Raw genomic sequence first — 72,089 nt, forward strand, 5'->3', positions numbered from 1 at the left:
ATTAATCAGGGCAAAACTACCCGACTTTTGACAGTAATTATTTACTTTTATCACTGAATACAGTGCTAATGTTGGTAATATTATCAACATTATTGACAGGGAATTCAAATCTTTTCAGGACTTAACAGATTTAAGTGGCCTCAAGGATAAAACATTTAAAACTGTTTATAGGAAGGGTTTTAACATTAAGAGAATATTGGAACAGGACACACAACATCTCCATCTGAGAGGTCACAGAAAGGGGACTTATAAGTGTGGGCGGTGTTCCCAATGTAAATACATTTTAAACCAAGAATATGTATACCTGGAAGGTAGAAATAGAAACATTATTTCTGTTAGATTTTATAATTGTTACTCCTTTGGAGTTATTTATTTGGCAGTGTGCCAGTCTTGCCAGGCATTTTATGTCAGCAAGACAGAAAGACAACTTCGTAAACGTGTGTACGAACACTATTATGATATACAGAAATGCAATACAAACAATGCACTTTACAGGCACACTACCATATGTACTGGAGCGGTTTTCTTGTTTTTTTATTTTGGATTCTGTTTCAAAAGATGTTAGGGGTAGACCTTGGGAAGTTAGATTGTCCCATAGAGAAACCTACTGGCAAATTTTTTTAGAATCTAACCGATTTCCAGGTCTTAATGATTTTATATCTATAATACCATATTTAAAGCTAAAATCAGAAAGAATTTGAGGTATTTTAACATAATTTTGCAATTTTCATATCAAGTTTATTATATTATATATATTTTATATTGTCTTATTTATGTATGACTTTTTTGGATAAAATTTCCCAACGTTATAAATTAAATTTTATTTTATTTACTATGTTTATTATGGGTTATGAGGTTAGTGTATTAATTACATATTTTGGAGCTTTGTTGTTTTGTTTTATTATTCAGTCACTTATGAATTTTTATATATATATAGTTTTTTTAAAATACAATCTTGTGGCTTTAAACCTGAGCAATTATTCTATCAACTTGTTAATTGTCCTTTGATTGTTCTAGTATTTAAACCTGTGGAATATTATACATGCATTCATCTGACGAAGTCATATGGTTGACGAAAACGTGTATTCAGTCTGTATGCGTTAATAAAATCATCTTGGAGTAACCTGGATTTTTGGAACCTTATTGTGAGCTGCTTAAACTTCATTTTTGCCTGTTGGTGGTTACTGCATACAAGGCTTTTGTACTTGAACTTTTGGTTGGTTTTGCAGCATTTTATTTTTCTTGTTCGGATAGTACACTTTGCCATTGGACAGATTGTTGCCTATTTGACAGGTAGCTTTTAAACCAAGCCACATTAGTCCTCAAGACTGCAGAATCTATCTATAGAGCTGGTCAGGACAGAAAAGTAAAAGGAAAATACATCTGTAATTAAGCAGAAGTTGGAGGGAGTTGTGCAGGTTCAAGGTGGGGGAAGGAGTAGACACAAAGTAATACAAGATTGTGAGTCAGAAAAACTGGACTAGGCCAGCTGCTAAAAAGAAAACAGGAAAGCCAAACTAAGTCAATTCCAGGTCAGTGTAGTGCAGTATCTTCCTAATAACTACAAATCTTATGCTACTAATCTAGTACAGTGTGGTGAAAAGGACCACCACTTCTACAGGGAAAAATAATTTAAGTATGGGTTGCTGGTACATAAGTAACCTTTTTCCAAGAGAAAGTAGTTTTAAGTAATTGACCTAGGAGTACAATAGGAAGAGAAAAATGGGGGGGGGGGGGTAGTGTGCACGTGTACAGTGAAACAGGAAATAGTCTTCAGTTTAGAGGACAGATTAAATACACCTCTAACATACACTAGTGTTCCACCGACGCAGGGTCTCACAGTGCAGGGCAACAAGACCGCCTTGGGTTGAACAGTCAAAATAGCATAGCAATCCCATAAAACAACCACATAAAGTATCATAAAACACCTTATTTCAGCTTCATTTGTTTCTTTTTAAGAACAAGTTTAATACTAACAGATGTATTAGACCAGGTGCATGGTCTGCATTTATAAGTAATATCCATTCATATTCACATAACTCAATTATTCAAATAACGACTGCTTTTATCTTTATATTGCATAGCCATGACCCTAAACAAAAATATATGGGTTGTATCTTTGTCAGTTATATGCTTAGCAAGCGCATTACTGATAATTTGTCTACGTGTTTACAACAGTTAGAGAAAAAAGTTCAGTTGTTCAAAAAACTGCAATGGCAAAGGTTGAGTTTTTATGCTTATCTTAAGCTAGGTATAGCTCCATGGTGAGCAGCACAATGGGCAATTCTTTCTGAATGAATGTCAGTTCAAGTGAGGATGACTCAAGCATGCAAGAGATACCTCTGGTGGTGGATTCAATCAGATCAGGTTCTGCAAGCCCGTCCTTTCATTCTCCCTCAGCCCAAGGCCATTGTGACCATGGACACATTCCAGATTGGGTGGGGGAGGAACTTCCTGGGGAAACCATCCAAGGCACTTGGTCCACTGAAAGGGCCAATTTGCATATGAATGTCCTAGAGATGAGAGCAGTGCTGTTAGTGTTGCAGGCATTTCAGAATGCTCTCCCTTTAGGTAAATTGTGATGCAGACAGACATGTTGGTAGTCTGATACATCAACAAAAAAGGGGTAACCAGATCTTACCCTCTTGCTCAAGAAGCACTCAGAGTGTGGCAGTGGGTGATCTCATCCAACCAATTTTTGACAGTGAAGCACATTCCAGGGAAGTCCAAGGTGATAACAGACAAATTGAGCAGGTCCATTCTATTAACTTATGAGTGCTCTTGCAACATTAAAGTGATAGAAATGATTTTCCAACAATGGGGCCAGCCGAGCTGCAGTCTTTTTGCTTCTCCCCTAAACAACAAGTGCGGCAGCTTCTTTGTCCCGATGTTCTCTGGGGGAATCACAGAGAGATGCTCTGCTCCATGATTGGTTCCCTGGTCTCCTTTATGCTTACCCTCCAACTCCCTTGATCCTCAAATTTCTACAGAAAGCCACCAGGTTGAAGAGCAAAGTCATCCTCATTGCACCTTACTGGTCTCAAGAGATTTGGTTTCCCTTTCTTTGGCCTCATCTACTTTACCCACCTTAGATTCTGGATTCAATTCCAGACCTCCTGTCTCACCCAACAGGCATGATTCATCCGATATCTCAAACCTGAAGCTAACAGTATGGTTCTCAAAATCTGTTACTAGGCAGACAATCTATACTCTTATCCCCTGTCCATCATATTCATTTGTCTTCACAAAACTTTACAGAATAAATGCAAAAGATTTGTTGAGTTCATCAAAGAAATATTGACCCTTTTACAGCCCTTATACAAAGTGTCCTTGAGTTTTTAGCAACAATTTTCAATGAAGGAGCTAGCTCCTTGACTGTTAAGGTTCAGATTTGAGAATTCTTCCCTTGCTTCATCAAAGCTTTGTAAGGCCTTCTTAAGAAGCTGTCTTTTGTTGAGATCACCTTTTAAAGACCCAGCTCCACCGTGGGACTTAAATTTAGTGCTACAGGCCTTAATTATTTCCCCACTTTGAGCCAGCAGCAACATGTGATCTTAAATTCTTGACCTAAAAACAATCTTTCTAGTGGCTATTACCTCAATTAGAAGAATTTCTGAGCTTCAGCCATAGTCTTATAAACCTCCCTACTTGATTTTCCATAGGGATAGATAACATTACGAACCAACCCTTCTTTCTATCCTAAGGTGGTGTCAGAATACAACATCAACCAGTCCATTAATCTGCCTGTCTTTTTTCCAAATTTTGAAAACAAAGGAGAGTATATGTTGTATTTATTAGATGTTCATAGACAATTAAGTTTCTACTTACCAAGAACAAAAGATGTTAGAAAATCTGATCAACTATTTATTATTTTCTTTGTTGAATCTGAAATAGGTAAATCCATTACAAAAGTAACTCTGGCAAGATGGATTACTGCTTGTATATCTTTTGTTTACAATAAATTGGGTATCTCATTACTAAAACCTATACAAGCCCATTCAACTAGATCCATGGCAACTTTGTCAGAATTTGTATCCATTCCATGGATGCTATATGTGCAGCTGCAACTTGGGCTAATCCTCATACCTTTATTACTCATTACAAACTAGATTTGGTCTGAAAGGGAAGAGCATTTTTTGGTTCAACCATGCTCAGGAACATTCTTCCTTAGAGTCCACCTGTGATTTCAGGTAGCTGGGGATGAATAGTTGAGGAATGAATGAAAATTGACAACATCAGATAAAAAAGTTATATACTTCCCATAACATTTCATCTTTGTTGTCCATTTTCATTCTTCCTCAACTCCCCACTCACCAACTCCCATCTGTGTCATGAGAGTCTTTTGGAAGAACGAGAGTTTATAAGTCACCACTGTGCCTTGATTTGAGCTCCAGATAATGGCTACTTCTGTTAGGGATATTATATTAATATTTCTAACTTTATGTCATCTAGCAAACAAGATATGAGGTATGTTAGGGGTTGGCACATTGTTGGTAGGGAGGAGCTTGAGAGATTTTAGGTTACCACGAGCTATACTAATGGCCGAGTCAGATCCGAGGATCAGTTCCGAACCCAATAGTTGAAGAAGAATGAAAATGGATAACACAGATGGAATGTTATTGTAAGTGCATAACTTTTTTTTTATTAATCATACCTCTACAGGTGATATGTATTACTGCATGGCACTCACATTATATAAGAATAGTTCCTCGTTCATTCTAATACCATGTGTTTTTGCAAAGAGGCTACAACTCTGTACCCCACACTGATATGGCATACTGGGAATTTTTACGCAAGGTTACTAATGATTTGTATAGGCCTAATTTAATCTTTTTGACCATTGATGTGGTAGACCTGTTTTCCGTAATACCCACGGAAACAGGGTTAGAATGGATGGAGGAGGCCCTATGGGATTGTCCTGGGATTACCCATAATGATGTCAGTATGATCATTGGGCTATTGGAGTTGGTATTGAAAACAATTATGTATTTTATGGTGGTGAATACTTTCAACAGACCACTGGGGTATCTATGGGAGCCAACTGTGCCCCAACACATGCAGACATCATTATGGCAGTTTGGGAGAAAAAAATCGTCCACAACAGTGACTTTGTTAACAACTGGATTCACTACTCAAGGTTTCTGGACGATATTTGTATTTTTTGGGTCGGCCCTATTGAGACCATTGATCAATTCATTTCTTACATCAATGGTACTACTACATTTTTAAAGTTTACACATCAGATATCTGAAAAATCTGTTAACTATTTGGATGTTACCCTCAGTAAAAGTCCATCTGGGTTCACTTCTACGGTTTATCGGAAGCCCACTTTTTCAAACAGTTATTTACATTTTCAAAGCTCCCATCCTGGGTTTCAAAAGAGGGGAATTATTAAAGGACAGTTTGTTAGGGTGTCGCGTATGACATCCCAGGATACACAGTTTAACATTGAGTGTGACAAACTTTCCACTATGTTCCTTGAGAGGGGGTATCCTATGTCTATGATAAACTCTGTTAAGGATGAAGTTACCAAAGGAAGATTTACAAGGTTTATGCCCATTTTGGGGCAAGGGCATCTAGATGTACAGATTAATCAGGGCAAAACTACCCCGACTTTTGACAGTAATTATTTACTTTTTATCACTGAATACAGTGCTAATGTTGGTAATATTATCAACATTATTGACAGGGAATTCAAATCTTTTCAGGACTTAACAGATTTAAGTGGCCTCAAGGATAAAACATTTAAAACTGTTTATAGGAAGGGTTTTAACATTACGAGAATATTGGAACAGGACACACAACATCTCCATCTGAGAGGTCACAGAAAGGGGACTTATAAGTGTGGGCGGTGTTCCCAATGTAAATACATTTTAAACCAAGAATATGTATACCTGGAAGGTAGAAATAGAAACATTATTTCTGTTAGATTTTATAATTGTTACTCCTTTGGAGTTATTTATTTGGCAGTGTGCCAGTCTTGCCAGGCATTTTATGTCAGCAAGACAGAAAGACAACTTCAAACGTGTGTACGAACACTATTATGATATACAGAAATGCAATACAAACAATGCACTTTACAGGCACACTACCATATGTACTGGAGCGGTTTTCTTGTTTTTTTATTTTGGATTCTGTTTCAAAAGATGTTAGGGGTAGACCTTGGGAAGTTAGATTGTCCCATAGAGAAACCTACTGGCAAATTTTTTTAGAATCTAACCGATTTCCAGGTCTTAATGATTTTATATCTATAATACCATATTTAAAGCTAAAATCAGAAAGAATTTGAGGTATTTTAACATAATTTTTGCAATTTTCATATCAAGTTTATTATATTATATATATTTTATATTGTCTTATTTATGTATGACTTTTTTGGATAAAATTTCCCAACGTTATAAATTAAATTTTATTTTATTTACTATGTTTATTATGGGTTATGAGGTTAGTGTATTAATTACATATTTTGGAGCTTTGTTGTTTTGTTTTATTATTCAGTCACTTATGAATTTTTATATATATATAGTTTTTTTAAAATACAATCTTGTGGCTTTAAACCTGAGCAATTATTCTATCAACTTGTTAATTGTCCTTTGATTGTTCTAGTATTTAAACCTGTGGAATATTATACATGCATTCATCTGACGAAGTCATATGGTTGACGAAAACGTGTATTCAGTCTGTGGCGTTAATAAAATCATCTTGGAGTAACCTGGATTTTTGGAACCTTATTGTGAGCTGCTTAAACTTCATTTTTGCCTGTTGGTGGTTACTGCATACAAGGCTTTTGTACTTGAACTTTTGGTTGGTTTTGCAGCATTTTATTTTTCTTGTTCGGATAGTACACTTTGCCATTGGACAGATTGTTGCCTATTTGACAGGTAGCTTTTAAACCAAGCCACATTAGTCCTCAAGACTGCAGAATCTATCTATAGAGCTGGTCAGGACAGAAAAGTAAAAGGAAAATACATCTGTAATTAAGCAGAAGTTGGAGGGAGTTGTGCAGGTTCAAGGTGGGGGAAGGAGTAGACACAAAGTAATACAAGATTGTGAGTCAGAAAAACTGGACTAGGCCAGCTGCTAAAAAGAAAACAGGAAAACCAAACTAAATCAATTCCAGGTCAGTGTAGTGCAGTATCTTCCTAATAACTACAAATCTTATGCTACTAATCTAGTACAGTGTGGTGAAAAGGACCACCACTTCTACAGGAAAATAATTTAAGTATGGGTTGCTGGTACATAAGTAACCTTTTTCCAAGAGAAAGTAGTTTTAAGTAATTGACCTAGGAGTACAATAGGAAGAGAAAAATGGGGGGGGGGGGGGTAGTGTGCACGTGTACAGTGAAACAGGAAATAGTCTTCAGTTTAGAGGACAGATTAAATACACCTCTAACATACACTAGTGTTCCACCGACGCAGGGTCTCACAGTGCAGGGCAACAAGACCGCCTTGGGTTGAACAGTCAAAATAGCATAGCAATCCCATAAAACAACCACATAAAGTATCATAAAACACCTTATTTCAGCTTCATTTGTTTCTTTTTAAGAACAAGTTTAATACTAACAGATGTATTAGACCAGGTGCATGGTCTGCATTTATAAGTAATATCCATTCATATTCACATAACTCAATTATTCAAATAACGACTGCTTTTATCTTTATATTGCATAGCCATGACCCTAAACAAAAATATATGGGTTGTATCTTTGTCAGTTATATGCTTAGCAAGCGCATTGCTGATAATTTGTCTACGTGTTTACAACAGTTAGAGAAAAAAGTTCAGTTGTTCAAAAAACTGCAATGGCAAAGGCTGAGTTTTTATGCTTGTCTTAAGCTAGGTATAGCTCCATGGTGAGCGGCACAATGGTCAGTTCTTTCTGAATGAATGTCAGTTCAAGTGAGGATGACTCAAGCATGCAAGAGATACCTCTGGTGGTGGATTCAACAGATCAGGTTCTGCAAGCCCGTCCTTTCATTCTCCCTCAGCCCAAGGCCATTGTGACCATGGACACATTCCAGATTGGGTGGGGGAGGAACTTCCTGGGGAAACCATCCAAGGCACTTGGTCCACCGAAAGGGCCAATTTGCATATCAATGTCCTAGAGATGAGAGCAGTGCTGTTAGTGTTGCAGGCATTTCAGAATGCTCTCCCTTTAGGTAAATTGTGATGCAGACAGACATGTTGGTAGTCTGATACATCAACAAAAAAGGGGTAACCAGATCTTACCCTCTTGCTCAAGAAGCACTCAGAGTGTGGCAGTGGGTGATCTCATCCAACCAATTTTTGACAGTGAAGCACATTCCAGGGAAGTACAAGGTGATAACAGACAAATTGCGCAGGTCCATTCTATTAACTTATGAGTGCTCTTGCAACATTAAAGTGATAGAAATGATTTTCCAACAATGGGGCCAGCCGAGCTGCAGTCTTTTTGCTTCTCCCCTAAACAACAAGTGCGGCAGCTTCTTTGTCCCGATGCTCCCTCTGGGGGAATCACAGAGAGATGCTCTGCTCCATGATTGGTTCCCTGGTCTCCTTTATGCTTACCCTCCAACTCCCTTGATCCTCAGATTTCTACAGAAAGCCACCAGGTTGAAGAGCAAAGTCATCCTCATTGCACCTTACTGGTCTCAACAGATTTAGTTTCCCTTTCTTTGGCCTCATCTACTTTACCCACCTTAGATTCTGGATTCAATTCCAGACCTCCTGTCTCACCCAAAAGGCATGATTCATCCGATATCTCAAACCTCAAGCTAACAGTATGGTTCTCAAAATCTGTTACTAGGCAGACAATCTATACTCTTATCCCCTGTCCATCATATTCTTTTGTCTTCACAAAACTTTACAGAATAAATGCAAGAGATTTGTTGAGTTCATCAAAGAAATACTGACCCTTTTACAGCCCTTATACAAAGTGTCCTTGAGTTTTTAGCAACAATTTTCAATGAAGGAGCTAGCTCCTTGACTGTTAAGGTTCAGATTTGAGAATTCTTCCCTTGCTTCATCAAAGCTTTGTAAGGCCTTCTTAAGAGGCTGTCTTTTGTTGAGATCACCTTTTAAAGACCCAGCTCCACCATGGGACTTAAATTTAGTGCTACAGGCCTTAATTATTTCCCCACTTTGAGCCAGCAGCAACATGTGATCTTAAATTGTTGACCTGAAAAACAATCTTTCTAGTGGCTATTACCTCAATTAGAAGAATTTCTGAGCTTCAGCCACAGTCTTATAAACCTCCCTACTTGATTTTCCATAGGGATAGATAACATTACGAACCAACCCTTCTTTCTATCCTAAGGTGGTGTCAGAATACAACATCAACCAGTCCATTAATCTGCCTGTCTTTTTTCCAAATTTTGAAAACAAAGGAGAGTATATGTTGTATTTATTAGATGTTTATAGACAATTTTCTACTTACCAAGAACAAAAGATGTTAGAACATCTGATCAACTATTTATTATTTTCTTTATTGAATCTGAAATAGGTAAATCCATTACAAAAGTAACTCTGGCAAGATGGATTACTGCTTGTATATCTTTTGTTTACAATAAATTGGGTATCTCATTACTAAAACCTATACGAGCCCATTCAACTAGATCCATGGCAACTTTGTCAGAATTTGTATCCATTCCATGGATGCTATATGTGCAGCTGCAACTTGGGTTAATCCTCATACCTTTATTACTCATTACAAACTAGATTTGGTCTGAAGGGGAAGAGCATTTTTTGGTTCAACCATGCTCAGGAACATTCTTCCTTAGAGTCCACCTGTGATTTCAGGTAGCTGGGGACGAATAGTTGAGGAATGAATGAAAATTGACAACATCAGATAAAAAAGTTATATACTTCCCATAACATTTCATCTTTGTTGTCCATTTTCATTCTTCCTCAACTCCCCACCCACCAACTCCCATCTGTGTCATGAGAGTCTTTTGGAAGAACGAGAGTTTATAAGTCACCACTGTGCCTTGATTTGAGCTCCAGATAATGGCTACTTCTGTTAGGGATATTATATTAATATTTCTAACTTTATGTCATCTAGCAAACAAGATATGAGGTATGTTAGGGGTTGGCACATTGTTGGTAGGGAGGAGCTTGAGAGATTTTAGGTTACCACGAGCTATACTAATGGCCGAGTCAGATCCGAGGATCAGTTCCGAACCCAATAGTTGAAGAAGAATGAAAATGGACAACACAGATGGAATGTTATTGTAAGTGCATAACTTTTTTTTATTAATCATGCCTCTACAGGTGATATATGTATTACTGCATGGCACTCACATTATATAAGAATAGTTCCTCGTTCATTCTAATACCATGTGTTTTTGCAAAGAGGCTGCAACTCTGTACCCCACACTGATATGGCATACTGCAACCATTTTCTAATTATCTAAATGTGCTTCCTCATAGGTCAGAACAACTAACAGTAAAGGCAATTTCACTTATCTGTGAGTTGAGATGACTTTGGCAGTAGTATATTTAGAGACTGGAAACATAGAGGCAGTGGCATCACACCAGTGGCACAACACAGTGCAGTGGCACCATACCAGTGGTTCAATGGCACCATATTAGTGATACAGCACAGTGCAGTGGCATCATACAGGTTGTGCAGCACAGCACAGTGCAGTGGCACTATACCAGTGGTGCGGCACAGTGTACACCTTCTGTAAAAATGTTGTAACCTAGGCTTTATATAGCTTTGTTTTGCAGAGATCATTTGTGGCATTTGGATTATATGGTTTGTAAACTTGGTGTTGGTATATCAGACTACATGTGTGCAAACTGAGTGAGAAGAAAACAAAGCCATGACTTTATAATCAAAATAAATTTACTTACAAACAAGAACACCATAAAAAGAATGACAAAAATATTTAACAAAATAAAATTATAACATGCTTTAGGTGATGGTCACTGTTGAGTTGACACCCTAACTCCATGTACAAAATGGAAAAAAAGGGTTCTGATGCTGATACAGATGGGGTTTAAGAAGGTGTCTCACTATCCTTCAGTTTTTCTGTACCTGTTCATCTTTGGCTACCTGTTTATTGGGTGTTTCCTTTCCAACATGAAACAGCCCACAGTTTTCTCCATTAGATGTAAAAGAAGGATTCACCTCTGGGGGACACTGGCTACTCCAGATATTGAAGGTTGTGGGGCAGAATGTTATACCTTGCCTTCTGTGTGCTGCTTCTTCATTTCTTGGTCACCTCTCTCACATGCCTGTCACGCTGCTCTTGTTATCTATACAATGGAGAGACATATTATGAGGATGACAGCAAAGGTGTCATGTACCACCACCAAATATGAACAATAAGGACTAGATGATCACTTACTATGCCTTTTTGTCAGCAGTTTTCATAATTACTGTGCTCCTTATGGTTCTCCACTGTCTCCATGTGTGCTGAAAATGAAAGCATGCCACAGATACATGGCCACGAGTTGTACACTTCCCAGGTCAAACGTGCTTATATAGGTATTCCATTCAAAACCTAAATAAATAATTATGCACAGGCTGTCCACATCACCTTAAAGTGTATCACTGAACATTTTTCAAGTAGTTGCCATGTCACAAAGTTGAAACAAAAGTGATGTTTTCACCAACATCCATATGCAGAAGGAAAATTCTGATGAAAGTTAACAGTTACATAACTGGACATAGAGTCCTGCTCTAGCATAAGCAAATCACAGTGACTACAGCTGCAACCATTGGACTGATGCTGCTAATTTATGTATAATGGATTGCAACTGCTGATTTATGTACAGTAGCATGGTTACAAATAATTTATGATTATGGAGTTGATTATATCCCTCAACTGTCCAGAATTGTACAGGATGTCCATATTTTTGCCTTGTATTTTTGGTATGTTCCTCATAAAATTTGTGATTTTCAAACAAATCATTGAAGATTGCAGAGCTAACTAATTATAGGCATTTGGCCTTTAGACTTAGAAAGTTGCTAGAATAACAGGTTTTGCATTAGAATGCATTTTCTGACTGGTACTAAGTTTGTAAAAGCAATATTCAAAATCTGTCCCTGATTTTGGGTCTTTGTCCATCCATTATTTTAGGCTTTGCCTCGAGGTCTTGCATGAAGACATAGAGAGGTATGATGCTGATAAACAAAAAAAAGCTTGTGCAAGATACTAAAAATGATAAACTTAGCATCACTTTGCCCACTATGGAATTTCATAATATCGATGAAGAGAGCAAACACGAAGTAGCAAAAAAGGAAAAAGAAAAAATAACAGTGGCACATTAGCAGTTTCGTTTAAAAAAGTAAAAGTTTCCATTGTTAGCACTGTTGTGACCATAACAGAGGATGTTCTGTTGGACAAATGTTTTCGGGAGGGAGTGAGGGCGTTCAAGGGATCAGTGCCTGAAATACTCATTGGCATTACCATTAGGGGAGCAGTCCCGGCAGAGAAGGAAACAGGAAGACATGGGGAGCAGTGGGAAGCACAGTTTGCAATAGCGAGTTATTCTAGTATCATACACGTGTCCTCACCTGATACCAATAGGGATTATCTACTGGAGTTACCAATCTTACAGTCAAGCCATTGCACCCCCCACCCCACACACACACAGAATATGGGACAAGAAATATAACATAATAATAAAAGGACAAAAACATAAATAAAGCCCACATTGTACAAAGTACTCTATGAGTGCATTATTTCAGTGACTGTCAATATTCAAGCTTATACCTTAGATGTTATCATTTTTACTGATATGCATCTAAATACACACAGTATTTTATTACTTCTCAAATATATGAAATTTGAAGCAACAAATCATATGTCAGTATTACCAGGTTGCCTTGTTTCTTTATATCAAATAGCTGCATTTAAAACTGTATCAAGGTAAATTGGGCTAGTTCTGATGATTCATTTGATTTGCCATTTTGTAGTTATAATGGTGATGGTATGTATGTATGTATTTATTTATTTGACATTTGTCGACTGGGAAAGTCTGACTGAGTCACTAACCAATTTTCAGCGGAGGCCCGGACAGAAAAGCTCCACAATGTATAAAAACATTTTACAAAACAAAAACATTTTACAAAAGTGAAAACATTTTACAAAAAATAAAATACAGTGATCTTTACATTTCAATGGAAGTGGAAGTGTAGCTACATATTATTATGGGTAGATTTGTGACATATTGGCAGATGATATAATGAAGTTTGTGCAGTTTAAGAAGGGTGTCTACAGGGGTTTTTAATTATACTGCAGGTAGATCTTTGGAAAAAAAGAGATTAAGAAAAAGTAATGGTTTAGCTAGAGTACATTAGTAAGACTAGCAGCTAATTTGTAGAGACAAGAGGGGGAGCTAGGGGGAGAAGTTAGGTTGATTGCATCAGGGGCTGCTAAGTTGCTTTGAAACAGGGCCAGATGTTTGTATCTTGCAGGTGTTTTTTTAGTGTTAGCTTGAAATTCTTGCAGTTGTAATTGTCCTGATGCTGCTTGCAGGGTATTCCAGAGTTTTGTTGCAGTGTAGGAATATAGGCACTGACCAGCTTTTTTGTTTGGTCTGTGTAGGGTTACTAGTTGCTTGTCTTCAGATCGGAGATTTCTGGTGGGTGTGTAGTTTTGGAAGAGTGAGTTGAGTGTTGGGCAGTTATCAGGTTGGTATATAACTTTGTGTGCCATATTTAGTTGTAGGTGGTCTAGGAGAAGTGCACGTTTGAGCTAATTGACTGTATTGAGAGCAGTGCAGTGATGTGTATTGTGGGGTGCATTTATAGCAAATTTAAAAATTTTATTGTATCAGGATTCCAGTTTATTTTTAAGGTAATCTGAATGTTTGTCAGAATGTGAGCACCGTAGAGAAGAGAGTATAGCAGGTAGGTAGCAGCCATGGTGGGTTTGGTGGTTGAGTTCATGAAGTTTTTGTTCTGGTATAGCATTCCGAGTTTGCAGTGGGGTTTTTTGATTGCATTGTGAATATGTAGATCAAAGGAGAGCTTATAGTTGATGGTTACTTCTGCTAGTAGTATATTTATGAAATAAAAGACTTTGAGGTTCAAAGTTCAAAACCATTCTGAACAAACTCATAATCTTGTGGGATCTTTATGGGGTTTGTGAGCAACAAAAGGTGTTTTAAATCTACTTTTACCTATCATACCTCTGACTGTCTGTAATTTTGCAGAATGTTCCTGATTTACCTTCATATTTTTGCCTTGTCCATCATAACATTTTTCATTTTATTGTAAATCTTGCAGGATTACAGTAAGTCAATAATGCTAGTCATTAAGAGTTTCTTACTTCTTATTCAAGAAATGCATATTGATGCTGGATATGTTGCTCTAATAACAATTTACACGAGTTAAAGTAATATTCATAAGTTTTCCCTGATTTGGGGCCTTTGTTCCACCATTATTTTTGGCTTTGTCCAAAATTATTGAACAAGGAAGGTATGCTACCTGTACAAATAGCTCTTTCTATGTAATAGCCTAGTATAAATTTAAAGGAATTCACAACAAATAGATAAATTAAAATATGTTATTTCATTATAGGTCTCTGACATGTCCATATGTAACAGTAAATTGTTGTTACATGTATTTATCCCATGATTTATAAATGTTAAATTTAAACTTGTACCCTGTGAGTTATTGTGGAGACTATCAAATAATTTGATAAGATTTCCCCTTTTTAATCTGCAACAGCCAAATTCAGTTGGAGCTCAACTAGTCATGTGACTTACAACAATGTACTAGGAGACAAAGTCCTGCAAGTAAATATGCAATGAATTCTCTCTAGTTTCACATGACATGATAACAGCACAAATCAGCAAAAAGTGAAAAAAACAGCCTTGAGCCAAATTACAGCCACTGGAAAATCAACCTTTAATGTAACGACCAAATGTAAAAACACAGTAAAATCCACTAGTTAAGCGCTTTCATCCCAAAGCTTAGAGGGGCTTCATCAGAACTGAATGTTACATAAAAATTACATTATAAAGCATTTTGCTAATTACTTAATATCACTCAATTATGTCAATTAAAACATCCAATTAAAAGGGCACACCCAAAAGGAAATCATCAACGCTCTATGTGCCTTAATTTTAAAACACAGTTAATATTTAGGTTTTCATTAAGCCCTGGATATACAAAGGCATTCAAGTGAAGGTGCCATTTTAATTCCTTGTGTGTCCTTAACAATTTGCTGAACAACTGCAAAATGGCAATGGCATAACTATAAGAAGATTTTGTGAGAGAATTTATGAGCACCTTTCAGATATAAAGAAGAGTAAACTCATGAATGCTTTGTGTATACATATAAGTGAATTTCAGGGACATAGATTTTATTTTCCAGTGGTTCAGCAAATTGTTAAGGACGCATGTTTTAATTGACATAATTGAGTGCTATTAAGTAATTAGCAAAATGCTTTATAATGTATGCTTTTTTATGTAACATTCAGTTCTGATGAAGTCCCTCTAAGCTTTGGGATGAACGCACTTAACTAGTGGATTTTACTGTGTTTTTACATTTGGTCGTTATATTAAAGGTTGGTTTTTCAGTGGCTGTCTTTGGCTCAAGGCTGTTTTTTTTCACATTTTGATGATTTGTGCTGTTATCATGTAGTGTGGAGTGATTGGGACTGACAGCCTTAAAGGGTCCTTGTCAGATAACTCTGGATTTAATGGTAATATTACCTTACTTCTACAACAAATTAGTCAACAACTGGTGGAATATTCGAACCAGATTAAAGCTTTGGGTGCTTCCAGACTAGGCTTTCACAGTTAGCAGTCGAGTCTGGGTCTTCCTTTGATGCAGCCTACTCAACAGTCTTCTGTTCAAGTTGCACTAGAACAAAGTAAGTGAAAAGAGTTTGTAAAGGAATTTTTCATTGCAAACTGAATAAAATTAACAGGGATATGCAGGCTTATAGCAACGAAACTGCGTACCCTGTTAAAACACATTCCCATGGCAGCCAAATGGCTCCAACCAATCAGAAGGCTTCCAGTGCCCAGCTGACTGAATCATTAGAAATGAGGTATGAAAGGGAAGCAGTACAAGTGGGTGACATACCTCTCAACCTGGAAACATCAAGTACAAATCTGTACGCTGATTAATATCTAATTTGCATACATAGTTACGTAGCCCCATCCACTCCAATGGAATTGTGGGATACCAACTTTCAAATGCAAACTGAAGAACAGACAACCAAAATATGGCACCACACCAGAGTCCCCTGCAGCCATTCCAATGTCCCATTACCTGGCGATGTCTCCCCATTTACCATAAACACTAATGTGTGCATACTGCTTTACTTCACCAATGATTATTTGGATTTTATTTTTACATTTTGCAGCACAACAATGGACAAAACTGTAACAGACATCTGCTAAACAAAGCAATACTGTCTTACAATGAAAATAGACTTGGCATTAAAACTTCTCTGCCCTTGAAACTCACATTCATTGAAATAACATTGAAACCCACACACCACATCCAAAGAAAATGAATCTGGCCAGTGGTGGATAAAGATTACCTTTGGGCTGTTTTCAAATCATTGGCCCCTTGCACACAAAACAAGAAACATACATGTCTTCCTTTCTTTGATACATCTTCCTGACTTTATTAAGTTATATTCCTTGTATAATACGGCACACTTGTTATACAGAGTGCATTTTAAATTTATTGTTTGAACATTTTTCCATTAGGCTGTATTGTAGGCAATGAAACAAAATGCATGAACAAATAATGACAAAACTATCCAATTCAGAACATTTCCATTATAAAAATCTACTTCCACACCCACACTATAAATAGAATGACAGTAGTGTAAGCCATAGACATCTTGCACAGCTTCTCGCACTTATTTTCAACTTCATTTTTTTTCGGAGGGGGGAAAAAACCAGGAACACATTTTAAACATTGCTTGTTTAATTTTGGAAAGTTGCTAGAATAAAATGTATTACCACCATGCATGTCACTGGCAAGTCTTGAACCCCGGACCCTATGCACTACAGTCAGAGCAACATACCACTATGCCAAATCAGCAGTTTCCTGAAAAAAAGGAAGACTGAAACTTAATGGCTATCGTTTATTGAATTTAGTTCTCACTTCTCACCATAGCTCTCAACCGCTTAGCACAAAACAACCTGGACAAACAGTGCCAAAAATGGGGAATACAAATTCAGTTATCACTTCTTACCATAGCTCTAAACTCTTAGAACAAAAAACCTGGACAAAGCTCACAAGTGGTGGTGGCTAGGGACTTACCAGGGACACATTTTAAACATAGCTTGTATAATTTTGGAAAGTTGCTAGAATAAAATGTTGTGTTACCACCATGCATTTCACTGGCATGTCTTGAACCCAGCACCCTATGTGCTACAGTCAGAGCAACATACCACTATGCCAAATCAGCACTCCCCTAAAAAAATGGCTATCATGTAGTGAATTCAGTTCTCACTTCTCACCACAGCTTTCAACCTCTTAGCACAAAACACCTGGACAAAGCCAATAATGGGGGAATACAAATTCAGTTCTCTCTCACCATAGCTCTCAAGTCTTAGCACAAAAAACCTGAGCAAACAACTAAGCCAATGTTGTTGTTGTTGTGTCTTTTGGCTTTTCCCGGTTAGGGGTCACCACAGTGGAACTCCGGTCCGCTCATGATTGGTAGTTGATTTTTACATGCCGAGTTACCAGCCCTGACACACAACCTTCAACGAAGGTACATCCATTCACGCATGTCTCCACGTAGAAGACCCAATAGCTGAGAATCAAACCGGACAGCATCTTACTGTGAGGCGACAACTCTACTGCAGCACCACCACCACGGTCAGCAAACAACTAAGCCAATAATGGGAGAATACAAATTCTGTTCACTTCTCACCATAGGCTTAGCTCTCAACTCTTAGCACAAAAAATCTAGACAAAGCTCAGAACTGGTGGTGGCTAGGGACTTTAGGATCTCTTTACCCTGTACCAAAGGTACAGGGTTTGAGCCTGAATACCATTAGCCACCAGGTGTATTACATGGGAGCATGGGAGCATTTTCATACACGCACACAGAAACACGCTGCTAACATTTCCCAATGATAAATACTTGATTCCATTGAAAAGAGTGCTATCAGGTAAATAAATGCAAAATGCAAAACAAATGATTCCAGTTGAATGAAATGAGCGCTGCTAGCAGTTCCCATCCTGGCCCTACATAAATCCACAACGACTGGCCTGCTCTTGGTAAATACATCCACAACCAAAAAGTAATCCAAATGAGTTTGTCTCTTGGTAAATAAATCCACAACCAAAAAGATCTGCTGTTTCCCGCTCGCATTTTGCAGCTGGAAATGATGACATGAGCTGAAGGAGCTCAGTTCCAACTGGCTGACTTCAGCTCCGACAGCTTGATATTTAAAATAATTAAGAAAACCAAAAGAAAAAAAATCAGAAATGAAGGGGTGCCACTCAGGAATCGGGGCACCCCTTCATTTGGACCCCAAAACTCAGTAAAAAACGAGTAATTTGGTATGGTTGAGAGGTATGGCGGGTGAGCATAGTAGTAATGCATGGACTGAGGAACCCAGGAGGTCTGAGAGAATTAAAGACAAAAATAATAAAATTAATGGTGAGAACTCGGGTTTTCACAGGAACCAGCACAAAGACGGCCCAAATTGGGACTGTTCAGCTCAGGGGGCTCGACCGAAGCAATTTCATTCAAGGAAACAGCAGAAGAGGTTCTAAATTCAGCATTTTCTTTGGTAAGGTAAGGAAATAATTATTCTAGCGATGTGACTGATTTTTCACCTAATTCTAATTCCACTGCAGTTTTTGAAGAGGACAGTGACTTTGTAAATGCAATTTTGGCAGCTGAAAGTAGTTCAAACAAGTTGCCTAATATTATTTTGAATGCTTCTGATGATTTTAAAGTTTATAACTATTCTTGTAAATGTATCACTAGTTTGCACGTTGATGTGTTGTGTAAAGGATCCACTTTTGTTCCTGCCCGAGCTGCATGTATTGAACATGTCCTTCTAGATTTAAAGTTGTTTTGTAGAGAATTAAACTTGAAAGTATGGTTTAATTCTAATGGCAATGATGAATACAATGTAGGGGGACATTTATTAAGTAAGCCTAGTACTTTAAATACACCAATGCATAATTTAATCAATGTGTTTGAAAAGGTTGGTGAACTGGATAACAACAACATGCAAGGTGATGATAATTTAAGTGTGGAAGAACATGCACTATTAAATGAGATTATTCACAATAGTCATATCAGGGTAATGAAGCCTGACAAAGGCAATGGTATGGTGGTTATGGATATAGACGATTACAGGAATAATATGAATATACTATTAATCAATGATATGTATTGTGAGGTGTCCATTAATGAGGTTCATACTGCTTTTGCTAAAATAGATGATTTAATATATGACATGCTTATGCAAGGCCAGATGACTTTAAGTGAGTATGATTTCATTAGAAATGACTTCCCAGTGATAGGTAACATATTTGTTTAAGTATATATGTAAAGATTCTTGGGATTTTTTAAAGCATTTGAATGATTTGGAAATTTCTTCCACTGCAATAATGGTTACAATAGATGTAAAAAAAAATCTCTTTTCAGTTATACCCCATGATATCAGGCTTGCCTGGCTTGAGATACAATTAGTGAATGCCAGGATGTTTAATCAGGATCATATCAACCTTTTGCTTGCATTGATGGAAATTATTCTAACAAACTACTACATTCAATATGAGGGCCAATTTTACAAACAGATGGTGGGGGTAGCTATGGGGGCAGCATGTACCCCCACCTATGCTAACTTATTAATGGCCCACTGGAAAGCTGAGTATATTTTTTGTAGTACTTACAAGACATATATAAAGTACGACACAAGGTACCTGGATGCTTTATTTTTAATTTGGACAGGTATGGAACAACAATTGGAGGACATTTTTGTCATATATTAATGGCACCACAGCATTTTTACAATTTACCCATGCATTTAGTATGCAAAAAATCAGTTACTTGGATGTTGATTTAATTATGGGGAATGTAGATCAGACATTCACATCCAAGATTTTCAGAAAATCTACATTTTCTAAATCATATTTGGATTTCTCGAGCTGCCACCCTTTCCATCAAAAAAGGTCGGTAGTCAAAGGGCAACTGGACAGGGCAGTGAGAATGACTGCCAAAGATTCTGATTTTCTGATTGAAATTGAATTTATGTTAAGTATGTTTAGGAAAAGGGGTTACCCTGAAGGCCTTCTTCAAAAAGTATGTCAGGAAGTGGTTTATAAAAGAGAAACAGGTGTTTATAAACCTATTAGTTGTCTCCATATGCCCCCTTTAGATATGGAGGATAATATTCTTGGGAACAACAATGCATGTGGTAGTACGTATTTTAGTGGTACATTTAATGGAAATTTTTCTTTCATCACCACCTATAATAGACACAGCAGAGAAATTAATGCTGTGAAGAAAAATTGGACATTACTTTATCTTGATAAAGGAATTGGTGACTTGTTAGGTATGGTTCCTAACGTAGTTTTTAAAAGAGACTTGTCTTTTAAGAATATGTTAGAGATGAATTATAATTGTCATAAACGATCCAGTAGTAAACCATTGGGAAATTTCAAATGTGGTAGGTGCAGGCAATGTCCACATATTATGACCACTAATGAAATGTTAAAGATTGGACAAAAATAAAATATATATTAGGAATCATTTCAATTGCCAAACTAAAAATGTTGTATGCATTGCTGTTTACACTGTCCTGTATTTTATATAGGAAAAACTATAAGAAGATTTTGTGAGAGAATATATGAACACCTTTCAGATATAAAGAAGGGTAAACTCACAAATGCTTTGTGTAAATATATAAATGAATTTCATGGACATAGATTTTATTTTGCAGTGGTTCAGCAAATTGTTAATGACATACAAGGAAAAATATTATCAGTGCTCTGAAGCACATGTTCTCAGTTACCTCTTTCTTTTTTATTCCACCTCCAATATTTCCTGTCAACATGAAAAATTCTTTGGAGTCTGGAGTCTGCTTGGGGTATAGATGCATCTATGCAAGCAATTACAAACAAAAATCCTAACTCTTCTTGACTTATTGTTGAATAATTGGGAGCCATACATATGCCCTCCCATTGTTTGCTTGTGAATTGCTTATCCAGTTTCTCTTTCCAATATTTTCTCACTTCCTCTGTTTGATTCCTATATTTATCATGTAGTACTTTATATGCCCTACTAATTGTCTCTTTTTAACAGCAATTTCTGTTCTAGAGTCACCTAAAAGACTACCAAAGCAGGTCTTTCAATTAGGATTCCTCTATCCATTTGTCTTTGCCTATACTGTGATATCAATCATAGTCAGGGAAGACAGTCTCTAAGCTACAGTCCAAATGTCTTATTTGCCTGTTCCCACTCTTATTACCTTTCCCTCTCTAGTTACTTATTCTGAATATATTGGCTCCTTTGCCAGTTTTCTTCAGTAAATTCCAGACCCCTCATGTTATTCTGTATACCCCTAATTGCAGTCATCCCTATTGGCAAAATCTCTTTCCTCCAGTTTCACATTGGTTTACTGCTTAGAATATGTGCTGCTAATTTAGGTTTATAATATTCTGTATGGTTGTTGTTATTCTCTATAAGGATCTGCATCCAAAATCACACTCTTTATTTCTTGAATTTCCCCCCATTTCATTATCATCCCTTTCCACCTTGAATTATAGCTTTCTGCTTGTGTTATATATATGAGCCTTAAGTGTTGAGCTTAAAAATATCTATTTAAATCAGGTCATCCTAAATTGCCTTGTACTGTTGGAAGGAACAACTTATTCCACTTTAGCCTTGCCCTCTTTTTCTCTCAGATAAATTCCTTGAAGTCTTTATTAATTATTGTCCACAACATTTCCTCTTGTTGTTAAAGATATGCATAATCAATATATAGAACTAAAGGGACTAAACTAAAAACATTTTTACTGCTGTATTTTGCTAAATAAAAAAGTAAAAAGACCTATGCAAACACTTCCAAGCAGATATCCCAAATCTTCTAGACTTTTATGATACTTAGGAGGCATACATTTGCCCTCCCATTGTTTCCTTGGGAATTGCTTATCCAGTCTTTCTTCCCAACCTTTTCAACCTCCTGTGTTTGATTCCTATAGTTGTCATGGAGTATTTTATATGCCATACTAATTATCCACTTTTTAGCAGGAGCATCTTTTCTAGACTCAGCTAAAACTCTACCAATGCAGGTCTTTCACTTAGGATTCACCTATCCATTTCTCTTTGCCTATACTCTGATATCATTCCCTAATAGAGAAGTGAGTCTCCAGCCTGCAGTCCAAATCTCTTCTTGGCCTCTTCCCGTTCTATTACCTTTCCCTATCTAGTTATTTTCTCCTGATATATTAGCTCCTTTGCTAGTTTTATACAGTAAGTTCCATCCCCCTCTTGCCTAGTCTCTGTACCCCTAATTGCAGTCAACCCTATCAGCATAATCTCCTTTCTGCATTCTCATTTTGGCTGAGTTCTTGGAATACTTTTTGCTACTTTATGACTGTAATATTCTATATGGCTGTTTTTATTTTCCGTATGGCTCTGCATCTAAAATCCCACTCTGTCCCTATTTCTTGAATTTACATTGTTTCATCATTACCACTTTCCACTTTGAATTACATGTTTCTGCTTGTGTTATGTATATGAGCCTTAACTGTGTAGTTCTAAGATATCCCTTCAAATCAGGTAATCCTAAACCATCTTGTTCTGTTGGAAGAATCAATGTATCCCATGTGACCCTTGCCATCTTCTCTTCCCAGATAGGTTCCTTCAACTCATTATTAAATATTGTATGCAACTTCCCCTCTAGTGGATAAAGATATGCATGGTCTTTATACAACTAAAGGAACTAAAATCATTTTCACTTCTTGTGTTTTGCTGAATGCATCCATAAGCAGGTGCTTCCATTTTCTCAGTTTTTGTATTATCTTTGGTTTAGCCTCTTCCTATATATCCCTAGATGCCATAACAGAATTTATTTTAATCCATACTCCCCATATATTTAATTTTATTGTGTCCTCATAAATTTGGGTATTGCTGGACCAGTTCATATGTGGGTACATAGTTTGCAGCTATATGCTTCATTTTATAATCATTAATTTTAAATCCAGAAAAGACTTGAATTTGTTTCAAGATGTTCTACAACACTGAGATGTCCTTTTCTGGTTTTATTAGGTATAAAATAATATCATCTGCAAATAAATCCAACTTTTCTTGATCATCATACCAATTATATCCTTGAATTTCTGAGTCCCTTATTTCCTTTGCATTGGCTCTAAATGTAAAGCAAATTACAAAGGACAAAAGAACACCCCTGCATGATTTCTCTCTTCAGACACAATTTGCTAGAGAGGAACACTCCCACTTTAATTTTTTACTCTGATCCTCCATATCTCATTTTGATTAACCTTATTATTGAATCAGGGAATGCAGATGCTTCCACTGTTCAACTGATAAAATCCCAACTTCTGTCTGGGTCATCATTTTTCTTCTAATGTTGTCAAATGTTTGCCTCCTCTCCACAAAATCACATTGATCCATATTTATCAATTTTGGCAGCACCTTTGCCATTCTTTTAGCTATTACAGACATAAAAATGTTAAAATAATGATTTAAAATTTAAATGGGCCTATATGAAGCTGGGTCTGATGGATCTTTACTGTCTTTAGGTATTATAGCCATCACAGCTTTTTTCCAGGATGTTGATGCTTCTTGTCCTTTTAAAATACTGTTAAACAAAACATTCCAGATCTTTATCACTTTCTTCTTTCCTAGCTTCCAAACTTCCATGGGAATATCATCTATTCCAGAAGACTTTCCTTTAGATTGATTGTATATCACTGTTTTTATCTCATCACCTCTTATCTTAGCTGTTAATTGTTGAGTCTCATTTACCTCTAACCTTGACATACTTATGTCTTCCATAAATATTTCCAGTTGTGCTTTTTCTTGATTTCTACATTTCTCTACTTTATACAAATTTTCATAAAATTTCCAAAATATCTCTAATACTTAAAAAAAATACAAACACTTCCAGAACATTCCTAGAACTTAAAACAAACACACAAAACTATGTACACATTCAAATAATGAAGTTTAATTCTTCTGATATGAATAATTGTTCAAAATCAACAGTTGCAACCACAGGCATTGCTTAAGCTAAAATTAAGGTTATCTATGCTAAGGTATATGTTACAGACTGTGCTTCTTCTTACACAAACTGCTTTCTGTTAATGCCTTATCTTTATTCCCCTCCCTGATGTGAAAACAGTTTGTATACTTTCAGAAAACATTAACTTTTACCCTTAAAAAAGTGCTCTGGCTTTTATTGCCTGCCTCTATACTTAGCGTGTTTTCATGAAAATGTAAGAACAAAATGTACAACTGCCCTCAGCTGCAGACTACTCAAATCACACTGAAAATGTCTTTGCTAAAGAGAAACTTTTCATTATATTGAATGTTCTGTTATTACTTGCACACACAAAAAAAGTGGTATTAGATTAAGCCAAAGTCCTTAAGCCAAACATTTCCTTGTGCAAAAGTAAGAGAAAACATATCAGCTCTCTATATATTGTAATATGTGGACTTTTACACCTCACCCCTCACTTCAGCTTTTGTCTAACCTTTCTTCTCTTTTTACATTGTAATGCCAACATTTCTTAAAACTACAGAAGAAAAATGTATTTGTTTACTTTAGTGTTGCTCTCACATGCAACATTAACTGAAAATGCTTTATTATATAACATGCAATCTGTATTATGAAATGTTTTATACAAATACTGTTAAGTGTGATTGATGCTTTATAATCTCACATTTATTCACTAATTTCAGTGTTGCTGGTCTTCTTCCTGTTCATCTCCATCTCCCAACCCCAGAATCTGGTGCAAGTCCAATGTACTTTCATTTTTTCTAGTAAACATCTGTGTTTTTTATCTGTCAAGCATTTTCCCTAGGATTATTCAAAAGGGCTTCACTAACAAAGTTTCTCTATGAGTTTTATTATCAGAAGAATGAGAAGCAGAGTCCCCTTCTGTTTGATTGCTCACTTTTTGTTGGACAACATTTTGTATTTCCTCCTTAGCCTGTTTTTTTTAATTTTATTTTAACATTTGTTCACTAGGAAATTCTTACCGGGAAGGAGCCAATTTTCAGCGGAGGCAAGGGGAGAAGTGCTCCAGATGCATACTTACACAAACTTAAGTTACACCCCAGCACACTTACTTATATCACCCATATAATCCATTCAAAGTTAAACCAATTACATTTGTCATTAACCCAGCTATCTGTAACTACACAGCTTTAGATCTCACCCCCCTCAAATTGTTCCCCCAATATACTACCCTACAGGCAGCTGTGCAATACAATAAACTAATATTCAAATACCTAAACAACAACTACTTAACAGCCATCCTACTCAGTCTTAGTGGAGACATTCACCACAACCCTGGACGCCCACCCACTCAGGACAACACAATCAGTGTTCAAAACCACTCTCTTAATATCCCCAGAAAAATAATGATCTACTCATAATAAATTTAAGCATAAGCATTTTAAACAAAATACAGAAACTTCATGCAAGCCTATCTCTATATTCCCCTGACATTGTCCTTCTAACAGAAACCTGGCTCAAACCAGATATCCTTGATAATGAAATTCTTCCCACTGGCTATAGCATTCTCAGGCAAGCTAGGAAAACAAAAAGGGGTGGCAGTATAGCCCTGCTCTTCAAAAAACATCTTACATTAGAGAGGGTTAAACATAACTCCCCTAATATCTCCAACTTAGAAATACTCTTGGCTAAAATAAAACTCAACCAAAATAAAAATATCAACATCATAAGTACCTATATTCCTCCGGGGAACAACATAGACAAACTTGAAACCATCCTACAATAGTCCTCCAATAACCTCCCACAAGAGACCATTATACTAGGGAACTTTAATATTAACTGGTACTCTTGCAACTCTGAGCACCCTACCATCCCATATCAGCCTGTACGGCTTTACCCAATTAATTCAAACCACAACAAGGTTTGATAAAACTACTAAAATGAAACTATCCTTGACTGGATTCTCACCAACTACTCCACACTTTCCTATAGCTCTGGTACCTTCCCTGATTCACTCAGTGACCACCTCCCAACATACATTATACGTCATCAGGCAAATCCTACAAAAAAAACATCTACTTACCAAATTCACAACACCAAAAATTTCAGGCCTCAAGATTTCATAACATCTCTTAAGCTCTGCAACTGGAAATCCCTCAAAACTTTGTACCTGGACAGTGCAGTCAACTACTTTAACACCACATTTTTAAATATCTTAAATAACATGGCCCCTATCAGGACAATATGAGCAAAATCTAATTACTCTCCTTGGCTCACTAAACAGACAAAATCACTCCTAAAAGAAATGGATAAAGTGTGGCACGAATGGACCCACAAAAAATCAATTGTTACTTACCAGAAGTATCTCCAGCTAAGAAACAAAGTCAAAACCCAAATAAGACCTGATAAGAACAATTACTATACTAGCAACACCAATAAAAGTTCCAGGATGCAAAAGATTCACTGGTAACCAAAAACAATGCACCCAATGGCCATCAAAAAGAACTCCACTTTATTGAAACCTAACACGATCAAAATTCATTAGTTGTTAAGCGCTTTCATCATAGGTAATGACTTCATCAGAATTGAATGATTCAATTACTATACTAGCCTACAAGCTAAATACCAAAATAATCCTCAAAAAGTCTGGACCACTTTAAATAAAATACTATGACCAGGTCAAGCTAAGACCCCTCAACCAACAGCAAGTAATCCCCTAGAATATATTGCTACCCAGTTTAATAAATACTTCATTGACTCCATCAAAATTCTTACTAGCCAAAACTTCCCATCACTGCCCATCAACCTAACCTATCTACTAGATAATAACAACACATGCTCCTTAAAACCAGTCCCAACCCACAGCGTACACAAATACTTGCTCAGGCTAAAACCCACAATGCTGGCAGCTGACAACTTACCCTCAACATACTTAAAAATAGCAGCTGAAGCCATCTCCTATCCAGATTCCTTACTAATTAACCATTCCATATCCGAGCAATGCATCCCCACACTGGAAAATTGCTCACATCATACCCCTACACAAAGGTCCCTCTACTGACTTCTCTATCGGCCCATAGCAATCCTATCCCCTCTATCAAAAATCCTTGAAAGGTGTGTTCACACCCAAATACTTAACCATCTCCTAGACAATAAATTACTTACAAATACTCAGCACGGCTTTTGCCCCTATCATAGTACTGCCACAGCCCTTATTAGCTTTACTAACACCATCAGTCAACTTAGAAATAAAGGTGAGCTAGTATCAGCAATCTTTTTAGACTTATCAAAAGCCTTTGATACAGTATCTCATAACAAACTGCTGACTGCCTTGTCCAAACTGAACCTAAGCTACTCCACTCTAGTCTGATTTCAGAACTACCTCATAGATTGGCAACAAGCAGTACGGTGGAACAAAGCTCTTTCTCCCTTATTACCAGTGACTATGTTTTTTTTTTTTTGTTCTGCATCAAAAATTATTCTGGCCATCCTGTAAATCTCATACCTGCCTCTCGCGTTCACTGATTGCTGGGGTAAATTTATTTTTCTTTTGCCTAGAGTACAATGAATAATCATTTTCTACATTCAATTGTTTCCATTTTTATACTTTCCCCTTCTGTCATAGTTTTGTCAAGATCAACTCTTTCTACTGGAATGATTTCATCTTTGCTAATTCAGGTTTTGGCTGCTTTATCATGGCCAGGTTTGGGGTTTACACACAATATGGCCTTTCAGTTAACAAAATAGCAGTCCAGTTGTTTATATGCACTTTCATATAATTAATAATCTTTTTCTTCCAGTTTTTCTGGTTTAACAGAGAATCTCATGTGTTCCCTGTGTGTTCTGCCCTCTAACGCTGACATTTTTTTAAACAGTTCTCTTTGAGCAGTCTCATACTCAGCCAGCCATTTCTTCATTTCAACCTCTGATTTTTTTGCAGTTTTATCAAGTCATCTTAATGGCTGCTTAAAGCTTCTTCCATTTTCCAGGCTTTTGTTATTTGAGTTGATATACTCGTTCAGTGTTTCATTTATTTTGATCAGCTCTGAGCACTTTTAATTTATTTTTTCCTCTAGATATATGGAAGCCATGTCTTGTACAAAAGCTGGAGCTTGAACTGCTGTTTTCCTGAACAGCTGCAGGATTCTTTCCAATCAGTGTTTTCTCTTTAATTTTTGTAGTTGATTTTCTTTCTTTTTTCTTCTTTGCTGGTATACAGGCAATCCTGTGTATTGACTAGAGTATCTATGGTATTACTTTGGGATGAAACAGCGAGGCTTGAAATGACTTCCAGGTTGATAACCTAGTAATGAAAAATACGAACACAACAAAAGACTAATAATAAAGAAACAAAAGTAATCCGTAGACTGATATCACCGTTTTCCAAAAACCCACGGACTGGCTGGGTGAAAGCGCTAAGTGTGTTACAATAAATTTTGGAAAAAGGTGATATCAGTCTACGGATTACTTTTGTTTCTTGATAACCTAGTAACCTCTTATGATCCTATGGTACTACTTACTAGACAGTAACTTCTTCTTCTTTCGGCTTTTCCCGGTTAGGGGTCGCCACAGTGGATCATCTGAACGCTCATGATTGGCAGTGGAGTTTTACGGTGTGGAGTTGCCAGCTCGGCACCCAACCTTCCACAGAAGGTACACACACATGCACATACTCACACTAGGGCCAATTTAGAGTGTCCAATCCACCTACTGCATGTCTTTGGGATGTGGGAAGAAACTGGAGCACCCGGAGGAAACCGACGCGACCACAGGGAGGGCATGCAGACTCCGCACAGAAGGCACCTCAGCCGAGAATTGAACCAGAGAACCTCTTGCTGTGAGGCAGCAATGCTAACTGCTGCACCACCACGGCCACCATTACTAGCCAGTCACTAAATTTACAAAAAAGCGTTACTGGCCCTTATCTTTCAGTTTCTTTGTCACACTGGGAGAGCTGAAGTTAAGCTGCTGATCAATGTGCAGTCATCTTGGAAATCCAATAATTACCCATTTTAATGCTAAATTCAATGTTGTTGTCAAGAGACCAAGATACTAGCCTGTCAAACTGAATTTGTTCCATAGTGTGATGGCTGATAGAGTCAGATGGATATGAATATGATAACGCTATGACAATATTAATTCTGAGTGTAGTTATCGGTAAACTCATTTTACACCAGAATTTAGCAATGGATGAATATTTTGTTTTATAAAGGAGTTTTGAAAGACATGCAATTTAATTTTTGAAAAATGCAAAACATGACATGAGACATTTAATTTAAGTAAGTAGAAATGGCCTGCCTTATGTTTTTTGAAATTGCAAAAATATGTTATGTCTAGACTAGCAGATAAGTGGGCTAGGACTATAGATTTAGATGTAAAAAGCCAGTATACTGTTACTGTACTGTGCTTATCAAGTGACACGAGTATAAAAAGTTAAATTCCACCCCCTGTCACAATATATCATGGAATTTTAGCAACTGTTGCATAAAGGAGTGAGATCAAAAAAGTTTGAACACAGGAACAATGTAAACAGTTGAAAGCAAAGAATCCTAATAACTCTATCTTCATTTCTATTCTTAAAGGCCATAAGAAACTGCAATACTAACTGGAGCATCCCACTTTTTCAGATATAGGAAATTTCAGAAACATTATTATAAAGAGTTTATAAAGATTTAATGAATATGTAATTAACCTATATGCTTTAGTTAAACAAACTGGTGATATAATACTGTTAATATACATGCCGCGGTGGTGCAGCGGTAGCGTTGTCTCCTCACAGCAAAAGGTTCTCCCATTCGATTCTTGGCTAGAGTGCCTTCTGTGTGGAGTCTGCATGTCCTCCCTGCAGTCGAGTGGTGTTTGAAAGACATGCGTGAATGGGAGTGCTTTCGTTGAAGGTTGGGCATTGGGCTGGCACCTTGGCACCGTAAAAATCTACTGCCAGTCATTAGTGGACCGGAATTCTGCTGTGGTGACCCCTAACTTGGAAAAGCCGAAAGAAGAAGAATATACATGGCCATGAAAGTCCTCACTCATCAGGACAGTTTGCGGTTTAATTGAATTATTCTGGAGGAGATGCACATTACACATTATTTATATGAAGTATTACAATTTAATCTGATGGGTAATATTTTCTGTTAGATGGTCATTTTTTATTATTAATGAAGGATACTGGTATGAGGGTGCTCTTTGTGCCCCTGCATAAGCTAATTTTTTCATGACTGTTCTTGAAAATATTTATGTCATATAAGTCTCATATAGACAATTAAAATAATTAAATATTTTAAGTTCATCGATGGTTTACTGTGCATCATACACAAGAATATGGAAAATGTTGCAGCTTTTAGCATAATTTCAGTCATAATAGATTTAATATGAATTTAAGTACATAAATCATACACTTTTGGACATGAACTTTTTGCTAGTAATAGTATTACTGAATGCAAAGTATATAAGAAGGAATTACCTTCTTAAAATTTTCTTTTTGGTACCAGTAATCATCTAAAACTAAATAGTAATTTGATGAAAACTGACAATCTACTCTAGGGATATGGATATCTATTGCAGTGCAAGACTCTGTGCATTGAACTCTTAAATAGATGATATAGTACAAATTTAATGCCAACCACTGATAAGTTTTAAATGTTATTGATAAGGAAAGAATAGATCAAGCTGTTTTAGTGGAGATCATGTTAAACTTTCAGAAACATCGTTGTATGTATTTACCAATAGCTATGTATCCAATATTATGAAAGGTATTTTGTTAAACACTGACCTAGCTAGCAGACACACACACACACACACACACAAAATATGTATATATATATATATATATATATATATATATATATATATATATATATATATATGTATATATTTTCACACCACTTAGAGTGGTATATCAAATAAGAGCTAGTTTATCAAACCACATGTCATGCATTAGTACATCAATTAAAAAAAAACTTCTTGATTCCAATGATAATATTAATGTTCCTTGCCTTCCATCCATCCACATTGTTGAAAAATCTTAAAGTTCATGGCTAAAGGTAATCAATGTATCATTGTGGGCCACACTTTTCACGTCCGGTAAGGATCTCCAAGTAATGCTGTGTGACCAGTTTATGTTCTTTAATGTTTATGCCTTATGATACATTTGTGGAAGAAAAATAAAGGCACAAAGTAGGACTCTAGAGCACCTTACGAACATCTGTAATAACATTTAACAATCCTATATCTAGGCATTTTGTGAGTGTACTACATACTAAATGAGATTTTCATTATGTATTACTAGAGCAAATGATGGATAAATAAAGACTTGCTGATATCAAGAATATTTATTATACAAAGAATTTATCTTTTAAAAGTTGATATTTTACAACCATGTATCTTAAACTATAGGTTTAACCGGAACATTTCCATATGAAATGTACTATAACTTTAACCATATTTTAATTTAATTAAGTGGTGTCACGTGAAAAAGGTTGCATTACATAAGAAGTGCATTTTAGTTCTTTTCAGTTGTTTGTATCACTAGAAGGCAGAGAATACTGAGGTGTCAGTGAGTTTTTTAACAAGTCAATAAAAGCTGCATTTTAATTACATCATTTGTGTGACCAGGGAGATGGCAAGATGGAAACCTAGTTTAATTAGCTGGAAGCCACATTTCTCTGTCACTGTGGGACTTGCCTTCTCTACTTGCTCTATAAATGTTACAAATTAAAGTGTATCACATATATATGGCCATAAGTGGTATATGTCCCAGGTCTCACACACACACACACACACACACACACACACACACACACACACATACACATAAATTGGTGGGTCTACTTCAGAAGACAGAAAAAAACAAAAGACAGAATCCCAACATACTGAAAACTCTAAATACTGAAAACATCTGTAATGCAGGGGGCAAGCCCCTCTGCACTCCTCATATGGGGGACTGTGCCCCCACACCCCTTGCTAATTATAAATACCGACTCCAAGATCGCACAGCAGTGGATCAGGAGCAAATTCCATCCTATTGGAGGTTTTCAGTATTTTGGGATTCAGACTTTTGGTTTTTCAGTCTTCTGAAGTACACCCAAATGAATATATATATATATATATATATATATATATATATATATATATATATATGTATGTATATAAAAACCAAAAGATAACACAACAGGAGCACTAAAGTTAAATGAAAACAAAAATAATCAGTATGACCACCACAGCAAATAACACAAAAAACTTTAATAAAATGAAGAACAATAGCAAAGATAAGCGCTTTCAGGCAACTTCCTTGCCCTTCCTCAGATCTAAAAACACCATATTAATTAAAAACATTTATCTAAAACAACAGCCAATCAGCAGAACATCTTTATCCATCACCCTTTCAGGGCAGGTTTTAGTGGGAGGCATGTATTTAAACCAGGGTGTCTGCTTGTAAATCACCACTCCATTTAACTTCGGCCAACTCCTGATACAGGGTTATGTCACCACCTTTCATATTTTCCTTAATCAACTGTAAGACCATAAATGAGAAGGAGTGAGAGGCATTTCATCATATAAGCCTTTTAACATAACATTTCTGCAGAAATAATTTCAAGCTGATCATAACATCACTTAAATGTGAAGAAACAGAAGAAATAAACGTGACGTCTTTATTGAGTACACTAACTTGTGCAGGACTCAAAGTAAACTTACTCAAGTTAACAACTAAGTCTCATTCACTATTATTTAATTCTCTGAGGAGACTTTCCTCCTTTTTCTGCCCTGACTTATAGAATGTTGCTTTGTAAGTGTCTTCAACTGATTTAATGGGAGGGGGAGGAACGAAAAAAATGAAAATAAATTGTTGATATCTCTTGGTCTAATTCCTAAATCCAATTCATTCCATTTTGGCAGGCTAGGTTGTGTAAGGTTTTGTTGTACATTGTTATTGTCAGTATTCATGGTCTTAATAGTATCAGTCAATAATCATGAGCTCAAGGAAAGGATCTCTAAACATGTCAGTGACATAAGATTACAGGATGATAAAAGTCCCTTATCTGAGGAAGGACAAGGAAGTTGCCTGAAAGTGCTTATCTTTGCTATTGTTTTTCATTTTATTTAAGTTTTTTTATGTTACTTGCTGTGGTGGTCATAAAGCTTATTTTTGTTTTTGTGTGTGTGTGTGTGTGTGTGTGTGTGTATATATATATATATATATATATATATATATATATATATATATATAGCTATAGATATTATAGATATAGCTATAGATACATGTACTACATTCTTAATAATTTATTTAAAGCCTGCTGGTGCTTAAAGTTTGTAAGACTCTACCACCAACAAAATTGGACAATCAAAATATCGCCAATCAAAAGGAAGCACCTCAGTCCATCAATGGAACCAAAGCTTAGGTGGCTGTCATGTACAAGCGTCTGTTCTACCCAAGACTGGAAAATTGAAACTGTAGTCCTAGGAAGTCAACAAAGTCCTTGTAGTGTGTTGAATTAAGAAGAACCCAGATGGAATTATTTAACAAGGAAAGACATTTCTTATTTTTAATAAGTGGTCTCATTTTACCTACAGAAAGAAGATGTTTAAGCAAATTAATAAAGAGCTTAAGTGAATCATTTGGAAGCTCACAGCTGAGTATAAACTTAAAATACCCACTAAAAGAAAAAAAATATCTACAAATCTTTCTTTAACAATGTGCTGGAATGCTAAGAATTAATATCCAAAATGTTTTACTTCTAGTCCACAAAGGGAAATTGCTAATATCCAGGCTGATAAATTTAATGCAGATTTTACTTCACCCGCATTCATAACTATTCTGTAGATCCCACAATCTTAGCCACCCCTTTAATTATCATGGAATGAGTTTTCTTAGCCTTGTCAAAAGCGAAGAACAGCTCATCAATGGGCCTATTTAGTATACCAGGCTGCTGATTATCTGTGCCACATATGATTAATTAACCTCTTGAATCTAAGATTCTCCCCCTGGTTACATGCCATTACACAAGGGAGGCCCAACCATGGACCTTGGTAACTATAGATCTATTAGTCTCCCAAACCTCAGATGTAAAGCTATGGAATGTAAAACCTCTGGCATCATAGATTTCATTGAAAATCTCTTAACCTTGGACTCTCATCAATTTGACTTTTTGAAAGGAAGAGCCGATCTTTTAAAACTCATTAATTTTTTTGGAAAAGTAACTGAAGCAGTGGATAGTGTTTATGCAGTGCATGCAACATATCTAAACCTGAACAAAGCCTTTAAAACCATTCCTCATGCAGGCATTATGGACAGCTTTGTAAATCTGAATATAAGTCCTTATGTTGTGTAGTGGATAGCTAACTGGCTGTTGACAGTGCTTATGTGGATAGAGTCACACGTGCCACTTCTGAAAGCAAATAAGTTACCAGTGGCATACCACAGGATTCAGTGTTGAGCTCTCCCCTATTTGGCATCTGTTTCTCTAGCCTTCAGGCCACCTAGTCTATGGTTATCAACATTTTTCAGACAACTGTAAATTGCATTTTTCTTTTATCTTCTGCTGACTCATAATTGCAAGTACTACAGCAGTCTTATATAGTGGACATACCCCTCTAATCAGACACAGTCATAAGGGATCCAGGTACTCTTGTTGATAATATTTTATCATTTGATCATCATGTCTCTGCAGTAGTTCAGAAAGCCTTCTATCTGGTACCTCTAACTTTCAAGGGCATCTCCACTAGATCCATGGAAGTCCCATTTACTTTGGTTTCATCAGATACATTATTTAATATGACGAACCCCTTGGTATGTATTTATCCTAAACAAATCCATCAGCTTGAGACATCTCAGAGATTAAAAAGATCAGTGGCCTCAAAAATCTTACTTATCAGGCCAGATTGGCAACCCTCTCTCTGTACTCAGTGTCTTATAGACTCCTCCATGCAGATCTGCGTCTAGCCTTCCGAGCCTTGAAAGAGCCAGCCTTCTAATACTCCACAGATGAAATGGATCCTCAAATACCCAATTATGAGAACTAAACCTTCATCAACAGATAAATAATGTGTGTTTGCAGAATAGATTCTTATCCTAAGGTATCCCTCATCAGTGGGACAAACTTCCACTACATGGCAAACAGAGTAGTACCTTGATAATTAGATGGGCAGCCTCAAATCTTCCCTCCATTCTATCTTATTTTGCTCTCCTTCAGCCTGGAATGAAGTTTTATACATGGGTTTTTACTTATGCTCGAAACGGTATGCAGAGTGATTACCTAGTACTTAGGTATGAACTTAAACCTATGCATTTAATTGTACATACATGTTATATGTTGCCTTCATATTTATCAGTTTAAACTTTTCAAGCAGGTTCCAACATAAAATATTGTAAAAAAAAAAAAAAACAGTATTTTTATCGGTATCCATGTGAAGTAGTGAAACTGTAATGGGGGTTAACATTTATGTCACAGACACCATCAGGTGCATGAACATAATGCCCTTACCCATCATGGCAATATCAGTCATACTGCCTACAGTTGTGTGTATGTAGTGCCCACCATTTCACAGACGGGAGCTAATTCACAAGAGGCTAGCTTCTACTTTAGCCATGACTATTCCCAGTATCAGATCTACAGGCTGTACATCAATGTCTACATCCAAACAATCTTTGTTTAAACATAGCAGATGGTAAAACTAGATGTTCATGCATGACACTCTTACTATCTGCTATATTCCTATATCTCTTACTACCTACTATATTCCTGTTTTATTACAGGGAATATAATTTTTCACTCATGTCAATTAGTGTGCAGTAAAGCTCTTAATTTAAATGAGAACATAAATCATTAATAACTGTTTTTTTATTTTATCATAAGAGGAAATGTTTATACTAAATATGGGTAATAAAGATTGCATAGTTTTGTTAAAGCAACCATTATTTGTGTTGCTTTCTGTATATTTTAATTATGGAACTGGATGTTAAATACTTTAGTTGTTTTTGCTTTTGGTTTGTAGGCACCTTCAGCCAGAGTCATTATGGTCAAAGTGAGATATATATAATACCAGATAGCTTGATTGATGAAAGGTTAGTAGAGGGAATGGTTTATACTCTTCCTTCCTTTCCATTTTTTTGAGGTAGGCCAAAGCTTTCCTTCTCTTAAACAGATATAGGTGTAATGCATGAACCAGGACTGCATGCATTTGCATTATATAATGATCTTACTTTTATTACAGGGGATCAACGTTTGAAGCAATGAAGTAAGGTACGTCAACTAATTGTAGTGGTTTTACTGTTTAGTATGTTTTCTATTTATAATTCGTTGATAATGCTGACTTTTGATGACCTAACAGTCTGAGTTGCTTAGGCTACAGAGCTCTCAAGTGAGCCATGACTATGTACTAGATTACCTTGATTTGGGGGGGGGGGTCACAACCAGGCATTAATTTTCCACTTTAATAAGCTCACAGATATTAGTACTGGGTTACATTGTTTTTAAGTCACCAAAAGGGTGATCTAGCTGCAAATGTCTCTGGGTGTGAGGGTTAACAGAATGAAGAGATGTTCAACAGAAAGAAGAGGAGATCCAAAAGGTATATTCAATTTAAATTGAAATGTATTTTCTGGAAAATTGGAAGGCGTTCCCATTCAGTTAGAAGAAGCAGGACTCAGCAAAGAGTGAGAGAATGTGCCCAAGTAATTTGTTTGCATGAGACAAAACTTCAGGTTAGAGAGGGATATAAGTTCAGTACAAGGCAATACAGTAAACTTTTTGCAGATCATAATCAGAGGTACCTTTCACAGGAATGATGGGTAAGAAAGGCCATAGAGCAGGCCTTCTTCTGAATTTCAATAAGATGGTAAGAATACAGAGTAGAAATTAAGGGAAGGTGTACTTCTAAGCACATATCAGTGATAGAAGAATATGAGATCTAACAGGAGTTTAAGGTAACAAGATGGAGGTGGTCCCACTCTAAATGGAACAATGAGGTAAAAAAGAGGAATTACGAGATTTAGTGAATGAAGTCCTAGATAGGAATGAGGAGTACACTTAAGGCTGGGGAAGTGTATAATGTTACAAGAGGGGTGATAATGGAGTAGGAAGGGAAGCCAACAAGAATGAGGGCAGGTCAGATAAAGCAACTGAAAGAACAGCTGAAACTGGAACAGCAAACTAAAGAGATGAACTTTAAAATCTATAATCATTTTTCTAGGATTGTCAGAAGAGAAGCTGATAAGAAAAGGAAACCTGAAATATATACCATGGAATTTAAAGAGTAGCAAGGGAAACACATAATACATTGGCTGAAGAACAGTAAAGCAGTCTTACTTAGAGAACAATTGTAAAATGCTATGAATTGTTATATAAAGAGGATTTTATGGAGGGGGTAGGAATGTCGCTTTTCTAGGTGGCAGCACAGGGAGGATTGAGTATGTTCCAGAGAAAATGGAGAAAGAGATTCAAGATGTAGAGGATGAATGGGCAATAACCGGTATGAAGACTAATAAGGCATCAGGAATTGATAGTTTTCCATTTGAATTTTATAAAAAGAGCAGTGAGAGGCCAGGGTACAACTTTATCATGCCTCTTTAACTACTACCCAGAAGATGACATGAAAATTCCGGAGGCAAATTAGGACTATGCAACAATAGTTGTCCTGCTCCAGATGAAGGATCCAATTCTTAAGAGTGAGCTAATTTAGACACATCTCACATATAAATATTGGGGAGAGTTTATTGAAATGAGTGGATAATATTCTTCCTCCAATTTTTTTTTTTTTTGCTGATAGGGCCAGTTGGGATAACTTGTAGAGGCTAGTAGCCTTAATGGTACACTGAGAGGGACAAGGTCCAAAGGCAGTAATAGTACTTTTTGATACCAAAAAGGAGTTTGATTCATTTGGTTGGGAATTTGTTTACAAGCTTCAGAAAAACAGAGGTTTCAAATATAGGTTTCAAAAATGATTAACATTTGGCAACTAGGAACCTTATTTTAGAGTTATTGTCTGCAACAGAAGTATCTGAGGGAGGGAGAATAGCTAGGAGCTTAAAACAGAGATGCCCAATTTCTCTGGGTGTGTTCATTTTAGTTATGGAGGAATTGGTCACTGAGGTTCGGAACTGTCTGACTGAGTGCCCAAAAACATGTAGGATTAACAGTAAGTTTTGAATGTTTGTAGTCGACTTTATACTGCTAAGTACGGACAAAAGACCTGATCCTGGAAAGGTATGGAAAGAGTTAAACAAGTCTTCAGAGGCTTTGGGTTTGACAAGTGATGAGGAGATGCCAGTAATGGTAAGGCTGAGGGGAACAGGTGTAAAATTAATTATTTATTTAACATTTGTTGACCGGGAAAGCCCAGCTAGGAAGAGAACCTATTTTCAGTGGAGGCCCAGGGAGAAATGCTCCAGAAGCATGTGTTTGGAAAGTGGGTGGAAACTGGAGTACCCTGAAGAAACCCATGTGAATGCAGGGAGGACATGCAGACTCCACAAAGAAGATACCCCAGCCGATAATTGAACCAGAGAACCCCTTGCTGTGAGGTGACAACATTAACTGCTGCACAAATGTACTGCCCAGAAGTGCAGAAGAACCTAAAATATTTAGGATCGAGTGTAGAGAGGTTATTGTAGAACACTGTTTAATACTTTGGAGAGTTTGCAGGATGGGTAAGAAGGACCTGATTAGTAAAATCAGTAATTCCGTGCTCCTATGGATAGAACATAAGAGGTGACAGAAGTGCAGAGGCATCTTGGAGATCCTTTTGGGAAGGGCAAGCTCCTGTTTTAGTTAAAGGGGCAATCTAGTTTACATGTGAGCTTCTAAAGATGACTTAGAAAAGGTTAGGAGGGTAAAGGCAGAGTGGAGGACTTTTGTGTGATAAATTTAACTCTATTCAGAAACGTAAAATTTATATAAGTTTTTGGAGTGTGAAAGCACATGCTATTAGGAGGAATTTATGTAGTCAATGAGCATTGATGGAAGATGTAAAGATGACTGAACATAACTGGGTAGAAGTAATGCCAGCTAACTCTAGCTTGGTTAAATGGTGCAAATTCAAGGATCAGCAAGTGAGAATAATTTATAATTGGTATCTTATACCAAAAAAAAATATAAGAGAGGGAAAAACCAAAACATTAAATGCTAGAAGTGTGGGCAAAAGGAGGCAGGATTGTACATATGATTTGGATTTGTAAGAGATTACACAAACACTGGGGAACAGTGAAGAAATTAATGTAACACATTTTCAGCTTAACTCCAGGAATCACTAAATATGGAAAAAAGATACCCAGTGAACTATGGGGGATATTAGAGGCTGGTTTGGTATTTGCTAGTTTTACTAAAACCTTGAGAGCCAGGAAATTGAAATAATTTAGTAAAGTGCCATATGTTGAAATGCATAGTTTTGCATTCAGATATTTGCATAAAATATGTACACACACTAAAGCTATCCCATAACCTAACCCTTAAAACGATACAGGCAAACACACAGTAAAGCTATTCACTTACCTACCCATTCCCCAACCCCAAAAACGATACACTCACATGCACACATAACTCAAATCCACACACACAGCTATTTCAATTAAACTATTTGATGATGTGAACATTTGATAATCTGAAAGTTAACCTTAGAAGTATGTATATATATATATATATATATATATATATATATATATATATATATATATATATATATATAGCTATCTCTCTCTAGATGCACTGTTACAAATATGTAGTTTTACATGAAGTGATAGCCATAAAGAGAATACTTTTCACTTAATGGCTTTTAGTCTGTCATTATCCCATAAAACCTCCTTCTACTTATTAATTAGTAATGAAGTAAAACAATATGAAGGGCATTTAGTATGGGATCATCTCCCACTGAAGGAATGTAGTGTGAATTTTGCATTTTGTTTTGTTTATAAACCTTAAAGGAGAACACTACACCTTTAAAATCCTTCACATGTGAAAAGAATCTCCAAGCATAGCCATTTCCCATTTAACACAGCTCAAAAACAATTGCTCTGAAGATCTGCAGGCAGTAGTTAAATCAGTTTTATAGCAGTTACAGACAGAACGTGCCACATCACACTTCAAATTAATAGATTTATGAAGTTGACACATAGGACTGATGCATTTTTTATCATAGCCTATTACAATAAATCAGGTACATAACGCATATAAATGATTTATTTAAATTTATAATAGTATTGGAAATGACTGCCGATAAATGCAATCTCTTTGCCTAAAGGTAAGCAGATTTTCTCATTCTTTGCATCCAGGTGCTACGCATGCTTATGAAAACAAACATCTGTTATTCATGTAGGTGAAAGCTTGAGATCCAAAGGATTCACACTGGATATTGCACTGCATGAACTACGTACTTTAATTAGTGGCTTGCCTGCATATGTTTTAGCTTGTTCTCAGATACATATACACTTTTAGAGTGCTTGATTTGTGATTCTTAACACTTCTTTTCTGAACATGATGCTGCCACTAAAACCAATATATATATATATATATATATATATATATATATATATCATCCGTCTCTCTCTATATAGATATACATATAAATATACATATATATGTGTGTGTAGAAGACAGATTTAATCTTTAGCTGTGTTTGCCAGTAGTATTCCTGTTAGAATAATTGTTAATAGAATCATATTTTGTGGGCATGGCATTTCAAGTTAGTTCTTTAATGCAAAGTGAATAGATTATGGTTGTTGCATTTGATATGCCATTATATGAATCGACTTCTCTTTTTTCACCAGCTTATGTTGAATATTGAATCATTTGTGTTTATACTATCACATTAACATTCTACATCTGGTGGAATTTGCATGCATTGTGCACTTTGATCCTGTTATAATCTCCCAACTTAATCTTAGATCACACATTAGCTTATACATGTTGAGAAGGTCCGAGTTTGAGTCATTGTTTACAATTTCTTATTATATAAAAGTTTTAACACCTTCTGGCGAATGTTTAAAACCGTTCCTTTCTTTGCTTTGATTAATTGTTTTATCACGCACAGAACAAGTTGGTATTTACCCTCTTAGACATATTTGCATTAGTGCATTTCTGGTTCTTTCCTTGTGGCTTGGGTATAACACTAATTCAGAAAGTATTCCTTTCATTACACTTTCTTAGCACAGATCCAAATGCTCCACCTTACTCATTGTGTCTCATCAACATTTAAAGCATGGCAGTCTGTTATCTGAAGGTTGTTTCCTGCACTATACACTCACAAACGGTGTGGAATAGCCCTCTTCTGTTCTTTTCGTCCCACTTTTTACTATCTTTTGTGGGTGTGAAATGTGTAATGGCTGATCATTATCATCTCTTATCAGTTACTTTCACTGATTATAAACCAAAACATGAACAGTAACAATATGCACACTGACAAAAAACAGGTACAGACATCCATCTTATCAACATTCTCAATGTACTATTTTCCCTTCCTCTGTCTATTGTTTACCTCACTTCTTTCATTGACTGTAGTATATATAGATGTAATATCCTGTTTCATTCCATATCTTACCACATCCTGTCCCCCTACTTTTTGGTGTAATGGATCTGTGCTATTTTTATCCTCCATTCATGCTCTCTCCACTTCTCTTTCTGTCATTCTATACTTCCTACTTCTTAGTGATTTTCCTCCTACCTGTATTCCCACTTGTTTTCCTATTTTTTCCACAAATCTTCATTCATTTCTTGATCTCTGCCATAGCCTTTTTTACTGTAGTCCTCCATTTTCTTGTAGTAGATTTTTTCACTACTATCACAGGCTCATAGGTTGGTACTAGGCTATCGGCCCTACAAGCCTAGCCATAACAATTCCCTGGCTACTTCTTCCCGCAGTATTTATTTCCCTGGACCCCTGTCTAGCAGGGCGACTGACATGATCCCTGGGGTCTCCCATCCAGTCATCAAGGTTCCTTTTGAAGAGGGCCAAAGAGGCACTCTGCTTGACATGTATGGGCAGTCTATTCCAGAGTTTGGGGAGTCTCTGGGTCAGGAACCTATCCCTCCAGCATGTTTTGATCATTGTGATAACAAGGTTTAGATTCCTGGAGAGTGTGGCTCTGAGGGATTGGGATTTCTTTTGTGTAGCATGTCCAGCAGCTGTGGGTTTGACATGGCCTTGTATGTTAAGCAGAGACCGCCTCTGAGTAGACGATATGCGACAGAGTATAGCTGGAGTTTTTTTAGATGGTCAGCATAAGGCATCTGCTTTAGGCCTGTGATTCTTTTAGTGAGGTGTTTCTGCAGCCTTTCCAGTTGTTGCAGATGTCTTGAGAAGTACATACCAAACTGGGCGTTGTATCTTATAATGGGTCTAATACGGGATAAGTACAGTGAGACAATGACCTCCTTTTTTCTGGATGAAAAGCCCTTAGTGATCAGGTGTGCCACATAGAAGGATTTCCTGACTGTTGTGGCGATGTGGTTATCGAAAGTGAGACCACTGTCCACCTGTGTCCCTAATTCTCTTATCACACTTTCAGTGTTTAGTGTACTGCCACCTATGTGGTAATTCACGGGTACATGGTTTTTCCCAAAGGGGATAATTATACTTTTCTTGGCATTGAGCTTGAGCCCATGGCTCTGGCACCAAGCATCTGTTTCTGTAAGGCCCTTTTGTAGAATATCCACATCATTTGGGGATTCAGTAATGGCTCCCAGTTTGCAGTCATCTGCAAACTTTGTTAACCAGAGTCCCTTAATGTTGGCCTGTACTTCAGAGAAGTAAATGCCAAACAAGAGCAGTCCCAGCACTGAACCCTGAGGTACTCCACTTGTCACTTGTCTGGAGCTGGATTTGGAGTCGGCTACTTTTACAGTGTGGGTTGTGTCAGTAAGCCAGTTGGCAACCCATCGAGTGATGTAGGGGTTAATGCCCAGCTTAGTAAGTTTATCTATGATTCCAGAGTGACGGATGGTGTTGAAGGCCTTGGTGAGGTCCAGATAGGCTGTGTGGACTGCCTTACCCTCATCCACAGCTCTGGAGACTGATTCAAAGAAGTCAGTCAGGTTCAGGAGACAAGATCGGCCCTTCACGAACCCAAACCTTGTGGGGTCCAGTGTTTGAATGTTTCTGGTGTCTTTGTTTATAAGTTCCATGATAATACATTCCATGGCCTTGCAGATCAGGCTCATCAGACTGATGGTGTGGTATTTCCCAGGATCCAAGGTGGATTCTCCCCTTGTTGTGTGGGATAACTGTTGCTGTGCACCACTCAGTGGGCATGAAGCCTGAGGTGAGGCTATGATTAAACATGACACTTAGGTGAGGTGCCAGTTCATTTTGTAGTTCATGTAGTACACAGCCCAGGATGTCATCTGGTCTCATGGATGCTGTATTCTTAGCTTTGGAGAGTGTGGTTTTTACCTGTGTGGCCGTTATTACTGGAATTTGGCAATCTTTTGGTATTGAGATGGGCCCTTTAGGGGGTGAGAGGGGGGTGAAGTTGGCACTGAATCTATCTGCCAGGATATTGGCAATATCCTTGGGATCAGTATATTTAATGCCATTTTGTTGTAGCGCAGAGCAGATCTGAGCATTGCCATTTAGATTCTTAACATAGCTATAGAATGCCTTGTGGTTGTCTTTGGAATTTTGTCAATTTTATTTTTGTAACTAGTTTTGGAGGATTTTATGAGGGATCTCAGCTTCTTACTATGGCTGGTACAGGAGTTATTTTGCATCCTGGGATTTTCCTCTTTTCTGCAACAGTTTCTTCCTTTTGTTGTAAAGTTTGTTTATGGCAGGGGACTACCAGATTGGCTTCATTTTTTTGGAGGAGAGCATCTTGGTTCTATTTGGGATGGCACGATTCATGCATGAGTGGATGTGCTCATACAGTGCCTTAGTGTAGGATTCAGCAGTCGAACTTTCAGTTCCCGTCTGCATGGGTGTCATGAAGTTTATCACCTCTGACTTAAGTAGCATGAAGTTGGCTTTGGAGAAATTTTTTACGGAAGTTTCCTTACTGGGGAAGGGGGAGGGAAGTGGATGTCAAGGGTGATTAGCTTATGGTCAGACCTGACCAATGAGGGGGTGATCATAGATGTGGAACATTGATTTCCCATGTTGGTAATGACCAGGTCTAGGATATTGGAGCCCCTGGTGGGACTATGGATTAGGTGATCCAGTGCATTGGAATTTATGAATTCCAGGAACCATTAGGCAAAGGTGTTGGTACGCGAGTAGTTTTCCCTATTAATGGCAGGGAAGTTGATATCACCCAGTATTAGGGTGTTTGGTTATATCTTAATATTTTTCAGTATATTTAGAAAGGTGTAGTGAGAATCTTGGGGCAAGACGGGGGATCTGTAGCAAGCTACAATTTGGATTGCAGTCTTACCTAGTGTTAGTTGCTCCTGGAGAATTTCAGACGCATTGTGTTGGGCAACTAGCCTGGTGATGTGAATATCCTTGGTGAATATGGACACTCCTCCACCTTTAGTGCTTTGGTCCTGGTTTGGTGGCCGAAAAGTGTGGTAAGAGTTGTAGCCTGGTATTGCAGGGGTGCTCTCAGGAGCCTTGAACCAGGTCTCAGTTACAGCACAGATATCGATGTTCTCCATTTTTAGGAGTGCCATGAGAGAGTGCATTTTGAGGTTTAGACTTCTAGCATTGCGTAGCATTACCTTCAGATTTTGCATGCTTATACCTGTTATGGTGGTGGTTTTGTCCTCTGAACTTTGCCTAAAAAAGGCACTAGAGGGGTGGAAAGAGCCTTAGCCAGTACACTGAATCCCAGGGGCGACAGGTGCAGACCATCTCTGGCAAAGCATCTTGGTCTGCTGCTCATGTCGTCCCAGGCAGGCAGATACTGGATCCCCTTTGAATGACACCAGAAGCTTATCCAATTGTTGAAGTCAATCATTTTGTCCTTATGTTGTGGTATAATTCTGGGCGAAGGCAGGATGCTACTCAGGGCTAGGGTCATACCTGCCTGGGCCACATGATCTGATAGCTCTTCCATGTCTCTTGTCATGTAGTCCAGGGAGGTACGTCTTAAGGGATTCACTTTATATCCTCGAAATACTGAAATATCGAAATTCAGTATTTCAAAGCTATAAAGTCGAATTTTTGAAACCACAAAACCTCAGAAACGCGAAATTCAAAATCTCGCACACCGGAGATGTTGAATTTTGCTCTTCTACTGCACACACACACACACACACACACACACACACACACACACACACACACACACACACACACACACACACACACACACACACACACACTCTATCATCCCCAAACACAAACACAAGCTCTCTGCCACATAAAAGCATTGGGAGCAAGCCCCCCTACACCCCCCCCCCAAGTGGGGGGCTGCGCCCGCCCCCAAACCCCTACTTAAATATTCTCACTCCGAGGTTGCACTACACACAAACACACACAAAACACCACTACACAAGCTACTTTCTCCTCGCACACACACATCACAGCAACAAAACACACTGACACACACCACAGCCCCTACCCAAACCCTTAACACATACAAACACACACACACACATACACACACACACACACACACACACACACACACACACACACACACACACACACACACACTTACCTGAATGCATAACAACAGCAACATTCAAAACCGCTGGTATTCCAGATTTTGACTTTCACGCTTCTGAGCTTTCGCTGTTCTCAGGATTCAACTTTATGGGCTCGAAATACTGAGTTTCGATATTTCAGTATTTCGAGCTTCTAATGTGAATCCATCTCAAGTCATTCACTCCAACATGGACAATGACAGAGTCATGTTTGTACTTGTTGTGGAGTGACTTGAGTGCATGCGTTATGTGGTGGATCCTGGTACCCGACAGGCAGCTGACTGTAATTTTCTCCTTGTTTAGCCTAGTGAGTGGGACATCAGTGTGCCTGACTATAGAGTCAGCTATGACTAAAGTGTTGGGTATGTTGTCTTGCCTTAGGGGCTGTTGTTGGATGGCACACTGCTGTTGTGAGCTATGTGACATTTCGGTTGTGATTGGTATTTGTTTGCATTTTAGCTTCAGAGGTCCTTGCTGCTTGTGCAGGTTACTGTTAAGGGCCTCACCATATGAGGGCTTAGTGTTGCTATGTGAGGGTGCTGGTGGTGTGGGTTTAGAAGGGCTATGTGTTGTTTGAGGTGTAGTGTGGATGTTAACCTTCTCCTCTTGACTGTCTAGCACAATCTTGGGTGGAGAGAGCTTTGCTTCCAATTTGGCTATGTAAGTGCATCTCTCACAAGTTGTAGTGTTGGGTGGTAGAGGAGTGGGTTGTCTGTGTACATAAGGCAATTGCTGCATTGCTCCTGTATGTCCAGATTCACCAGGAGAAATCACCGGAAGCTGACCCTTGGACGTGCCTGGTTTGGTGCTTTTTTTTGTAAAGTACAAGAGCTGTTTTCCCTTACCTTAACAAGGTACTTTGCAATTATAGGCTGTTTAGTGCCTACAATTAATTTCTCCTTATTAACAAGGAGAGTTGAGTGCTTGTATCAGTTTAAGGCTTCCTAGTGCTTTCCAGCAGGTTTTAGAGCAAGTGCTAGCCACAAGGATGCTCAAAGGTAAGATGAAAAAAAACATGGTTTATCATAAACACTACAGTGGACACTAGAGGAGTTAGATGTGAAAGTAGGTAACTTAAGTTTTACCTGTCTAAAATGATAGGTTTTAGTGGAGAGCCACTATTTTTAAAACAGCAAGATAGATTGAAAGGGGGTGGTCACTTTTGTATTCTGGTACTATGGAATACAGTAGGATGGCCAATACATTTTAATAGTTGAAGGGGAGTAATTTCACAAAATGATAATTTTGTGCTTACACAAGCCAGTAAAGTCAAGAGGAAATGAGATATTTGGTCAAATTAACATAAGGGGCAGGCAACTAGAAAGACAGTGGTGTTTAAGAACTCAACAGTAATCAGATGGGAGGGTGGGGAAAAAAATTCTGCCTGACTTACAAGAGACAGAACTGTGGTCTCTTTTCAAGTTTGAATATGCAGTTAAAAGCAGAATATAAGTAAAACACAAAGTAAAGAAAACAAATCACAGTATTCCTCTTAACCATCCTTGATTTTAATTCAATTTACAGGTCTGTGCCTCTTAATACCTCTTAAAATTGGTGACCGTTGGAGAAAAGGGGGTGAATTGCACTTAATAAATGATGATAGTAGTTAGAGATGTAGACTTCTTTTAGTCCAGAAAATGAATATTAATTGTCATTCTCTTATTCTGCCTCAGGTTAATAGTGCTAATATTTTAAAAGTGTCCATGATTATTTCTGGATTTGTCCATGATTCTGTTGAGATTTGTCTCTCATTGGTTGAGCTATGTAACAAATGAGAGTAATTTCTTATTGATCCCTGGTAGTTTGATTATCTGGGTCCCAGCTCCAAAAAAAAGAAAAAAAAAACTCTTTTATGCTCTCCTTCTCCTGTCCTCTTAGCTCTTTGTTCTAAATATTTAATTATTGTCTAAATTCCTTCAGACCATCACATTCCCAAAATACATGTGCCCATTTTCCACTTTTTCCACTTTCACATCTCCAGCAGGTTACATGTTGTGTAGTGTACATCTTGCTTATTCTGCTTGGAGTATAAAAGTATTTGTGGAGACACTTCCACACAAATGTGCAAAACTATTTGGCATTGCTTGTTTAGGTGCTAGTCAGATTTATTGTCATTCTTCATCTGATTGTCACCTATTTAATAATCTGTTCCACCTTTCCTTTAGCTTTTGGTCCTGCTCTTGTATCTGTTAAGACAATGTAACACCTCTCCAAAAGTTTTCTTTTTGTTTGTACTGTTTTCTGTTCTGGCTTGTATTAACATCTGTGTCAACTGCGGACTCTTGTCATTTCCCCTTTTGCTCATTATTAGACCCTGTACAATACTTCATCTTTCCTCTGGAACTCATATCCCATGCTTGCTTGCTTATTCCTAAACTTTTTTGTATTGCGTCTTTACATTTGCTCCTGAAATCTTGACTCTCTTTTCCTTTCAGTTCATCTCAGTACTGCATCTTTGTTTTTCTGCTGTTTTGTTTTTCACTAGCAACATCTATTTGTGTTACTTCTATCTACTGTTTCTGTAACTTCTATTTTTTTACTGTTTCCTGTATTCTTTCATGTGAATAGCTCTCCAGTACATTGGTGCTCTCCCTTCTCAATACCTGTTTCCAAAATCCCAGTCTTATTTTATCCTCTTCCCATCCAACTAGTCTAAGTGCCATTTCTTTACATTTCTAAATGTAGTTTTGGTTTTGCATAAGGTATCCCAGTCTTTATCTGTGTGTCCTCAAAAGATCGCTCTATGTCTGGGAGACCAAGTCCTCCCTGTTTTGTTAGGAGCATCACCATTTCCCAACTTACCTGGGGATGTTTCACTCCCAAATCAACAAATAAAGTTCTTTATCTCTGTCTTTATTGTATCTGAAACCCTTCTTTCTTGTACCATTAGATATGTTTGTCTTACATATAATATTAGGGGAATTAAGAACATCTTCATTGCTTGGAATTCGCTATCTAAATCAGTGAGGAAGAGCTTCCATTGCCCTATTTTAATGTTTATCTTATTCATTATTTCCTCCCTCATCTTCTTCCCTACCTTCTTTACATCTGCTTTGATCCATAGCACTAAATATCACATATTTTGTGGCACAACAGATAAGGATATTTAGGTTCATAGATTGGTATTAGGCTAACTGTCCTAGTGGGACATTTTTAAGCCTATCCAATTACCCATGTGAGAATCAAAACCTGCACCTTGTGTCTGTAAGCTAAACACCTTAACCATTATGCCAGCCTCTCACCCCATTATTCACATATAAACTCATGCATTGGAGCAAAATTCTGAACTATGTTTTTTTGCTTTATTCTCATTGATTTTGTATCCTGCTGTCTTCCTATATTGTCAATATTTCAAACAATTCTGCTACTTCTTTTTCAGACTCTGGCACATATATTGTGACGACATCTGTGAATAGGTGCTCTTGTGGCAAACTCCATATCATTCCTATCCTGTTATTACCGACTCCCTTTATCTTGCATGCTGGGGGTTCTATATAAATAGCAAACAGCAGGGGGAGACAGTGGACAACCCAGGCTGGTCCCCCTGCTCAGTTTGACCCCATCTGACAGTTTTCTCGCTACCTTTACATATGCCGTTGCTCCATGGTATGCCCTCATTATTTGTCTTGTCCATTCCCATAAACTGCCAGCTGACTCTTGAACACCTTTTCGGTATCTATTCCAGCCGACATCGGTCTGCTCTTATATTGCACTGCATGTTCAAGTATCATTACTATTTTAATTATGTTGTCAAATGTTTGTATGCTCTCACAAACTCATCCTATTCTAGGCCTATTAATTTAGGCATCCACTTTGTCAATATTGCTGCAATTATGTTCATAAAAATATTGTAGTCATAGTTTAATACTGCAATTGGTCTATATGAGGTAGGATCTGATGGATCTTTATGGTCTTTGGATGTAGCAACTATAACTGCTTTCTTCCAGGATGAAGGAACTTTGCCCCCTCTCATGACATCACTGAAAAGGTTAAGTTAGCAGTCCACTTCTCTCTCTTTCTCCTCTTTCAGTTTCCATCCAGCCCCAGTGACTTTCCCATAGTCTGTCTACAAATGGTCTGTTTTATTTCCTCTTTTGTTAGTGAGCCATTCAGATTTACTTTCCTGCTTACTGATTTCCTTGTAGCCACTCCCAGTACCAGATCATGATTTGTAACCAAACAGTTATCAGAGTATATAAACATTCTTTTTCATTCAAACTGCTTCTATTCTGACCTGACACATCACTGTAATTATTTACTGGGGTATTCTGACTAGGACTTAAAAAACCTTTAAAAACTGAGGCCTGGAGAGAAAAGCTCCACATTAGCAAGCAGGAAATACAAATGTAGTACAAATTATATGTAATGACAAAACAGTTCAGACTTTTCACAGTTTGCAATCTAATTTTACAATGTGCTTACAATTTAGCAACTTTATAAATGTGCTTTACAGTTAAGCAAACTCTCCAATTTAAAGAAATATAGGTAGGCTTACTAGGCAGTGCTTAACTGTGCAAAAACAAAAACTTGTCCCAAAGCTGTAGGGTTACATGAGCTGTAGGTGAATGTAGGTCGCACTGGATGATATAATTAAAGAAGGGAGCAAAGATATGACAGTGCAGATGTAAGGAGTACAGTTTAAAACAGACAGACAGCAGTAGTGCTGGACGTTAGTGGGACTAGGTCAGCCACCTGTGGAGCATGACCACAGCTAAGAGCTGATAAGGTAATGTTTGAGTTGTATTTTGTAGGTTTCTATCTCAGTTAGTTGTTTCAGACAAAGATGGTTGGAGTTCCATAGTTTGACAACGGAGGAAAACTACAAGGTGTCAGTGGTAGAGTTGTTAGCTTTATGTATGGAGCAGATTTATTCATCAGTAGAGCAAACAGATCTGGCTGCGATTATTAGTATTGATGTAGGATGTTCCTTAGGCTAGAGCACTGTTCAGATTTATAGAGGTAGGTTAAAAGTACTGGACAAGTACTGGCTAGTAAAGTTGATTAAATGAAATGCACTAGTGTGATTTGTAAGGCATACTGACTACAAACTTGGCAATTTTGTTATAGCATTGCCCAAGGAGCTTTAGCTGGCGGCCTAGAGACTGACCAGTAGTGGAATTCCACAGAGAAGGGTAGGGAGGAGTTAAGTTATAGCAATGTGTGTTCTTTGAGAGTCTATCAGGTAAGGTTTAATCTGAAGGCACCTAATTTTTGGTGTGTTTTTTTACAACTTCATTTATGAGATGGTCATATTTTACTTTATCATTGATTGTGATCACGAGGAGCTTGTCACGAGTTACTAGTTTGATTATTTTATTAGCTAAACATTATTCTAACATGTTCTTTTTTCTTATCTAGTTGTTTGGGGGTAAACAAAATAAGATAGTTTTTGTTTTAGGATTTCCTAGTAGCTTTCACTGAGCTAAGGGACTCCTTAGAGTATTTCTATGGTGGTGGCAGTACACCTGAGGGTACAGTCATTAGTGTTTTGTACCATGGTAGCATATTTGCTAGCAATATGTAGATTGTTAATGAAAATGTTGAAAAATAGTAGAAAAAGGATGGAGCATTGGGGAACAACTACTTGTACAGGCAGAAAAGAAGAGCTGTTGTTTTTCCATTTTACTGCTTGATACCTGCTGGACAGATAGCCTTAAAACCAGGAGAGTGAGCTATTTTCAAGCCCTGTGGAGGATATTTGCTGGAGAAGTTTTAATTGGGAAAATGTGTCAAAGACTTTTGATAAACCAAGGAAGCTAGCAGAGATGAGACTGCCTATATTTCAGTTTTGATTTCTAGTTGAGGTGAAACTGGGGAGAGCAGTACTTTTACTGTGACTGGGCCAAAAAGCATGTTGTTTGGGAGCTGGGAGATTATTTTGTTGAAAGAGTTCATTATTAGCTGAGACTGAATGCATTTTTCTGGTATTTTAGATAGGGGTGAGAGAATTGTTATTAGTCTGCATCTCATGAACTCTGCTGACAAGCAACCCTTGTGTAATGAAAATGTGTATGATTTTTCCAAAGGTTAGGGATATACTTTTTGGTTATGGAGACATTTATAAGAATGGAGACAGGATAGGCTAAGGTATCACTGGGAGTTTGATGCACTCTGCAGGTAGGTTGTTGGGGACTAGAGCAGTGGCTCTCACCTTGAGAATAAGTATTTTTTTAAGGATGAGGAGGGAACTGGTTGAAAGGAGTTTGCAGATAAGGGTCAGATAGTTGAGTATGATTATTTAAGATGGAAGGACATATTGCATAAAGCAGATATTAAATTGTGAGGCAGTTTTGTCATTTTGTGAATTTAGTGGTAGGGAGGGCTGGGATACCTGGCCAGGGTTTAGGAGCTTATTAATGGATGACCAGAAAAGTTATGGGTCATTTTGAGATGAACTGTGAAGTTGATATAGCTTGTTATCTTATCTAATTTAATCTGTTTCTGGCAGTATTTATAACAAATCTGAAGGCCTGGAGATTTATATCAGTGCCAGTATTTTACATGTCTTCCATGTTTTAGTGTTTTATTGCATTCGTTGTTTGGTTTGTCTGGATAGCCAAGGTGCTGGATTAGATTTTACTCTTTGTATTATAACTGTTCATGTTATTCAGGATATTTAGGAACGTTGATTTGAAACAAATATGGCTTCATCCATAGATAATGTTAGTAATGGCTTTCAAATGATGCATTTTAAATATTTGATAAAGAGGTCTTTTTGAAAAATTGACAATATATAGACGTAGTTGTAGCAGTGCTGTCTGTGAATGGTGTCATGGTTTCTGATAGTGAAGATTGGTAGATGGTTGCTTAACATGTCAGGAAGAGTGTCACAAGCAGAGATGTTGTTTGGGATGCTGGTGAGTTTCCAGTCAATGTCAGATTTTTTAATCATTATTTTTATTATAACTATCAGGGTGGAGATGAGTGAAACTACATAGGTTTATGGAAGTACTGGAGGTGTCATTGTGCAGTATTTGCCAACCAGTATTAAAATCTGCTGATATGAAGAGACACGTTATTGCCAGGGAGAATGTATATGCCAACTATGCATAGGGTCCTATGATTATTTATTCTGAGTAAACAGCAGTGGCAGCTAGTGATACTGGACCGCTAGGTTACAGCTCCCCCAAAAAAGAAAAAAGATTAACTTTTACTGTTTTACATACCAGCAACAGCTCGAACAATAAACTAGTGCAAGGAGCAGAAGACGCAATGCAAAACTTGGAACAGCACGCATGCATGCTGAAGTTACAATTGTAAAAAAAAAAAAAACACAAGAAAAAAAAAAGACAAAAAAACCTATCTGTTTGTTGCTGGACTGTTTTTAAGACAGTCCAGATTGAGACGTCTGCAAGCATCAACAAAGATGCTCAGAAGTCATTGCAGTTTTAACCGCAGGAAATTGGAAGCTGATGGGACTATTAGTGTCAGCTGCCTGTCACGTAATCTGCGTATGTGACACAGCTGCTGATTAGTCATGTTACTCTCGTTTTCCCTTCTTGTGCTTTAACTGGACTGGGAAGTTAAGTTACAACTTGGAGAACAAGACAGAGAGTGAGACGCACTAGTCAGGTCTGATGATGAGACTGATGAGTTGGAAATCCATCAGATTATTCTTTTTATTTTCAGATTCTTCTGAGACTCAGAATCAAACTTTAAGGTAAGTGAGAAGCCAAAGAAGGCTATTTTAATATTAACCCCCCCCCCCCAAAAAAAAGTTAAGTTCTCAGTTGAAACTTTTTATTTTCCTGGCATGGTCAACCAGATACTTTCTGTATTTATTTATTTTTTCCTGGCATGGTTGTCCAGATAGTTTCTGTATTTATTTTTTTTTCCTGGCAGAGTTGACTAGATACTTTTTAAATGGGGCTGCTGTAGTTTATACATTTTCTTTCTGACATCCTTAAGCCTGGAGGCTGGCAGGGTCAATCAGATAACAGAAGACTTTAGGCAGCTTAGGCAGTGATAGTGCTACTGTAGCAGTGTTTCTATGGTTGATAAAGTTCTGCGTTGAGCTGGCTGTATTGGGAGTGGTTTGTTATGTCTTTCTAACAATATCCTAACAGGGTCAACCACATACTAGTAGGTTGTCGTGTTTTGGGGCTATTGATAACTTTCTGTTAATATAATATGCTGGCATAGTTAACCATGTACTAGAGAGGCAATGTGTTTTGGGGACTCTTCATGACTTTCTTTTTTTAATATAATACTCTGGCAGGATTAACCAGATAGTAGTAGGTGGTCCATGTGTTTTGGGGGCTGATGACTTTTTGTTTTTTTTTCTTTTTTTTTTGTTTAATATAATATCCTGGCAGGATTAACCAGATACTAGGGAGGCAATATGTTTTAGGGACTGTTGATGGTGTTCTTTTTTTTAATATAATAGCCTGGCAGGGTCAACCAGATACTTGTGAGTGGTTTGTGTGTTTTGGGGCTGTTGATGACTTTCTGTGTTTTTTTTTTTTATATAATATCCTGGCAAGTAAAATAAATAAAATGAAATGTGTACTTTGTTTGCATGTACAAGCTGTGAATAATGTTTCTGTCAACAAAATGAAAGTAAAACAAGTGTGCAACCCAACTGTTATTATTATTTCTACCTTAATCCTGGCAGTGTAAATAGCAGCTACTTTAGTTAGGTAATGGGGGTTGTTTGTGAGTGAAATGAGGTGACTGGCCTTCCTGTTTATGGTTGCAATTGTGGCTTTGCAAGATTAATGTGTATTTGGGGAAAGTCAGCTGTCATACAAGACTGTGACTACTGTTTCTGTGCAACAGAGAAAATCAATGCAATCATTACTATTTCATTTTAATCCTGGGAGTGTCAAAGCAGATACCTTAGGTCAGCAATTGATATGATGGCTCTGTTTCTGGATACAATATTTGGCATTGTAGCTTTGGTGTAATAATTCTGGATTTGCAGGACTAATGTATATTTGGGTGAAACAGGATGGAATGCAAACTCTGACTAATTGCACACATCAATATTTAATGAAAACATTATTACTAATGCTAGCAAGGCCAAACCACCTACTTTAGGTAGGTAGTGAGTATTAGGGGGAGTATTTGTAAATGAAATCACTGGTCATACTATTTACTGTTGTAATTCTGCCTTTGCAAGACTGCTGTGCATTTGGGTGTAGTGAGATTGAGAGAGTACAAGCACTGAGCTTTGGCTAATAATTTTTTAAAAATGTTTTTAACTTTCTAGGTTCAAACCCAGTACTTTGGGTAGGTAATTGAGATTGGGGGGGGGGGGGCTATGCCAATGTGAGAATGACATGACTGGCCCTGCTGTTTACTGTTGTAATTCTGGCTTTGCAAGACTAATGTGTAAGGGGTGTGGGGCGAGCATACAGGCTGTGACTACTGTCTCTGTGTAGCAAAAATTTAATAAAAGCATTATTATTTTTTTTAATCTTTGCAAGGCCAAAGCAGATACTTTAGGTAGGTCATGGGCCTGGGGGGGTGGATGGGGGTTGTTAATGAAATGTGAACTGTAGAAGAAACTGTACTTAAATGTAAACAACAGTGGAACTTAATCATTTCTGTAATATATTTGCTTCAAGGTCACCACAACTACAATACCAGAATGTGTGGGCAGACTGTTACAGTGGCTATCTAAAATCTGTTAATATTAGAGACTTGACTTTTGATGAGAAGTTAAGAATCAAGAGGACTGTAAGACCCACACCTGATCTCAAGATGGAGTCACAAGGTAAAAGCAAATCAAGAACATAACGCACAGCTTCAGCAGCTCAGTGTATGACAAGCACACCTGGATCTGTGGGTTCATAGATTAGTGCTAAACTAACTGCCCTTGCAAGCCATTTTAAGCCTAGCCAATTATCCCTTGTGAGACTCAAACCTTGAGCTTGCAAGGCAAACACCTTAACCATAAGGCCACCCTCCGAACTGCCTGTGAGGTGTGAGGAAACAAACACCTTGTACTCCTTCCCAAGCTTATTGTTTGGTGGAGGTCATGCCTGGACATCAAAGGGTGTGAGTGACCTAAAGAGAATGGTAGAAAAGGCTAGAAAACATGAACAGTCTGCTAAACATTTTGTCAAGCAATGTTAGTAGCTGAGAATATTAGGTCTCAGATAAGTACTGGATACCAGTTATCAGTGGAAAGACACAACAAGAAAGTAGAAGAAAGGCAGCATGTTCTATCACTTATAATAGACTGCGTTAAGGTGTGTGTTGAAGAAGGTTGTAGTTTAAGAGGCCAGGATGAATCAGAAAACTCGCTGAGTGCTGGGATGTTCCACAGACCGGTAGACTTCACCTGCAGGACTGATCAGAAGTTGGTTGAACACATAAAAACTGTTTTTAAAGGAACATCAAAACCAGCTCAGAATGAACTCCTAGACTGTATACTAACAATATGTAGTAAAGAAATAAAAAAGAGATTTCTACTGCAAAATTTGTAGCAGTAATAGCAGATGAAACCATTGATGTTGCACGGCTGTGGCAAATTGGCATTGTGTTCCTTTATATTGTCAGTGGCCAGGTGCAGGAACGCTTTTGGGGATATTTTATACTACCTGGACAGACTGCAGAGCATATTGCTGTTGTGATAAGTGCGATTTAATAAAACTCTTAAAAGACAAAACAAATGAAGAGAATGTAGGATAAGTGCTTTCGGTAAAACATTCTTCAGATCCTTTATTCACAGTGTTCAACCAATCATGCTGTTCAGGGGTGGTTCCTCTTCCATGGCTAATGGAGACAGGTCCCTCTGGTGTTAGTCCTCCAAAGTTACAAGTAGCAGGAATATGTTCTGCTTATTCCCTCTTTCTGTTTCTACTTTTTATATTTATGCTCTGTTCTTTCAGAATGTGTTTTAGAGGTACCATTCCATTAAGGCCCGGTGGTTTATCTGCTCTCAATTCCATAATCCACTTGGTGTCTTCCACCTCTGTAATGTTTCTTACATCACCTCCCCTTGGGTTTTTGTTCAGCTTCATTAGAGCCATAAATTTGAAACTGTGATCTTCTTCTGCCCTAATATGCTGATACAGGGCATTTGTAGCTACTTGGTTTCTTATGTCTGCTAGATGGTGTAAAATCCGTTCCTTAAAAGCCCTATTTGTTTTATCTACATAGTAGGAAGAGCATGCCTTGCAGGTGGCTAAATATACAATGTTCTTGCTGGACATGTGGCATAACCTTGAAGGAATAACTCTTCTTGGTGACTGGGGTTCAAATATACTAAGTGTCCATATAAAAGGGCAAGCTTTGCAAAAAACACATTTCCAGGTACCTTTGTGTTGGCTCCATGCACTATATCTGCTAATATTAAGGCCATCATGTTGACACAATAAGCGCTTCAGATTCTTCTTGTTCCAAAATGCAAAGCTAGGTTTATCCCCACTATGTTTTGTAATTTCTCATCCAAAGTTAGGACTGGCCAAAACTTCCTAATAGTATTACAAATTAATTCATTATCCATGCTGTAAGTCAGTGTGCACCTCAGATTAGCTGAAGGTCTATTATCTTGTGGTTATCTGGTTTCTTCACACCTCCAGTTAGAATATAGGGGATACCCCTTCTGAGTTCTGAGTTGCATGGTTTCTTCTCTACTCATTCTGGTATCTTCTTCCTTATATCCTCATCACTTAAGGGTGTTCACAAGAGTTTCTTTTTCTTTTAAGAAGATGTCGTCCCTAGAACATAATTTGGAGATACGTGTGACCTGATTTCCCAGTAAATTCCGAAAGATGCGCCTCGGGTGCATGCTGGTCTGATGTAGCAAATGGTTTCACCATATAGGTTTCCTGAAAATCATGGTTTCTATCCCTTTACCTGGGGTCAGGCAAAGTTTCACATCGAGGAACTCTATCTCCCTTTTGGAGAATTTTAAGTCAAATCCCAAAAAAAATGGTTGTGTGAGAGAGAAATGTGACAAATTCCCATTGACAAGTGGCATCTCCTTTACATAGGAGGAAGACATCATCCACAAATCTCATGTAGAAAATTATTTGATCTTTCCATAAGTTCCGTATGTCTAGATCCCATTCTTTCTCCCATTGTGCCAAGACTATATTCGAATAACTGTTGGCACATGGGGTGCCCATGGCAACCCCCCATTTTTGCCAGTAGCGAGTGTCACCATATAGGAAGATGTTGTTCTCCAATACTAGTTCTAACAGAGTACAAAGGAGATTAACATCCAAAACTTCACTGCCAGCAAATCTCCTGATGGCTTCAATTCCATAATTATTAGGGTGGAAGAAAATCACAGTTTCAAATTTATGGCTCTAATGAAGTTGAACGAAAACCCAAGGGGAGGTGACATGAGAAACAGAACAGAGGTGGAAGAGACCAAGTGGATTATGGAATTGAGAGCAGATAAACCACTGAGCCTTAATGGAAGGGTACCTCTAAAACACATTCTGAAAGAGCAGAGCATAAATATAAAAAGTACAAACAGAAAGAGGGAATAAGCAGAACATATTCCTGCTACTTGTAACTTTGGAGGACTACCACCAGAGGGACCTGTCTCCATTAGCCATGGAAGAGGAACCACTCCTGAGCAGCATGATTGGTTGAACACTGTTTAAAAGTTTTGCCTTGATGGGAGTGAATAAAGGATCTGAAGAAGGTTTTACCGAAAGCGCTTATCCTACGTTCTCTTCATTTGTTTTGTCTTTTAAGAGTTTTATTAAATTGCAGATTTTATTATGTCTATGGTGGTACATCTGCATTGTTTTTCACCAACCTGTTTATTCCTGTAGCATTGTGCTCTGCCTTTCAGCTGTGGTAACTATAATAGAACATTGTATGGACTTTGGGATTATCTTACTGTCTCTCAGAATCACCGGCAAATTAGGTATTGGAGTGACCTGAATTGTGAATAATAAATTAAGATAGTACAGTGAGATTTCCGAATCTTACTTTTCATTCTGCATTCTACACAATGCAGATTACTTCATACAGTACAGTGTATATTTACTACATCACGTATAGTCATAATAGTTTCATCCAGTGAAGATCACTTTTTTATGTTTAGAGGTGTTTGTCATAGCAGAACCTAAACACCTCAATAGCTCTGAAATGTGCTTTAATCTAGTATTAGTTGGTAGACTATTCAGCATATGCAATAGTGACTGAGCACTTATTTTATGTAAATTAGTAAGCATGGTTAGTGTTGATCCCACTGTAACATAGCTCTGCCCCTTTCTAGTTGGCCCCACCCCATTCAGCTGTTTCCTGAAGGCCCCCCCCCTTTTGATTTGAAGTCACTAGCCACCACTTTTAAAGAGATAAGTTATTTCTGCATTGTTTATTGCTAGCGGACTATGTGATTATAGACTGAGTTCAAAGTTGTGAAAGATTTTGGCTATACTACCTACTTTCATGTTATGCCCCTCAAGCCTACATATGTTGTAACGTGAGGGCAGGGAGTGTTGGTCTATCTGGGAATTGAATTCAGGTAATTTATTGTGAATGCTACATATATTTAAGTTGTATAGATATTGCCCATTATTATTTGGGTGGTGAGCTTTCATAGAGGAGGAGGAAGAGGGGGTTGTAAAGGTACTGAGAGGGCTAAGTGTGTGTGTGTGTGTGTGTGTGTGTGTGTGTGTGTGTGTGCACGTGTGTGCGCATGTGTGTATATGTGTGTGTGTGTGTGTGTGTGTGTGTGTGTGTGTGTGTGTGTGTGTGTGTGTGTGTTTGTGTGGGCCCGTGTTTGGGTATACATCACCATAGAGCTTTATGAAGAGGTGGTGGAATAGATCTGGGAATGGTCACTTACTTTTAGTAGAACACTTGAGGAGTTGCTTTAGTTTAAGGGAATGCTGACAGATAATAATATTTCTTCTAAGAAAGATGAGAGGATATACTGAATAGAATAGGGGCCATACTGAATTAGAACACAGTGCTACTGATTAGTTATGTTGAGGAAGCATGGGATAGTAGGTGAAGCTTAGATAATACTGAGAGGATGTGAAATATGTCAAGAGTAGAAAGGGAGGAAGTGAGCATATCTATGGGTATGAAATTGGTAGAATAAAGAATATCATGGAACCCTTTCCCTAAGGCATCATTTCACGTTCACCTGTCTGGCTTTTTGTAAAGTAAGATATTTGTGTTGCTGTGAAGGTTATGCTGCCTTTCTTTTTTTTTTTTTTTATAAGAAAATGTTATCAAAGGTTCTTCATACTTCTCTAGCAGTGTGTTTCTATTTATGATCTGGTTGCACATATGCAACATTGATACTGCTGGGCATGTCAGTGTGCCGATTGGTAGTATGTTGGTTGTGGGGCAGAGGCATTATTTATTCCCTAAACTTTGTGTATACAGTGCATAATTAGCCAAAATCATGTGTGATTAAGCAAACAGCTAAGTTTACAAGCTCTTTTCACAAAGCAGAGAAATGTACTAAAATGATGCTATTTTAATCCCGTGATAGTGATGGCTTAACTGCATTCATCATCAGTGATGGTAACTGGATAGGCTTTTGACTTCCACTGTGTCTTTGTTAATTTTGTAAATGTATGTGCATGCTTTCTGCTGTTTGTTTACACCTCCATTAGCACCTTCAAGACCCATTGAGTGTCTCTATAGTATAAAACTGATTGTGTTAATCACGTGCTATAACTAACCATTTACTTGTTGGTTGGGTGGTGCAGTGGTTAGCATTGTCACCTCACTACAAGAAGTTCTCCAGTTTGATTCTTGTCTGGACTGCATTCTGTGTGGAGTCTGGATGTCCTCCCTGTGGGTGTGTGGGTTCCCACCGCGTGTCCGGTGTCCTACCACATTTCAAAGACATCCATTGGGTGGATTGGACACTCTAAATTGGCCATAGGTGTGAGTGAATGGTACAAATGAACTACTGTGGCAGGCCTAGCCACCCAGTGGTATAAACCTTGGCTCAAGATGATTGTCAGTGTTGAAATGACACCCCAACCCCTTGTGCAAAATGGGAAAAGGGGTTGAAGATGGATGGACGGGTGATAGACTGAATCACTGCTACAGCACTTTCTTTTGTTATCTTTCTAATTTAGGTGTTCTTAATGTTTCACGCATTTTATTTTTCAGATTATATTTCACTGTAATAATGTGTAGGTGCTATTATGGTACCTTGTTTAGTATTTTGTATGAAATATATTATCTGTTTGTAATTGTGGGTAGGGCTTGATTTATTATAAGCCCTATATAAAATAGGTACAATACACACATCCATACAGTGCATGTGTGTGTGTGTGTGTGTGTGTGTGTGTGTGTGTGTGTGTGTGTGTGTGTGTAATATTTGTTTACTGGGGTAGTGCACTGCTCAGCACTGACCAAGTTCAGGATGAGCCTGGATGAAATTCAAAACATTTCGTAAGCAAAAAAAGACAGATATGAAAAGAATAACACAAGCAGTTCAGATTAGACTGTATATGTACATTCTAGTAAACAGTGCGTAATGGCAGAATGTTTATATTAGTTTGGAAACTGGGTAAACCTTCAATAATTCTTTGAGAGCAGCAGAGAGGTGGAAAGGGCAGGGGGATTATGTGTTATGTTATTTATTTGTTTTTTTGTTGATCAGGTTAATCCCACTAGGATAGTGATCTGCCTGCTATGATGTGGCATTAATGTTTTGTGCTGAGCGCCGGCACCTGTGTGAATGGGCAGCTGTCTTAATATGACTCTGATGCTTGTCACAGACTGCCTTGTAAGCAAAGTCTAACAGCTACTCTGCCATTGTACTGTCAGCAAAAGGAATCATTGTGGTAGGGCAAAAGAGATATATTGCAGTGTTAGGTCATGATCTAAACATTTGTTTTGGGGGTGCATTATGGCTGTAACAGTGTAGTTCAGTGCTCTGGACTTACATCTTTTGCTGGGGGGTGAGTGCAGTAGGACTTGGTTGTAAGGGACATGGCCATTTCTGCAGTTGTGGTAATGGTTTCCGTGATAAGGATACCAGTACATTTATTTGTATACACAATCTCCCAATCAAGCAGCCAAAACAGTGAGCCAAGTTGCCTCCATCTACCCAGGACTGGTAAGCTGGCTTGTATATGTATAAACAGTGAGGTAATTAAATGTACTACGGTAACTCTTCAGTTAACCCAATATCACATTCATGTATATTCATGGGGAACTTCAACTACAACACTATAAACTGAGAATCCTACAGAACCCCAAACTCACAGGCCCAAGCATTTCAGCTAGTCCATATGCCCACTAGAGGTGCAAAGACACTCAACCTAGCACTATTGAACATGGGTGAAGGTTGCAACCCCCCCCCCCCCCCACACACACACACACAGATACAGTGTAACATCCTTACAGATCAGGTGAGACTATGAGTCTGTCTCGTTTGAAATAAAATCTGGGACACTAGTCAGATCTGGAACTTTCAGGAATTACTCCAAGGCAAATGACCTACTATTTAGTGACACACTGGCAAAACTTAATTAAGTTAAAGTAACCTCGTAGCCTAGCCTTGAAGCCTAAGGACAATCACAAGGCATTCTTAAACTATGTCAACAACCTCAAAGGTAACACACAACAATATGCTAAACCAATTGTAAATTAAGCTGCCTAATCTGAGCCAGGGGATATGGCAAATCTACTGGTCAATAAACTAGACACGTCTCAAGAAATAACTCCAAGTATAACTATCACTAGGGAATAGGTTCTCAATGATCTCCAAAAGGCCAAAACACTGCATCAATGTGTTCTAATAATATCCCAAGATTCCTGTTAGATAGCAGGAATATGACCTGAAGGGTCCACTAGAATGATTATTTAACCATAGTCTCCAAACAGACTGGGTGCCAAATGAGTGTAGGACTGCAGATGTTATCCCTCTGCACAAGGGCAGGCCATCTACCGACCAGGGTAATTACTGACTTATAAGTCTCACTAGTCTCTTATGTAAAGCTGTAGAAAGAGTTATCATTGATATGATAAATAATAGCATTGAAACCCTTCAGACACTGGACCTAACCCACTTTGATTTAATCAATGGCAGGTCATGCCTGCTCAACCTGGTGGACTTTAAGAAAGTCATCAAAGTAATGGATGATGGCAGAATGATGCACATGGTCTGCTTTTCTTTTTAAACATCTTTATTGAATTATCACTTGTGACACAGCAAATTTATAAAAGTAATCAAACTGTATTAACAAATTAACATTAACAAACATTATACGTCACATAAATTGTTATATATCATATAACCTAAGCAACATTACATAAAATATTCAATTCCTGCCCCTTTTTTAAGCAAGAAACATCTTTAGTAAACCATTGCTTATGACATAAGCAATCATACATTTATATAAATGAAAACAAACCACACAGACTCAATCCTAGTTGCAAGCATTTTACATCGCAAATCATACTGACATACTCCCAGTTGCAAACATTATACATCACTTATAATTTTCCCAATCATTTTCAGTCAAACATTACATAGCGCATTTAAGTCCAGCCTTCTTTTAAACCTCATTCCTCCCCTATATGTATTGTTCCCACAATTCCCATTTTTTTCGCATATAGTTTGCTCCTACCCTTTTCTAAAGATCTCAGTTTCAGTTGTTTTATCTCTGTTACTATATTCACTACTTCTAATATAGTTGGTTTAGATTTTGATTTCCATTTTCTAGTAACTGCTTTTTTGGCAGCCACCATAATTAGACACAGCAAAGCCTTACCATGTCTAGGCAACTCCGATTCTGTATCATAGCTCAGAAAAATCATCTCCCGCATCACACCAATCCACCCACCCAGTATCTCTGACAGTGAAGCTAGATTTTGTTTCATATTTGGGAGGCATACATATATCCTCCCATTGTTTCTTTGTGAATTGCTTATCCAATCTCGCTTCCCGATCCTTTCTAACCACTCAGATTGATTCTTATTGGTATCATATAATATTTTATATGCTCTACTAATTATTCCTTTTTCACTGGAAACCTCTGTTCTAGATTCTACTAAAACCTCTACCAGTTCTGGTCTTTCATTTAGGACCCCCCCCATTTCTTTCTCTTTGCCTGTACTCAGATATTAATCTTTGCTAGGGAAGGCAATCTCTAACCTGCAGTCCAAATACATTTTTGGCCTGCCTTTACCTGCCAAGGCATTTTACATCATATCACACTTGAGGATTGTAGGCAAGCTCATGAGATTAAGTGTAAACTCCTATGTCACCCACTAGACAATCAGCTGGCTTACAGATAAGGCCCAAGAAGTCTACAAAAAGGTCAGTCAGTAGAAAGTCAGCAAGTTTTTGGTGCCAGGGCAGTCGATATATGGCATCTTCTTTGAAGTAAAGTCTAATGTCACTGGCCTCTGGATGACCAAGTTCACAGGTGATTGCAAACTAGACACATTCACAGAATCCCCCAAAGACACAGATACTCTCCAAGAAGGGTCTATATTAGCACATCAAAGTTTCACAACTTCGAATGTTCTAATATCGACCCCTATTCAGTGAAAGCTGAAAATATCAAAGCAACAGAAAACCAAATTTTTCCTAGGGAAAGAATTTGGTTGTCCATTTCTGTTGCTTCGGTATTTTCAGCGCTGTGGTGGAAAGTTACGGGTCGAGTTCAGTTAAGTGTGCGATTGAGTGCGGTTTAGGTTAGTTAGGGTTAGGGTGCGGGTTAGGTATGTGTGTGATTGTGTGGACATGAGAGTTAGGGCGGGTTAGGTGAGTTAGGGTTAGGGTGCGTGTTAGGTATGTGTGCGATTGTGTGGATGTAGGGGTTAGGGTGGGTTAGGTGAGTTAGGATTAGGGTGTGGGTCAGGTAAGTGTGCGATTATGTGGACGTGAGGGTTAGGGCGGGGTAGGTGAGTTAAGGTTAGGGCGCCGGTGAGGTGAGTGTGCGATAATGACGGACCTTAGGGTTAGGGTTTGGGTTAAGGTAAGTGAATAGTTAGTGGTGTGTGTATAGTTTAGTGTAGGGTTAGGTGTAAGATTTTAGGTGTATGTGTGTGGATTACTGTTTGTTTGGTGTGCGTGTGTTGTGTGTATCTGTTTTGGAACAGCAAATTGTTTTCCTAGGAAAAAATTTGCTGTTCTGTATGTTCAATGTTTTCAGCTTTCGCTGAATAGGGGTCGATATTAGAACATTCGAAGTTTTGAAACTTCAATGTTCTAATATAGACCCTCCAAGAAGACCTAATACAAACTAATTACTGGTGTCAGAGTCACAGCCTAAAATGAAATGCCAAGGAATGTATAATAGTAACCTTGAATAAGACGGCCCATTTCAGGAGTGGGCTTTTGTGAATTCAGTATGTACTACTGTCATTTAGTACAGGTAGGGTCTGTCGCCATACAGTAGGCACTCAAGATGGACAAGCAATGCATTCTGTCCAAGCAAGGCAGTGTTTGCCTAGTCAGTTCATGTTCTTTCAAATGTTGTCGAATGCAGGGATATGAACCTGAATGTCTTTATGTGTAAACTTTTTATATCCACTGCAGATAGATGTGTGTATATATCTAAACACACACACACACACACACACACACACACACACACACACACACACACACACACACACACACACACACACACACACACACACACACACACACACACACACACACACACACACACACACACACACACACACACACACATAAAACCCAGCCAAGCTAGAATTTTCATTATGTAATACCTTAAACTCTCCTGTACTGAAGGACTATTAGATCTATGCCGATGGCTTCTTAAGGACATAATGTTTCAGCTGTATGGCTTCTGAATGCCCATGACTTTTTACTTTAAGTCTTTATGGATAAAGTCAAACCAGTGAAGCCAAATCCCATTAGCTGTGGACATGCATGTTTCATCCTTTTTACTGACCTCATTAGCACAGCAAAAGTGGATAGGTTGGCTATACTTCAAAAACAAAGGGGCTTTAAACCCAGCTGATGCCTGTAAACATTAAGGTGCCTGCAAAATATCCCAACTAACATCCAAACCAATGGGTAAAAAGGTCACATAGCAAACCATTCAGTAAGAACTGCAAGAAAACCCCAGCCAACCTATATATGCACAGGTGAGAGCTGCCCTCTCCAAAGCAAAAAACACAGCATCAGTGGGACCAGACGGTGTCTAGGGCTGCGTCTTACACAAGCTCCAAGAAGAACTAAACCCTCATATAAAGTCACTGTTCAATCTCAGCCTTACTACAGATATGTTCCCAAGGAATCGCGTACAGCAACAGTGGTCGCACTCCACAAAGGTGGTGCCACAGCAGACCCTGGAAACTATCGCCCTACAAGCCTGACTAGCCTGGTCTGCAAAACTATGGAATGTATCATCATGGAAATCATAAATAAAGACATTGGGAACCTCCAGACACTGGATCCTACACAATTCGGCTTCGTTAAGGGCAGATCTTGCCTCTTGAACCTGGTCAACTTCTTTGAAACAGTTACCAAAGCCATAGATGAAGGGAAGGTAGTCCACACAGCCTACCTGGACCTCGCAAAGGCCTTTGACATAAATAAGCTCACCAGCTTAAATATCAACCCCTATGTCACAAGATAGGTTGCAAACTGGCTCAGGGATAGAACCCACATGGTCAAAATAGCAGATGCCATGTCAGACTCTAAACCAGTTACAAGGCTCAGTCCTGGGACCTCTCTTGTTTGGTATATACTTTTCCGAGGTAGAGGCTAACATGGGTGGACTATGGCTGACCAAGTTCGCAGATGACTGCAAACTGGGTGCTATAATCAACTCTCCGACTGACAGAAGCATCCTCCAAAAGGGTCTCACAGAGACGGATAACTGGTGCCAGAGCCATGGCCTAAAGCTAAATGCCAAAAAGTGCATAGTCATCCCGTTTGGAAAAAACAAAGTGCCCACAAATTACCACATAGGTGGTAATCCATTAAGTACAGAAGAAGTAATTAGGGACTTGGGGACCCAAGTAGATAGCAATCTCTCCTTTGAGAATCACGTTACCAAAGTGGTTAGAAAGACCTTCTATATATAGCCCACCTTATCATGAAAAGGTTCACATCTAGATCAAGAGAGGTCATTGTGCCCCTCTACTCATCACTTATCAGGCCCATAATTGAGTACAATACCCCATTTGGGATGTACCTTACCCGACACCTTCAGCAACTGGAAAGACCTCAAAAGTATCTCACCAAGAGGATCAAGGGGCCCAAACAGATGCCCTATGCAGTTTGGCTAAAGAAACTCCAGCTCTACTCAGTTGCATACCGCCTACTCAGAGGCGATCTGTGTCTGACGTATAAAGCCATGTCCAACCCAGAATTAATGGACATGCTGCACCTCAGGAAATCTAAATCCCTTAAAGCTACATGCTCCAGGGACCTGAACCTAGCACAGAAATAAATAGGACATGCTGGAGGGACAGATTCATATCCCAGAGGCTCCCCTCACTCTGGAACAAAATCCCAATCCATGTCAGGCAGAGCCCCTCACTGACCCTCTTCAAAGAAATCTTGACGAATGGATGGGAGATCATAAGTTTACCCCTGGGATCTCTTCTATGTCGCTGCCTGACAGAGGTTCAGTAAACAAATCTTAAAAGGGCTACCTTCTGTGACCTACTATACAGAGGCACAGTCAACTAATCTAAAAGGGTGGCGAAAGCCAAACATACTCTGGCTAGGTTTATAAATGCCCTAGGGCAGATAGCCTAGTATCAACATATGAACCTATGAACCTATGTATGTGTGTGTGTGTGTGTGTGTGTGTGTGTGTGTGTGTGTGTGTGTGTGTGTGTGTGTGTGTATATATATATATATATATATATATATATATATATATATATATATTAGGTCACATTAAAGGTGGGAAAAGTTTGGAAATTATTTATTTTGGTCTCATTTTTTTATATCACAAAAACCTGGCATGTTAACTATCTTTCTTAGTTTCCATCTACATCCCATCCCAGACTCTCCGTACTTCTAACCAACAACTGCTTGATATCTACCACCCAAAAAGGTCAATAGGCAAACTACTCTACAAATACTCCCTTGCCCATGCTTGGAACAAACTTCCCCTTGACTTACATTCATTCTTCCACACCTCACACTTTAAAAATTAACTAAAAGCTTATTTTCTCAATTCCAGAAACTGCTCTTGCCATACCCTACCTAGTCTTCCTTCCCTTTATGTACCCTCAAAAGGACCATACTTAGTACCTCATTACACCTCTCTCTCCAATGTGTCTACTATGCATTTGCATAATTTTATACAAACAAAAAATGTTTATTGTTGACCTATTGAACTATATCAATGTAAAATTGTTACTTACCTTCTTTTTAATGCAACTTTAACTTTATGCATGTAACCCAACATATGTGAATTGTTTTGCTATAACTGCTATTATATCAATATTGTTTAAAATTGTACTTGTTTTAAAATGTACTACTGGAGCTTTTCTCCTCGGGTCTCCACTGAAAATAGGCCACAAGCCCAGTTGGACAAACCTGGTTAACAAATGTCAGTAAATAAATAAATGCATAAATTTATAATAAACAACTTTACTTTCATTGTAATAAGTGACAGCAGAGCTTTTAGAAACGCCAGCGGTGGTATCTTGGAGTTAAAAAGAGAAGGAAATAAACATATTTATATAAACACAATAAATAGTAATATGTGTGATAGATTTATAAACAGGAATGGAAAACTGAAGTGACTGGAATCAAAAACAGAACAGTGAAGGGGGCTGCATACTAAATTACAATGTTTGAAAACTAAGCCAGAGAAGATGCATTAACAATGATTTACTGGTTTAAGAAAATTATTGCAGACAACTTGGATAAATCCTCCAGTTGCAAGAGACAAATTAAAGGGAGCAAATACAGACAACAGTACAATAAGAGGTAAATGGACAAGACCATACATCTCAAATGTCCCTGATTCTGCAGAATGGTCATGATTTTTTTAATCTTACTTTTCACCTGTCCCTAATAACTTCTCGGGTAATAAATGGTGATTAGTGTTAAGTCAATGATGTGATAGTTTACACTTGAGTTATTATTGTTTAGAAAATACACATTGATGCAAAAAGTCTTATTTTATGTGTATCACAATGCTATATAAAAACAAAATGTTTTATTTTTTACTGCCTTTGTGACACAGTTATTTAAAAATGTTGCTTTCTCAGGAATCCCTGAAAAATGAAGGTGGAAGGTTTGCAATACAGTGTTACTAATTAGTAAGTAATAAGGATTAAAATTTAACTGAATAAATAAATAAATAATAAATAAATAAAATTTGAGGACAGAGGCTATGGTGCAGCAAAAATAAGTGCCCCACTGTAAGTAGGTGGGTAGGACAAGGCAGCAGTACATGACCTTTGTTTCCCCCCTGTGGGCTATCAATCACAGCAGCAAACAGCTCAAATTACATTTGCCACTTTGACAGATATGAAGGTGGTGGGTTTAGGGGAATGGAGATGAGTTTAAAGACTAACATAACTAACTCAGGCATAACAAAAGAACGAGAATTGGCCTCTTTAGAAAGAAAAAGAGTAACGGGCACTGAAAATACTATTCTTTGTGATTATGACTGTTTACCTTTTAAGTAGTCACTAAAAAGCAAGAAATGGTAATTAAACCTGAATGACTAAAAAACATCAGGGTATATGTGAAAATACATGTAAAGTCAGTGCATTGACAGGAACTTATGGGCCAAACACTGCATTGTGGGATACCTAGAGGTAGACTAAAAAATCAAGTTGCTGGACCCCATGTGGGAAGACTCTGAAATTACACTTAAAAATATAAAAAAAAAGTATATACAGTCCAAAAGTGGTGTTAAAATGTAGGAAACATCAAAACTTGATGAAATAAACATGTTTTTTTTCAGTGCGGTTGTGTTTTTCTTTTAATATGACAAGTTGCTCTACATTCGAGTTACCTATCATTACATAAATTAGAAGTGCTGCAGAAGTAAACAGCATTCTAACATAAGGTAAATCTCTTACTGTAGTCAGAAACTGAAAAAAAGTTTATCATATAATCATCTTTTACTTTATGGTAATATGTTTGCATCACTCTGAATGCTTAGTGTTAATTTGTGATTTGTTCTATCTTAACCCAGCCCAGTAGAATTTGCATTGCTGATGCAATTTTGTTTTTCTTGGACAGTTCTTCAGGGCACTAGCTGCTTGTAGATGAACTGCTTTACATATAGACATAACATGGAACATTTTTATAGGAATACTTCAAACAGCTCAGCCTGCTTATCAGCTGTACTAGGTACTATATTCCCCCTGAACATCTCTTTAATCCAAAAGTCCTTTAACAAAATCTGCTGATTCATTAATTTGTCTCCAAAGTCAAGACACCACTGTGAGACACTCTAGAAAGCATAATGGCTGCATGTCATCACTAGAGCCACCCTTTTACTATCCTCCCTCACGTTCAGAAATGTACACAGCAACCACTGTCCCTTCCTTAATAATAAACTTCAGCTAAAAGCATACACTTCTGGCCTAAGGGCAACACTGATAACTCAGTTACCCATGTTAGGCCACAATTCATAAAAAAATTGGGGAAAAGTGTTTTTACAAACTAGCTCCTTCTGTCTGGAACCTGCTACTTGTTATGTTCGAAATGAAACCAGCTACACTAATTTCTAATTTCAGAAAAAAAAATTAAAACTCACATGGAATAAACAAGTATATGTGCTTCAGTGACATCAACCTAATGCTTCTTACCTAATAATATGTGGTCAAGAATACTATTCTAAAGTAAGTATAACCTTCTTTTATTTATCCCTTTGTCCTACCTATGTAAAACTATTTCCCAAGTATATAACTATGTATTGACTGTTTGTAATCATGGGCATTTCTGTGTGTACATTTTTATTTATTTATATATGGACGTAATTCAAAATATCAAAGTACAAAAAGACAGAATGTCAAAACATTCATCCCAAAGGATCAAAACTCAAACGATTGATACCCTACACAACTCATGCTGAACCCCCCCCCACTCTCATGCTAATTACATATGCCAACTTGGAGATCGCACAATAACTGGGAAAGGGCAAAAAGCCATATTCCCTGCCGTTGTGTGAACTCCTGAGAAATAATGAAGGAAAAAACAATCAAGTTATTTTTCAATCACTTCTGCTGGCATTAAAGACATTCGATATTATTAATATGTGACTATATGCAATCCTTTATATATATATATATATATATATATATATATATATATATATATATGTATATATGTATATATATATATATATATATATATATATGTATATATATATATATATATGTATATATATATATATATATATATATATATGTATATATGTGTGTATGTTCATAGGTTCATAGGTTCATAGGTTGCTACTAGGCTATCAGCCCTAGGGCCTATACAACCTAGCCATAACAATTCCTGGCTATTTCTTCCCACATTATTTACTTTCCTGGACCCCTGTCCAGCAGGGCGACTGACGTGATCCCTGGGGTGAATTTCCTTTCTCCCATCCAATCGTCAAGGTTCCTCTTGAAGAGGTCCAAAGAGGCACTCTGCTTGACATGTATGGGCAATCTATTCCAGAGTCTGGGGAGTCTCTGGGTCAGGAACCTATCCCTCCAGCATGTTTTGTTTATTGTGATGACAAGGTTTAGATCCTGGAGTGTGTAGCTCTGAGGGATTGGGATTTCTTTAAGTGTAGCATGTCCAACAGCTCTGGGTTTGACATGGCCTTGTATGTTAAGCAGAGATCGCCTCTGAGTAGGCGATATCGACAGAGTATAGCTGGAGTTTTTTAAGGTGGTCAGCGTAGGGCATCTGCTTTAGGCCTGTGATTCTTTTAGTGAGGTATTTCTGAGGCCTTTCCATTTGTTGCAGATGTCTTGAGAGGTACATACCAAATGGGGCGTTGTATTCTATAATGGGTCTAATGAGGGATGAGTACAGTGGGACAATGACCTCCTTTTTTCTGGATGAAAAGCCCTTCGTGATGAGGTGTGCCACATAGAAGGATTTCCTGACTGTTGTGGCAATGTGGTTATCGAAGGTGAGACCACTGTCCACCTGTGTCCCTAAGTCTCTTATCACACTTTTTGTATTTAGTGTACTGCCACCTATATGGTAATTCATGGATACATGTTTTTTCCCAAAGGGGATAACAATACATTTCTTGGCATTGAGCTTGAGCCCATGGCTCTGGCACCAAGCATCTGTTTCTGTAAGGCCCTTTTGTAGAGTATCCACATCATTTGGGGATTCAATAATGGCCAGTTTGCAGTCATCTGCAAACTTTGTTAGCCAGAGTCGCTTAGTGTTGACCTGTACTTCAGAGAAGTAGATGCCAAACAAGAGCGGCCCCAGGACTGAACCCTGAGGTACTCCACTTGTCACTTGTCTGGAGCTGGATTTGGAGTCGGCTACTTTTACAGT

The sequence above is a fragment of the Protopterus annectens genome, chromosome 8.part1 (assembly GCF_019279795.1).
Source record: "Protopterus annectens isolate FY-2018-M chromosome 8.part1, PAN1.0, whole genome shotgun sequence".
Classification (NCBI taxonomy): domain Eukaryota; kingdom Metazoa; phylum Chordata; order Ceratodontiformes; family Protopteridae; genus Protopterus; species Protopterus annectens.